This window comes from Leptopilina boulardi, unplaced genomic scaffold (assembly GCF_019393585.1).
Source record: "Leptopilina boulardi isolate dan_hultmark-lab unplaced genomic scaffold, ZJU_Lbou_2.1 LbouV2_399, whole genome shotgun sequence".
NCBI lineage: Eukaryota > Metazoa > Arthropoda > Insecta > Hymenoptera > Figitidae > Leptopilina > Leptopilina boulardi.
The window spans coordinates 2203267-2275355 of record NW_026137972.1 but is presented as its reverse complement, the minus strand read 5'-3'; the positions used below and the strand labels follow the sequence as shown (position 1 = coordinate 2275355).

At 29.8% G+C, this 72089-nt stretch overlaps 1 protein-coding gene across 1 annotated transcript; it reads left to right on the top strand.

Moving 5' to 3' along the window:
• Window positions 1-40386: 40386 nt before the first annotated feature.
• Window positions 40387-71390, top strand: LOC127288957 (T-lymphocyte activation antigen CD86-like). The gene is made up of 7 exons (XM_051316678.1): window positions 40387-40597; window positions 41876-42544; window positions 66510-66682; window positions 66800-67010; window positions 67324-67435; window positions 67868-68046; window positions 70360-71390. Exons 2-7 carry the CDS (start codon window positions 42475-42477, stop codon window positions 70464-70466), a joined length of 852 nt encoding a protein of 283 aa, XP_051172635.1. The 5' UTR covers window positions 40387-40597; window positions 41876-42474; the 3' UTR covers window positions 70467-71390.
• Window positions 71391-72089: the final 699 nt, after the last annotated feature.

Below are 72089 nucleotides of genomic sequence, written 5' to 3'. Positions count from 1 at the left end.
GAATGTATTATAATTCAGAGATGTTGAATAATAGAACAAAACTTTTGACTGGAAAAATAAATAAAAAAATAATTTTTTTATGAGTTTCAATTACTTTGTTTGAGCGTCACAAATAATAAATGATTTCATTCTCAATAACTAATTTTTTTGAATCAAATAATTCTTTAAGATTTTTTATCTATTTCTGTTATAAATTAAAATTACCTTCGCCACGTACTTAAAAAATTGGATTTTGAAAAAATAAAACATCTCTCAATATTGTCTATCGAAGAAGCGTTTTAGAAAATCCAACCTTATATTTAGCCTCAGGCGAAATAAGTCGCGCTCACACATTCCATACACAAACTGTTTCTAAAAGTAATACATGTAAGCAATATGTGAGAGGGAGAAATTTTTTTTTTTCACCCCCTTTTGTCTGATACTATATAGTAGGTTACATATGTATACCATGCTGTGCACTTGGCTGCTGAATCCACTGTCAAGCTCAATCGACAGATCTTCAACAAGATTGTTGTTATTGCCCAAATGTCTTCTTTTCTTTGCCAGGTCACACGTCACGGAAGTATTCAGGAATTTTGTTATCCGATTTTATCTGACATTTTCGACATATATACGTATACCAATCTTGTATGAACTATACATATATATACAGTATATTGACCTAAATTCTCGTTTTTTCGGAAAAATTTTTTTTATACATTCACAAAAAAAGGTTTTTGTATTTCTATGCTTAATTTAATAATGCCTTAAAGCACTTTAATGATTTGGCCAACATCATTTTTGAAATGGTATAAATAAATATGTTTTGTAATTGAATTGTTCATTTACCTATACCATGGAAAGAGATATATATATATATGAAAGCATTGTGTCGATACGTGCCTCTGAAACAACGAGTTTGTATAATGCAAAGTAAATATGGAGGACAATGCGTGTCGCAACTCGCAATTGTGTTATAACGAATCAAATAGTATTCTATATACTTGTATTACTCCCAAAACCTTTCATATTCGCATCATACATCCATTTTTCGTTTATGTCGAACGACAAGTTATAATAAATTAAAAATTAAATATAATACCTTTGAATTCAAACTGAGAACTTTTCTAATTCACTAAAAGATGTCATTAGACGATCGCAACTATATTGTCTAATGGTAAAAAATTTTTAGTACAATTTATTATTTTTTCATGTATTAAACACATGTCAAAATTTTAAAAACGGTTTTCTCGAAATACGATTTTTCAAATCTGCACGCAGTATTATAGAATCTTCATTTTTTTTCAATACAAATTTTTATCATATCTTTAAAACAACATTCCTCACAGAAATACGTGGCCGATTTTCGATATAATAAAATTTCTATTTTTTAGGGACGAAAAAGTACTAATTTTTTGGTTCAAAAATCGACTTGTAATTTCAAAAACTCGCCAATTTAAAAAAAATTAATATTTTCAAAATCGGCCACGTATTTCTGTAGCTATTCTGATGTAAATTAAGAAAAAAAATTTTATTTTGTTCCAGATTGACTTTTGCAACCTGTGTGCTGCGTGCAGTGGAGCCCCTTCAATAAAAACCATCTTCGAAGAACGGCCAAAACTCCGCCATTTTGTAACTTTTTTAAATAAAACAAATTTTTTTACGAACATTAAAATATGCCTAACAATATCCTTCAATTTAATTATCTTCCTATTTCTTCTTCCACGAAGAAATAGCAAAAAAAAAAACGTTAAATTTTAGCCAACTACAAAAGGTAATTACGTTACTTTTTCCGGATCCCACGTTCCGTATTCCATATTCCGGATCCCACTTCTCATATTCCGGATTCCACTTTCAAAATTCCGGATCTCACATTCCGTATTCCACTTTTCGAATTCCGGATACGACTTTTCACATTCCGTATTTTGAATTCTACATTTCGTATTTTGAATGCTCCATTCCGGATCCCACTTTCAAAATTCCGTATTTTACATTCCACATTTCGGATCCCATTTTCAAAATTCCCTATTCGGGATTCCGCATTCCCCTTTTCACATTTCGGATTCCGTATTCCTTATACCACTTTTAACATACCGTATTTCGAATTCCACATTCCGGATACCACTTTCAAAATTCCGGTTTCCACATTTCACAATCCGTATTCCGGATCCCACTTTCAAAATTCCGTATTTCAGATTCCACATTCCACTTTTCACATTTCGTATTCCTCATTCCGTATTCTTTATTAGAATTCCGTATTCCTTATACCACTTTTCACATCCCGTATTTCGAATTCCACATTCCGTATACCACTTTCAAAATTCCCTATTCGGGATTCCGCATTCCCCTTTTCACATTTCGGATTCCGTATTCCTTATACCACTTTTAACATACCGTATTTCGAATTCCACATTCCGGATACCACTTTCAAAATTCCGGTTTCCACATTTCACAATCCGTATTCCGGATCCCACTTTCAAAATTCCGTATTTCAGATTCCACATTCCACTTTTCACATTTCGTATTCCTCATTCCGTATTCTTTATTAGAATTCCGTATTCCTTATACCACTTTTCACATCCCGTATTTCGAATTCCACATTCCGTATACCACTTTCAAAATTCCCTATTCGGGATTCCGCATTCCCCTTTTCACATTTCGGATTCCGTATTCCTTATACCACTTTTAACATACCGTATTTCGAATTCCACATTCCGGATACCACTTTCAAAATTCCGGTTTCCACATTTCACAATCCGTATTCCGGATCCCACTTTCAAAATTCCGTATTTCAGATTCCACATTCCACTTTTCACATTTCGTATTCCTCATTCCGTATTCTTTATTAGAATTCCGTATTCCTTATACCACTTTTCACATCCCGTATTTCGAATTCCACATTCCGTATACCACTTTCAAAATTCCGATATCCACATTTCACATTCCGTATTCCGGATCCCACTTTCAAAATTCCGTATTTTAGATTCCACATTTCGGATCCCATTTTCAAAATTCCCTATTCGGGATTCCGCATTCCCCTTTTCACATTTCGGATTCCGTATTCCTTATACCACTTTTAACATACCGTATTTCGAATTCCACATTCCGGATACCACTTTCAAAATTCCGGTTTCCACATTTCACAATCCGTATTCCGGATCCCACTTTCAAAATTCCGTATTTCAGATTCCACATTCCACTTTTCACATTTCGTATTCCTCATTCCGTATTCTTTATTAGAATTCCGTATTCCTTATACCACTTTTCACATCCCGTATTTCGAATTCCACATTCCGTATACCACTTTCAAAATTCCCTATTCGGGATTCCGCATTCCCCTTTTCACATTTCGGATTCCGTATTCCTTATACCACTTTTAACATACCGTATTTCGAATTCCACATTCCGGATACCACTTTCAAAATTCCGGTTTCCACATTTCACAATCCGTATTCCGGATCCCACTTTCAAAATTCCGTATTTCAGATTCCACATTCCACTTTTCACATTTCGTATTCCTCATTCCGTATTCTTTATTAGAATTCCGTATTCCTTATACCACTTTTCACATCCCGTATTTCGAATTCCACATTCCGTATACCACTTTCAAAATTCCGATATCCACATTTCACATTCCGTATTCCGGATCCCACTTTAAAAATTCCGTATTTTAGATTCCAGATTCCACTTTAAAAATTCCGTATTTCGAATTCCACATTTAATATTACGTATTCTGGATCCCACATTCCGGATTACACATTCCGGATTCCATATTTCAGATTCCACTTTCAAAATTCTGGATTCCACATCTCACATTCCGGAATGTGGAAAGTGAAATATAGGATCCATAATATAGAATTTTTAAAGTGGAATCCGAAATATGGAATCCGGAATGTGTAATCCAGAATGTGGGATTCAGAATACGGAATATTAAATGTGGAATTCGAAATACGGAATTTTTAAAGTGGAATCTGGAATGTGGAGTCTGAAATACAGAATTTTAAAAGTGGGATCTGGAATACGGAATGTGAAATGTGGAAACCGGATCCTTAATAGAGAATTTTTAAAGTGGAATCCGAAATGCGGAATTTTGAATGTGGAATTCGGAATATGGAATGTGAAGAGGGGAATCCTGAATACGGAATTTAAAAAGTGGAATGGGGAATATGGAATGTGAAAAGGGGGATCCAGCATTGGGATCCGGAATGTGAAAAGTGGAATCCGGAATTTGGGATCCGAAAAAATTTACGTAATTGACGTAATTTTGAATTACGTCTTAGAACCACAGTATTTTCTCAAAATACGGAATAATCTAATAGTGTCCCCTTCATAAGTTTAAGAACAGGAGACTAAAAAAAAAGTAAACTTATAAGTCGAATTGTGTTGAAAATACTCTTTTTTTAATTTAAAAATCTAAATTAATTAAATTAAATTAATTTTTTTATTTAAATTTTTAAGTTAAATAAATATTTGAACTTGTTGCTGGATTCTTGAAAGGTAAAAGAATTAAAATCTCACTGAATGTAAACTTAAACTATCAATAACGTGTTTATTCAGTTTAATAGGAGGAATAGAAAATGAAAAGGGATTCGCTTCTCTCAATAGTTCTGAGCTAACTAAAATTCATACAAGCAAGTAAAAACAGTATGCGTAATATTTTCGAAAAATCCTTTAGAAGTCAGCAAAACAAATTTCTGATGCAGAAGCATATTAAGACTTTAAATTCTGAACAAATTGCAGGTTATATATAGAATTTCTGTTATAATTTATGTGTCACGATTTGTATTTCATTATTCAACATAAACAAAGAGCAAAATAAACTTAAATAAATAAAATTATTAAATTAATTTCAATTTTTGAAAATTTAATTTAATAATCTCATTGTTAATGTCAATTTTGTTATACGACGGTTTTAATTTAAGTCAGTTTTAATAATTAAATACGATTTAATATCTGACGTATGTCATTATCAATAGAATATATATTTAAATATACAAATATGTGAAATTTTCAATTAATTATGTTTCATTATTTAACTTAAACTTCCACGAATATAAAAAGAAAAATCCAATAACAAGAATTAGAAGAGTTACTTAAAATTATTTAAATATGTTTCTGTTTCTCTTTCAATAGAAATAATTTCATAAAATATATTTAAATATCAAGGATTTTGAATATTGAAAATAGAATTTGATTCTCTTTACAACAGATTTTTAAATCTGCAAATAAAACTATAATTATCATTCACAAATTTCTTCTTCACTAACAAATCTGACTTAAAATTAACAATGGATATATTTATCAATTATTTCAAAATTATAACCATTAAAGTCAATCAAAATTAATAATAATATTTTCAATAAAGACAGTCAAAGATGAGCTTATAAAAATTACAGAATCATATAACAGTTTTAAATTAATATAGATATGGAAATAAAAATTGAATTAAAATATTTAAAGATATACTATCATGTTTCCTCTAAAAAAATTGGTCTAGCCTTACGATGATGATTTCCATTAAAGAATTTGTTACCCATTAACAATATTTTATATTATTTATATTTTTTATTTATTTTCCTAAATCTTTAAATCTTTTACTTGACAAAGCGTCAACTTTATAAAGCGTTAAAGGAATTTATTTATTTTCTTTAGGAACATAAATTTTATCATCGTTATTAAAAAATTTTGCCCTATGAAATTTTACAACATTCTCAAATCGTCGCAATTTTAAATTTGTCACGTTTCATTTTATTGCCTAAGATTATAAATGGATTTGTAACATTCACGAGAACACATTATGATAAATTTTACAATTGTCATTCGATCAACATTGCAGGTTCAATTTTATGATTATAGTAGCCTATTCAATTCCGCTTTTAGTCCATTTCATTATGTGCGAAGAAACGTCTTCGAAATATTCCCATTTACCCTCTACCACAATTTTGTCAATCGTTGCCATAACTGTTCCTCTAGGTAAATTTTTCAAATCAGTTACGCTTGATCTAGCAATGTAAAGATATAATTTTTTCTTTCAAATCGTCAAATAATAAAATGTTAATGGCACTAAAGTTTGAGGTGGCTTCACCAAATTTTGTGGTGGAGTTCCAACATTTTTAAATTAAAAAATAAATCACATAAAATTTACAATCGTTTATATCTGGGATTCAATATCTTTCAGTACTTTAAGTTTATGATGTTTCCTATCACTCTCTGGATCCTTTTCCCTTCAATTTGTCCCTTACTTTTCGATTACCTACTCGCTAGTTTAATTTCAACTATCAAGGAAGTGTTATGTGTAGTGAAATACATATATTTAATTTGTAATAACTAGTAGTGTTACATTTCGAGTAATTTGTAAGTTTTCATCCCGTGTAGAAATGTCCCTAAGCTTCCCAACGTGATAATGAATTCCGACTAGAACCGCGCTAGAAAATCTAGCCTAAAAAAGTTGTACTCGAACCTGATTAGATTCTTGTGAGAAATTCAGACAAGAAATATCTGCTGAGATCCCGTTTGAATTCTAGAAAGGCAATTCAAACTAGAAAAATCTGATTAAGCCCTTACTAAAATCTAGCCAGAAATACCTCGAATCGGACTTAGATTATTTTTCGATGTTTTCTTTATTTAAAATATGAATTTAATTATGTTCAATAAGGGACACAAATATTTTTAAAATGTTCGTTTTAAAAATAATAAAAAGAATAAATATTAATAACAATAAATTATAATAATAAAATTATTAATTAAATTAAATTTATTATTAAATAACACCGAGTGATAGAATCAAAATAATATTATTAATAAATTACATTATTATATATAGTTTCACTTTTTATTTAATTTAAAAATAATATTTAAATTTAAATCGAAAATATCGAAATCGATGTATCGAAGTTTTCAATATATCGACGTTCCATCGTCGAGAATGATGACATGAATGGTGCAAGTGCACATGTCATTTTGTGTGAACCTGAAATTTATTGTTCTTTTGTTAATTAATAATGGAAAATAATGAGAGGAAAAAAAACAATCACGAATGCGTAGCAAACAATATCGTAAGGTGAAATCCGTACGCGTTGAATTAAATAGAATGCAATATGTTCAAGAGCAAGTTATGGATATTGACAATTTAGATGACTCAAATCACTCATCTTCTTTATCAGAAAGTAAATATTAACATAATATTATCAATTTAAGAATATTTAATATTAAGCCAACAAACATGAAATATGTACTTAGAATATTAAAAGTAAAAAAAAAATGATTGGTTTTGTAACCTCATATGTTGTCTTTATGTTAATATCATTATTGCAAATTTTTAATTTTTACTATGATTATTCCAATTTCTTCAGGTAATATTATGATTTCTAACTTTTTTTTATAATTCTGGTTAAAATTTGTGTTAGTACTGTTTGGAGGTTAGTAAGTTCAATTAAAATTCACGGCTATAATAAATAGCATAACGGGCGTTTTTAATTCTACAATTTCAAAAACACACACGGAAGAAAGGACGTTGGATCTTTATATAAATATGTTTTTTGGATTTATTAAATATTTATTAATTTTTATTTAATAATAATCGATTAAAGGGAGCTAATAGGGTTCTAGCGAGAACCCTTTACTTCTGGTAGGGAAATTGCAGGGATATCCCTGCTAGATCCCTACCAACATTCCTCGCTGGCGTCGATCGTGACGAAAAATGCCGGGTCCCGCCTAGAGTTTCCCTTCCGGATCTCATCTGGCAAAAGGGACGTACAGCGAGGTCCCTTTTAAAATCTAACTCAAATTTCTGCACGGGATTAAAATCACTATTAGTTATTAGATTTGTATTTATTATTTACTGTTCCTCATCTCCTCTACAAATCTATTCATTTTGTTTCATTTTTCCAATGGGGAACCCTTTTCCCCTTCTTCCTTTTTGCCATATTCGTCATCTACCCGATAACTCCCAACTTACCCATTACAAATTATATTGATTTTTTTTAAAATAGATTTATTTAAAGTCGCTTTAACAACTATGGTCATAAGCGACTAAACAGTTTAGTACTTTACATTTTTCATTATTGAATCGTTATTTTATAGTATAATTTTTAAATGATCGTTGAGAAATAAACAAATATTAAATAAATTTGTACAATGAGATAGATTTTAAGAATTGAATCACTTTTTCACAACCGTTTGGATTATTGAGTATGTCTTTGAGCTGCAATGGTAAATGAATGGAGTCTCTTTCACTTTTATAATCTGGACAATCTACCAAAATGTGGTGGTTCCTTCGTTATTAGATGTAGATGACTGAAGTTTGTGTGCCCAATTCGAAGTCGATTTATGGTGGTTTCTTCTTGTCGATTTTTATGAATGAATTTAGGTATTTCAAAGATATCTTTTCTTATGCTATGTAATTTTGATAAAGTGTTCAGCCATTGATAGTTTCATTTTTCTTTTATTTTTCTAAATAGAAATTTTTTGTTGTCTAAGATATTTGGGATTGCAATGTGATAAATAAGTAACATTTTGGTTGCTTCTTTTGCAGCTTTATCTGCAATTTCATTTCCTATTATTCCTTTGTGAGCTGGGATCCAAAAAAATTATATTGATTTCTAATATATTAATAATTTGAAATATATTACAAAACTACGTATTAGTATTTATAGTATTATGGATTCCATTTTCAGTACCGTTGTGTGGTGCACGAATTTTGTCAAAGGTGAAGTGTTTTTGGTCAAAATTTTAGGCAATAATTGAAGGGCGGTTAGCATAGTGGGTGGAGAGTGAAGGTAAAGTTTAGCGGTGCGAATGAACAGCGTAAATGTGGAAAAAAAGTGAGTGTGTTAGTAATAAAAAAAAGAGGGAAAAAGCGAGAATTGTTGGTTAGGTTGAGTGAACCGGAAATGAGAGAGAAAGGCGAGGAAGAGTACATGTTTGTTGGTAAGGTAGAAATTTTGAAATACCGAATGTGAAAGAAAGTATTGCCTCGAATAATGGAAGTGGAAATGTGGCTAAGATAGTCAAGTCTTAGAAAAAGAAGGACATCTCCGTGACCGGTTAAAAGGCCTATTACAATATTAGGTGATTATTTAAAGTTAGTTTCCACCTAATGTAAAATTATAATCCTTTATCCGACCCCAATTGAAAATTACCAGTTTTAATTTATTTTTATTAATCGCTTATTGATCCAGTATTTTTTCATTAAATCAATTGCTCGTTAAAAGACAATTCGACTAGGAATACAATGTCATCGGCATATGCCAACAAAATAACATCAATTAAATGATTCATGGAAATTTCGTCAAATATTTGGAGCCAGAGATCCGAGGTTATGTGAGGATGACCGTTCTGGTTCTGGTCCACTAAAAACCACACCCTTTGGCTGGATTTATCCTCTACGGAACTTCCGTCAAGCTTTAAACTTCGTAAGTGAAGGTCCCTGGGATCTCGCTATCGCCACCCTTTCCGATCTTTTTGGCCTATTTGTTTTTTGTTCTTGCAAGAGTCTTCTTCGCTTCCTCGAGAGCTGATGGGAAATCATTGCAAACTCCTGTACCGGCAATATCGTTGTTATTTACCTTATCGTCGTACTTCTCGTTGCATAAGAAGCAGTTTAGGCTTCTCTTGCAGTCTGCGAACTTGTGATCAGCTTCACCGCACCTAAAGCACGCTGCCGATCTGTCCGCCGCTTTACAAACTTTTCCTATGTTGCCATAATCAAGGCATCGATGACATCTTGTGACCATCAATCTTTTCCTTATTGGGCACGAAATAAAACATATCTTTATGCGCCCCAAATGCTCCAGCCTGTAATGTATACCTGAGTTCTGATGCTCTGATTAATTGGTAAAAGCAGTCAACGCTAGCATGTACGTCATCAGAACCCATCGTGGAAAATGCTTCTTGGCACAAAAATCGGGGTCCTGATTATTTAATACTCCCAGTCAAAAATCTTAGGCTTTATATAGTTGAGTAAAAAGCAGTTAGCATAATTTCTCAGAAGCTGTTAAATAGCTGCAGGAAAGCTATTCGGAAGCTATTTCTCCGAGGAAAAAATAACCTGTAATCTGCTGGCGTTTCCTCACTAGTGCGGGACAACAACAAAAAATATGTGATGAGGTTTCTACTTCCTCTCTGTCTGCGGAATCCCGCTGCTCTTTTTAGGTCTATATTATTTCCAATGATTGCCTTGCTTGTCTACAACCTGTAGTTGCCTGACACTCTTTCTGATGCTTTGTATCTCGCCACCGCTTTAATTCACCAGACATTTGTCAGGAACACTAATAGGTCCGAGAAATTGTTTTCTAGATCCTATTTTGGCTAGTTTATCCTCTATGTTGTTACCTAATTCCGCTGTGTCCTGGGAACCAGAGAAGAGTAACGCGATTATTTTAAGGTATGATGGGTCGGATGAGAATATTTAGATAGATTAAAGAAGTAAATACTAGTGAAGACAATGGAGAATCATCAGAAATAGGTTTATTTTGCCTAGAAATTTTACATGAGAAAGTTAATCAATTAGAAGTTTTCTAAAAGTGAATTCTACAAAATTCCTAATCTTATTTTTAATGATATATATATATATATAGCAATACAGAATTCTTTTAAGCATCGTCAACATTGCGTCGTTTATTGGGAGCACGTTTTGCAATGACCTATGCTACAACTAAGCTGAGGCGGAAGAATGGCGGTGACTTCCGCGCGATACGGAGTAAATTAATGTAAAAGATTGTAAATGTACCAGAGTGTAACAAGAGAGACGGAGAATAACACGAATCCGAATATTTTCCACATTAGCGACCATCGCCAGCTAACGAGTGCACTTAATTTTCAACCACGGAAGCTGCTGCTGACACAAGATTAAAAATATTTATACTGTTAGATTAGTGTAATACATTTTTCTTTCACTTTTCTTCTTTATCATTTCATGCAAAAAAAAAAATAATAATAAGTGTGCGTGAAATGAACGAACTACTTTACTTTATGATTGCAAATTCTTCTCTGAAATGTGGTTTCAGACTTTACTGATCCGATTTCAAGAGATTTTAATTTTTTTCGAAAATCCAATTTCTTTGTACTTCATTAACTATTCCATTAATCATTTCTATCTATAGATTCTAATAATTCTTTAAATTGTATATAGTACTTTGAGTGATTATTGGGCATGTAATAGGAAATAATTGTGACTATGGATTTGATTGTTTATGGGAGATATAGCGTTGTTCGATTACGATCGTAAATAACGAGAGTACTTCATTGACATTTTACCAATGTTATACATGATTTATGCGCATCAAGTGAAGCGACGCAGGGAGGTTTCGCGAGCATATATATAAGTAAAGGGGATTTACTCGTCAATCAAATAAGGCTTACACTAGGCGTATAGTTGCATACAATATGTAAATAGGAAAATAACTTATTTCACATATTACACTCGAACCTATATACAAAGTAAAGAATATTAATACATTAACATCAAATAATATTTATAAAAACATTTTTATTAATAATAATTATAAAATCAGTTATTTTTATTACATATTGATTACTGGAATAACTGTGGACAACTTTATATTAATTATTGCAAATTTTATATAATAATAATAATTATTTTGAAAGTGGAAGAAAAACTTGTATTTGAAATAAAATAACGTTTTACTAATAATAAAACTATTTATAATACACTTCCCTTTAATTATATTTTAGTATCACTGAATTTAAAAAAACACTCCTTCGAATTAAATAAATATATTTATTGGGTATTATTTGATGAAAATAATATAAAGAGGAAAATCTGTGTTTCCTTGACCTTATTTCTAGAAAAATGAGCATATACATTATTCCGCAGACAAATGAACACCCTCTACCGCTTCACATTTTCTGAATCTACTTGCTTACTCTACACTCACAAAAATTCAATTAATTCCCAAAAGGAGCATTCTTTTAATTACACTTTTGTTAATGGAAAGGACAATTATTTTAAAAATGATGATTAGAGAATTTGTTTTAAAAGGAATTTTTTTGCCAAAACAGAAAATTTAAATTTATTGTAATTTAATCCCTCACATATTCAGGATATCCAACGAAGGTATATCATTTGGTTCGGGAAAATTAGGATATGAATGTCCTGAAGACATTTTAGGGATATTCTAATTTCCGGATACTTCTAGGACGTCCGTTGCATATTTTGAAATAACCGTTGCTATGTGAGGGATGAGTTTTAGGAATTATAATAAATAATTAATGTAAAATTTAGATTTAACTTTATGATATTTAATGAAAATTGAATCATTATCATATAGCAGTAAATGTTAATTGTTCTTTGCAGTAAAAATTATTTATTGGCAGTGAATCATTTCTCAAATTGTGATTTATATTTCAACAATTGGATATGTAAACATTATTTATTTAATTAATTACCGTTAATGAGATACAGTGTAAAATCGATTTAAAAATATACTTTAATTCACTCAACGATTTAATTCCTGAATAAAACCGGAAAGGTATCTTATTACTATATTCAGATAATTCACTTGAGTATACAAATCCAAGTGATGTGTTACCAGATACTTGAGGAATTCCCTCCTCCTCTTAATCGTTATTCTTTTTCTTAGTTTGTTTCTGATTTATAATTATTTTATTTTTATAAATATTTATCCTAATTCAATAAATTAATTAACAAAATCACTTATAGAAATCAATTAAGGCAACAAACAACTTTTTGGAAATTAAATAGAAACTATTACCTCGCGGAAAAAATTATTTTTTTTAATATCCGCTCTCAATTAATAACTTCGTCGATTAATGATTTCGGTAAGGAAACAATCTGAATAATTATCAAAAAAAAATTATTTAAATCCATTGAACCAAAAATAAATAATTATGGAACAATTAATATTCCTGAATAAAAAAATGAAAGAACTAAATTATTGATCTTATAATTAAAAAGTGTATAATATAAAATAATAATTAATAGCTAATTTTATAGAAATGAAATTGATGAATATTTATTAATAATTAGTAATATCGTGGAGATTTAATGTTCAATCTGGTAAATATGAAAAAACTTGGCTTTCTAAGGAAGAAAAAGGTGTGTAGTTATATCGTTTAGCTGTTAAGAAAACTTGTTAAAGTCACGTGTATGATTTTCCCGTTTAGCACATACACATAATAAGAGTTTAATCGTTATACCGTTCCGTCGAGACATTGAAAGGATATTTATGAAGCGTGCACCATAACTTTCAAAACTTGGCTAAGTACCTCGTACATTTTTTGCACCATCTGTGAAATTTCAGCTATCAACATGATACAATTTGCCACACTCAGTCTAGTTATCTAATGTCATAATGAATAGATGTAGTTACTTTTTTTAAAGGCAACAGCCGTATAATATTGCTTTAATACAATTTAACAGTTTTTACATTCTGTTATACTTTTTAATTTCTGGCAGAACATTGGGCGACATTTAACGTGTAACAATTAGGTTATTTATATCATCTAGTGAAAGGAATTTTTAATCTAGTCTGAAAAGATTTTTAAAATAGATGATTAAAACTACAAAATGAACAAAACAAATGACAAACGTTACATTTGTGCTCTCTTGTCACGGAATTCCAAGATCGATTAAATAATTTTAAAAAATTAATAAATTGAAAAATCTTTAGGGAATGGAATACATAAAAGAAAGGGAAACTAATAATTGTCATAGCGTAAACAAATATATTAATAGGGAAAAAGAGTCTATACATTTTTAATAAATATACATTTGTAAATAAAGGGGATACACATAATAAAAATATGTCGAAATTAGTCACAAATACTAAAATTATTAATAGAGAAATTCAGAAAAAGGAAATCAATTTCAATAAAAATTTCTGACAATACCAAAAATTAAATTAATATGAATTCCTTTGGAGGTTGCCGATACCGATTAAAAGATTTTTTGTTATTTTGGTTGCCATGTACCAGTTTTCTTTTGTCTTCTGCTATCAAACATAATTTTCATGTGTTCATCCAGAGACTGTAAGAGTATTTTTAGGACCCATGTAATTATTGCACCTCTGGTGAGCGATGAGTAAAGTTTAGTCAAACAAAATGGCTGCACCCACATTTTATTTTAACAGATGATAATCCAATTGTAATTAAATTACATTACAAAATTCAATTAAAAAAGTTCACTGTTATAGAGATTTTCTCCTTCAAAATCAACTGTATTCGCAGTCACCCTGACAAAAGAGGAATATAAAGTGAAAATATAACATATTTCATATACGATAAAGTAAGATTAGAGTTAGGCAAAGTTGCAGTCGTAGCTAATTTTTAGTGTGAAAAGTAAGTTTTTTCAAAACTTCCGATAGGAAAATTATCTTTCCGGTTGAATTTGCGTTCCATGAACCGCGTCACATACCGTTCAGAGCAAAGGCTTGGAAAAGTTTGCAGATAAGTTCAGACAAGGTGAAAAGAAAGCAAGTAAAAGCTATGCGAGTTCCTTTGATCTGGAGTGCTTTAATATTTTTAGAAGAATATAAAAGCAACTGCATCTACTATATAGATATCTACATAGTAGCTAGCGTGTATATTACACTGGAAAAGAAAAGAAATTGATTAATAAAACTATACAGGATCATAAATTGAAAAAAAGTTTTTAAAAAAAGAAATACATTTCTACAATAAGGTTATTATATTACTGTTCCTTTTCATATTAATAAATGTTCAATGGATCAACATTTTTTTCTAAAGAAATAATTGAAAATTTTGGATAAATATCACGCAATCTTTTGGAGATTCTCCGTCTTATAAATTCTTGTTATTTTATTACATGAGGGGAACATTTAATCTTTTCTGATCCAAAGAACGATATCCATACATGAATATTTCTTCATAATTTATTTAAAGCTTCTGCTCAAGCTTCTTCTTCTACTTCTATATATGTAATGAATTATTCAACATATATATTTCTTTGTATATAAGAATTGATTTCTCTTCATGACCTACTCAATTTTAAAATTAACGATTCTAGAGATTTTATAAATTCCAAATTACATAAACAGTTTGACTAACATTTTTTGGCAAATACAATTAAAAATTTATATTCCTTTTAAGTTTACTCAACATTTATTCGGATAGTCCAAATAATTGTTTTAGTTTGTAATTAATTTTTATGTCATTTGACTTTATTAAATACGTTTATATTTGTTTATTAAAAAAATTGAAATAAAATAATTTTTTATAAAAATTAATAGTTGAATTAGAAAAGAGGGTTGATTATTTTATTTCCAGTGCGCAATCCCCGAAAGTATCATTACATCTACATGCACTGACACGATCTGCCGTCTCTCTCTGCGTCCTTATAGTAAAGGTACGTTTCGAAGCTCATTGAACTTTGAAAACATAGATTTTACTTAGAACGAACAAGTGCCAAAGGCGCTTTGTATGCCACCAAAGACGACCTTCCGTGAGAGAACACAGGAAATGGTTTTTCGTTGAAAGAGAGTTGCTTCCCAAAGATAACTTTAAAACCCCAGGTTAAACAAACCCCTCGAGACAAAGGTACCCATCTAACACTACTAACAAACTTCTCTTTTATCTATTAATCAAAATATATCGATATAATTTTTGGTTTTCATTAGAAATGCGAAATAACTCGAAATATTGATAATCAGAATATGGATTATAAGGAAATATATCACTGATTTAGGTAAAGCATTAATTTTAATTTAACACCAATTATTATTAAACTTTTTGAATTTTAATTACTTTAATTTAAGGAAATCTTCCTTGATAATTTAACACTAATAATAATTTTATTAAACTTTACTGAAATTAATTTACTTTAAGGTTACCTTGCAGTTGATAATGACAACGCTAAGATTTAGTTAAGGTGATTTAAGACTAATAATGATTCCCAAGACAGAGCGGAATTAGGTAACAACATAGAGGATGAACTAGCCAAAATAGGATCTAGGAAACAATTTCTCGGACCTGTTAGTGTTCCTGACAAATGTCTGGTGAATTAAAGCGGTGGCGAGATACAAGGCATCAGAAAGAGAGTCAGGCAACTACAGGTTGTAGACAAGCAAGGCAATCATTGGAAATAATATAGACCTAAAAAGAGCAGCGGAATTCCGCAGACAGAGAGGAAGTAGAAACCTCATCACATATTTTTTGTTGTTGTCCCGCACTTGTGAGGAAACGCCAGCGGATTACAGGTTATTTTTTCCTCGGAGAAATAGCTTCCTGATAGCTTTCCCGCAGCTATTTAACAGCTTCTGAGAAATTATCCTAACTGCTTTTTACTCAACTATATATAGCCTAAGATTTTTGACTGGGAGTATTGAATAATCAGGACTCCGATTTTTGTGCCAAGAAGCATTTTCCACGATGGGTTCTGATGACGTACATGCTAGCGTTGACTGCTTCTACCAATTAATCAGAGCATCAGAACTCAGGTATACATTACAGGCTGGAGCATTTGGGGCGCATAAAGATATGTTTTATTTTGTGCCCAATAAGGAAAAGATTGATGGTCACAAGATGTCATCGATGCCTTGATTATGCCCACATTGGAAAAGTTTGTAAAGCGGCGGACAGATTGGCAGCGTGCTTTAGGTGCGGTGAAGCTGATCACAAGTTCGCAGACTGCAAGAGAAGCCTAAACTGCTTCTTATGCAACGAGAAGTACGACGATAAGGTAAATAACAACCATATCGCCGGTACAGGAGTTTGCAGAGCTTTCCCATCAGCTCTCGAGGAAGCAAAGAAGACTCTTGCAAGAACAAGAAACAAATAGGCCATAAAGATCGGCAAGGGTCGCGATAGCGAGATCCCAGGAACCTTCACCTACGAAGTTTAAAGCTTGACGGAAGTTCCGTAGAGGATAAATCCAGCCAAAGGGTGTGGTTTTTAGTCGACTGGAACCAGAACGGTCATCCTCACATAACCTCGGATATCTGGCTCCAAATATCTGCCTTGGATACCAACGGTTATCCAGATTTTCCACTTCCCTCGTAAAAAGACAATGCAATTAATTATGTTTGGATATAGAATTTCTAACCAAGATTAGATCCAAGAAATTCTAAAAGTTTGATCATTTAAAGGCTGATATCTTCAGAAGTTTTCCAGGGGGAAATTCTCAACCCACTGCTTTTTTATCATTTGCAGCAAATTTTTGCGGTATCATACTGTTGACGAAATTTCCATGAATCATTTAATTAATGTTATTTTGTTGGCATATGCCGTTGACATTGTATTCCTAGTCGAGTTGTCATTCAACAAGCAATTGATTTAATGAAAAAATACTGGATCAATAAGCGATTAATAAAAATAAATCAACTGTGGTGTAGTTTTCCATTAGGTTCGGACAAAAAATTATAATTTTTCATTAGCTGGATAATAAATAATTGTGATTTTAATATTTTTCAATTTAATTTGATTCTTGTTACGCGACAAATAAGTATTAAAATTTTTAGTTCAAAATTTCTATTTAAAAATGTACATTGGAACTCCGCTATCGAACAAGAACACTCAAGTATTTCAAACCTGCGAGACTTGATATCTCTAGAAAATGCACAGCATCGTCATGAGAGATAAGCCGCTTAGAAAAGTCTTAAGCCACTGTTGATGCGCGCGTCATCTCACAATAGTTGCACAGGCAGTGCGTTAACAGTATCAACGAAACGCGTTTCCTACTATGTGTGAAGAAATAATTTACACCAGAATGAATTTAACATTTGCCTCGAAATATCTTTTTATAACCCTAATAATTGTATAACTAAATTATTTTATTTCGCAAAAAAAAATTGTATAATTCTATTTTGCTTAATTAACTTGAGAATTTTGAATCGTTTTTGAAAATGAATCGCAAGCGAGTGAGACCATAAAGCTAGAGTAGTTGCATTAACAGTTAAAGTTAGTGAAATTGAACGCAAATACTCGTCTTTTATTACGTACACACACGCATATACACAATCATATGGGGGTACCAATACAAAGTACTCGCACAAGTTGAGATTGCTAGAATGCATTGTCATCAAGGACGAGTGGATTCGTAGAGAAGTTGCCCCCAGAGACGACGAAGGGAGACAGGTGGCATCAAATTATTGCAAACAATTACGTTTAATGAGAGGGTTAACGCCACCAGACAGAGCGGGCGCGAACGTGGATGCAAATGTGCCGACACCGAGTAATTAGCACACAAGCGCATGCAGCCTCCTTCTACACACGTATATATATATATATTCTAACTCGTATCCTTTCCATCATATATACGCAGCTTTGTTTCTCCTTTTTTTCATATTTCCGCTTGCTTTGCTTTTACTTGTCTCTATTTCTATTCGAAAAAAACCGTTACGATTTCACTAATCTAGTAAAAATTGTTAATAGAATTATGAAAGGATCCACAATACCTTTGAATTCAACTTTGAACTTTTCTAATTCACTAAAAGATGTCATTAAAAGGTCAATGTAATTATCTTCCTACATCTCCTTCCACGAAAAAAACAGCAAAAAACGTTAAATTTCACCCTCCAACAGTAATGTAACCCCTTAAACAATTGTTTCGATTCTGTGTCATCAGTCTGTTATGAATGCTTCAGGTTTATTACAAATATTAGTAAACATTTTCCAATAGAAATATTTATAAATGATTTATTAACAGTGCCTACATTTATATTGATTGTGATTGGAAGCCTTAAGTACATTGACAAACTTCAATGCAACGATGACGACGAACGGAACTTGATGGAAATTGATGTCTAATATGTCGTTTCCTAGTATCACGAAGCTCGATCTCTACTTTGGATGGACGAAATTACTGGTGCCGTAATTTTGCACCTCGTGCGCCAAATCTATCTTCGTTAGGTGTCGCGGAAGCTTGCCATAATTACCCTTTAATTTCATTGACCACGCGCAGAAGCTTTTAGATTCGTGTTCAGCGCTTGATGCGCGATGGGCTGGACTTCGATCTAATTCTGACAAGAAATCGAGAGACTTTATCGTAACTAAATATTTAAATTAAGCTTTCGGTATTAAATTTTTCAATAAAAAAAGTAATTCTAATATTAAAAACTTATTTGAAAAAATATTACGAGTTTTTTTTTTAAATTGAATTCCCAGCTTGTATTTGGTAATTACTTTCCTTCAAAATAGTTATCACCTCAGGTGCAAGATATTGTTTCTTGATAATGAGCCTAATTGTGAAGATATGAAAAAAAAACCAATATACAAAAAGTCAAGTGTGTTTGGATTTGGCGCGATTATAGAATTTCATATCAAAAGCAATAGAAGGAACCTTCTTTTAGGATTTTCGAACATTATCCTTTTGACCCTAAAGATACTCGTTTACCATCGCAACGTGCTAACACAGCTGTTGCTATCCGATTGCTAGTACTCAAAACCACCTAACACACGGTACCATCTGGAATCTTACTTTTCTTCTCTCTTTGCACACTATAGCAAGAAAAACATTCCTTCTATTCTCTTATATCCCAGACAATTTCTCCTAAAATTCTAACTTTTCTGCTCTCAAATTGATTTCATTTCTCTTTTTTTTCCCAAAACAAAAATGCCTTTTAGGTGTTGGCAGCATAAGCTCAAGTAATTTATTACCTTACTGCTCTTTTCATTTATCATTCCAACAATAATTATACGATTTCTTAATATTGCTTTTTTAATATTAGAAAGATTTCATATTTTTATTTAATAGATCTTTCTAGATTTGAGCGAAAAAATAATGTTCCAAAAACATGAAATAAAATAATAATCTAATTATTTTGTTCCACTCAAGTCTGACAAAAGATTTTAAATTATTTTCAATTATAGAGATTTGTCACTATTTATTTATAATTTATTCTCAGGGTTTTTTATATGTTAAGTAATCTTTTAAAATTTCAATTCGTAATAAAATTTCAATTTATGCTACACGGAGAAAAAAGCATTGTTGTAGTTACTAAAAATTAAGTCCACACAACAATTCCGGATTTTCAATATAGATCCAGCAGTTCTATTTGTTTTTGGGACAAAAGAAATTATTAAAATGGGATTGTTATTAAAACTATTCGGATTATTCGGTGACCAAACAGAATTGTTTAATGAACAAAGAATATTGTTATGGAATAGTTGAAATAACAATACTAAATTGTTAAATCGTCAATACAATTTGTTGTATTAACAAAGCTTTGATACGTCTAATACAATTTGTTCAGTTTCCTCGCCTTCTAAAATAATCGATAGCAGATTTCCGTAGGTCATATCACCAGTTTTATTTGCATTAAAATCTTTGGAACATGCAGCTTCTGAATCAAATTCTTTGACCTGAAACCAAAAAATTATTTTGAGTTGAAATTTATTGTTAAATAATATTTAATATACATTTTGCATTTTTTAAGGTGAGGTTATGTTCAATAGTAACCGAGTATAACTTAGCGATAAACGATGAAATTGTCTCTTCATCCATTCACTACACTTGCAATAGATTTCTCACTTTAACCGGATTCATTATTTAACAGCACTTTGTCATTTAAAAAAAAACAATAATAAAAGTAAAAGTGGCACATGTGCCAGAAGGAAATGAAGCAACAATCTGCTCGCCAGTTTGCGGGAATTCAAGATGACCACGTGACATGGAACAATAAACCAGTCAGCTGAACAAATCCGGATTGTTCAATCAGCAATCGACGGAGAGTTTGCTTCTGCAACTGTACGGAATTGCATACTGAACAAAACTGACAACAAAAAGTTCGTATTGTTTTTAAAACAACATACATTTGTATTGACAACAATCCGAATTGTAATATTAACATTTTGAATTGTAATATCAATAAATCTACTGAAAACAATCCAAAAATTGTTTGCATAACAATCCGATTTTTCTCCGTTTAGTGAGGCCCAAAATTATGAGTTTACAATTGTATTTCTCGATTGTTATAATCCGGAGAATTCGCCAATTATGTCCACGAAGCGTGGATAGTTAAATTGAAATGAAACTTCATCAGGATTTCAATCGTATACAAATTTTTTGGGAATAACGTCCCCGTTGACAAATATGATTCTGTTTATTGCCCCACTACCGAAACTATAAAATTTAATTTACAATCATATAAGATTTCTCAAACGTTTACAATTTAATGACTTAAAGACTTATCCTAATTTGGGTTTTCGACCTGCCTTTTCCAACGTCTCACACGAAAGTGACGAATCTTTCATTTTTGTCGAACAATGTTGAATTTCTCGCAAAACCGAGTTTCCCCTCACTTTAAATTATGTACATTCAAAAATCAGCCACAGATTATTTATCTTCTTTACATAAATGTACATGGAATTATTTATCACAATACTTACTCTTATCATGTCGGTATGTCAGTTGATATTACCTTTGGCTAAAAGAAACTTTTTCACAGCATGAAATTAAGATCACGAATTGCCCTTATCACACTCAACGATGGATATTTTTGAGATGTGGTAAAAAATTTTTAAGTGGCAAAATAATAGTATATTTAGAAATTAAATAATAATATGTATATTTATTGTATAATTATGACAAGGCTGGATGTTATAGATCATTAAACCTACTATAGTATGTGAACATCTCTCTTTAGTGGAAAGCTTAGTGTTTGGAGCAGTCTGGTTGGAGAGGGAGGAGAGGGATAAATTTGCTAGAACGGGTGCTAGAATGGTAGGAAGCAATTAATAACTTGGTCGTTGCATGCTGGCAGGCTGGCTGGCAGGCAGGCGAGTAGGCTCAGCGGGCATGGGAGCTTACTACGTTGCAATAATTACGACGTCACGCCTCCTGCTCAACCTAATTAACTAATGCTACGCTAACTTCCACCTCCATTGCCGGTCTTGTCCCTGTGCTCTGCTTTATTTCTGCTAATTCACGAGTTTCTTATTCTATTTGTAAGTGTGCAATTCAGTATCCAAAATCGGTATAGATATATATATATATATATATATATATATGGTAGATTATAATATAATGGAATTTAATTTTAATATGTCCTAAATATAATAGAGTCATGTACCTCTTTATCAATAAATAGTTACTCTACTTTTGGTCCAATTAAACTTAACCTGATTGTATAATTAGAAGAATTTTGCAAAAAGGATGTGCAAAATATTTTTCTGTTAGACTCATCAATTACTCAATTACTTTTCGAATCATCCATTGCAACAAAAAATAAACATTGAATATAATCTTGTCGATCGAGCCATGTTATACCATTCGTTTCACAATGACAATCTAACGGAAATTAAAAATATTTTACAAAATAACGATTATCCATTTAAAAAACATAACAAAAATTCGATTAAATAGTATTAAATCCGTGAAAGAATATAAATAATAATATTGTAAATTCATGAGCTCGTTTATATAAACAAATTCCTAAAGTTAGTTTACCTTATAATAATACAGATTTCATTAGATTGGCAAAAATTCTAGAAACATATAAAATTTACACTGTTCCTATTGTTAATAAACCTTTAAGATCTATTATCAAATTAGGAAAGGATCCAATAGATAATTGTAGAATTAAGAATTACTGCTTAGAATTACCAACGTTGAATTCTTTATCGATACTGTTAATAACCGGAACTTTTGAAAGCAAGTGGTAGAAATTTGATTTGAAGATTAATGAAAGGAAATTATACTTTGAATATCGTTAACTTTTTATTTAAGATTAATGTACACTATTACAACACTTTATTTATATAAACATATGTACATATATAACAATTGAAAAATGATATTATTTAAATTAAAATTATTTATTTTTGTCAATACCAGGAGTAATCCTCTCGCCATCAATAAGGCCCAGATCGCCTTCACTTTAAATATACGGACCTTGTACTGTATTATTTAAAGTTATTGAAAATGATATTGTACTTACATTGCTGACACTGGTGAGAAACCGTCTTCTCTTGGACCTCTTACTTCCATTTCCTTCAGAAGCTCCTCTGGTCGACCTTTTCACCTCACTGTCTAATTTGATACTGACGCTCTTCTTCCATATTATTTCTAAAGTAATTAGTCCTATCCCTTTTCTACCGCTACATGATCTATCCTTTTTCTAACCTTGCCTTAAGAAAAGCGAAGATAACTAATAGTGATAAATAAATAAAAAATAATATCTAATGCAAATATAAACTTCAAAACCATAAACAGAAATAAATTTATTATAACGGTAACAGATAACCCTATTCTTTGGAAGAAGAAAGACGTACAGGTGTCTCACTTTCGATTGAGGACTTCAATGACGTTCTAGGGTTCGCAAAATTTATGAGCGTTAGCACAACAGTGGGGTTGGTATTTGCACGAAAAGATATAACTCACACTGAATACAATTCGATTGCACTGACTGATGATGTAACTCACCGAAGAATAATTCCGAACCGAATTTTCTTGACTTTGACTGTAATATAGCACTGACTGTTATTGACTGCTTAACTAGAACTTTGACTGACTGGTCTCACTGGTGATGTATTATTACTGATGGTAAATCTTCGAATTTTTCTTTCGTGCTATTGGTTATTATATTGAAACCAAGAAAATACTTTTCTTGAATCTAACGATAAATAATTATTACTTCATATTGTAAATTCATTTTCCTAATAATTTATAGGGCCCAAACAATTCGTAAGATAGAAATTCCTTAATGAAAGGAGATGGAGAAATTTGCGAAGTAGGGGAAATCAAAACTGCTGGAGGTTAGAAAATATTTTTTCTTTTATTTCTTTTTAATTTAATGAATGTAATTTAATTTTGCTGTCAAAATATTACGTAAATAAATTTCAAAAATACATTCGCAAATAAATATTGAGGAAAATAGAAGAATTAAAAGTAAAATAGATTTTTAATAATTGAATAATGTCTAAGGTGTTGTGTTTTAGTTTTCTTTTTGGCGAATGGAAATTTAATTCAAAGCTTTTTTGCAGCTATTATTGTAAGTAATATAATTACATTTATATGATAAATAAATAATTTTTATGTATAATTTTAATAAAAATAGATAATGAAATATTAAATTAAGATAAATAATAAATTCGTATCAGTGGTATATAAAAGCGTTAATCAAACAACTATTTGGAAATTATATTTATTGTTTTACAGTTAAATAAATAACACAAATTTGCCTTCCACGTTTAACAATGGAAATTTTTTGAAATGATTCAAATAAATCAAATTCGATTATTTGCTATTGTTATATTAATAAAACAAAAATTTTAATCATTCGTGAAGTAAGCAATAATTATTGTTGTTAATTACATACTGCTATAATTAACCATTTATTTTATTATTAATTAATTTTTATTAGCTGTAAACATTTATTTACAATTTTAAAGATTACATTTATTCTTGATTTACGATTGAAAATTTGATTATTAATTTATGGTTGGTTTGGATGTTAATTTATTATTCGATTAGAATTTTATTTTTATCATTTAATTAAATTATTATCTTTAACTAATTGTTGTAATTACCGGTAAAGTATTGTTAACAATTGGGTTGTAAAATACATACTGTTATTGGCAATTAATTATTCTTTCATATTAATTAATAAATTATCTCCATTAATTAATTTCGTATAAAACGTGCAATATTTATAATAGTTGATTAATTTTATTTTTGTTTATTTGGTCATAAATACGTCGCAGTGACGTGACATATTAAATTCCCAAAAGGTTTGCAAAATTTAGATTGATTTTTTTTACTATAGGGAAGATTATAATTATATTATTATTTCATAATATTTAAATTTTTCCCATTTTAAAAGACTTATAAAATTTCCTAATCTGAGAATTTAATTTAGTTAATTTAAGTTGACAAGAGCTAGTAAAAATCAATGAACGTAATATAAAATTTTATAAATTTATTTAAATAATTAAGTGATAATATTTTTAAATTATTCTTATTTAAAAAGATTCAAGTATATGTACTTCAAATAATCCTTTAATGTAATTAGTTTTAAAATTTACCTCGGAGAATATTCTCTATTGGTTTTTAAAATCCTTTATTTATATACCGTTGGGTATCCGTTTAAATTTTCTACAGTAAGAAATATATTATTGTCCTTTTGTAGCAATGATTTTATTTCTTAAAAGAATATCGCGTTACTTGGATGATGTAATCGACGTCAGACCCAAAGTCTCTGCTATGTCAAAACTGTCTTATTGTGGTGGTAGGCCCTTTTTGTGTGGACCTAAAGTCCCGACTAGGAAACGTTTTGGAGATTTTGAGGGATATCAAAATATTTATTAAAATTTACGCCACTCTTTACTTTCCTCAAATTATGCTTTCTAGTGTCGCCTCACTTCAGTGACGTGAACCTAGAAAGCATAATTTATTATTCCTATTATTTTTTCCTATAACAAAAAAATGAAAATAGAGAATAAAAGCGAAACATATTGTTTCGTAGTACGAGGAATTAAATCGCTATCTCTTGGGTATATATACTACTTAGAAATTAGGTCTGCAGTAGAAAAATCACTATCTAGTGCGACATCGCATCGTCGGCGTGTCTGGCATACAAGGTACCTTCTCTTTGTTCGCTTTCCAATACTAAATTCTGTAACTGATAAAAAATATTACTTGGAAGCAACAAATTAATGATTTCTCATTTTCAGTTGATTTATTCCTAATTTGTTAGTTGTCACTGCAATTATAACAGGTGTTCTGATTTAAGTCGGACATATTATAGGTATGTAATCTTCCAAAAAAAAATTAAAAATCTTTTGCACTGTAGCGTTTGTAATTGTAAGAATCAATATTTTAGCTCGCCGAGCCAGGGTTCGTTTTGATTCCAACAAAAATAATAACAGGATAATTACGAGTTAATTACAAACTGAAACAAATTATTTATTTACAACGGTATTTACAGGTGACGAAAATATACAGGCGTACAGATAAATCGCTGATTCAAGGATTTGACTCCCCATAATGTTTAGAAATCATTTTTTTCTTCTGGAAGAATTTAACTGATTGTGTTTCATTACGGTCAACTGAACTCCGGACCTGTGGTCATCGTGGTCATCACTAAGGCCCGTCAACCTTCCTGTGAGCTCTTCTATATCTGGTACCAGAAGTTCCTATCATAATTAGGACACAGCAGTGGTCCTTTTTCATACATCTAAATTTTCAAGGTAAGTTGTAATACTTTTTATCTAAATCCTTCCTAATTCCTTATAAAAATTTGTAGTAACCTTTACATTCCTTGTTACAGTAGAATGCTGACATCCCTTTTATTTCAAGAATGGTTGCATCAGGATACTCTCTCTCAAAGATCAATTTTATAACTCTAAATGTTTGTCTAAATAAATTTTGTAACCTTGTCATTAAAAATCACTATTGTCTTTCTTTCCTGTACCCATAGCTCAGAGCCTTCTGCTCTGCAAATGAAACAGGAATTCACTGAATCACCGAGCGGCCATAAATAAAATAAAATATTATTTCGTTAGTTATTTCTCTATTTGAGACGTAACAATACGTTACTTTACAATATTTCTTTACTATACATTACGTTACTTTACGTCGCGATACATTACTTTACAATTCCTTACTATACACTATTTACACATAAAACCGATATGATGTTCGACGGGTAAAACCCGACGAACGACAGTGAAACTCTCTACAAATATTTTCAGAGTAAAACTCCTAGTCAAGTGGGTAAGACCCACCCTTACTCCGTGTAGCACGAGAGTGACGGTCCTCAGCGAGAGCGCAGCTTATATAGCCGATCGGTGGGCTGGGCGCACGCGAGTGAGCTTTGGCGATGCGACCCGCGCGGCAAAGTCGGGTACTACGTCTTTGTGCTCCGCGGTCGGTAACATTTATTTATCGACGCGCAATAATATTTAGTACAAATATTTACCGGCCGATTTCTAACTATCATTACAGCACTTTTTACAAATGTAAAATAAATAATTATCATTAGTAAGAATATTGAGATTATTTATGATTTTAATTTTGTTTTTTTTTTAACGAAATACAAAGAAATCAACATTGACTGCAGATGTAATTCAATAAGCTGATAAATTAACTTTTAGAGGATTCACCAAAAACAGAGAATTGTTTAACCGATATCTGACCATGTTCTCATCAGGTCTGTCATTTAATTTAATTCTCGTTCTGGCGTTTGTTAAAGTGACAGCTAAATTGAACAATCGAGTAATTAAGCCTTATATTATTCAAAGCTGTATATGAAAATGAGTCAAGGGTCTTTCAAAGGATGATGTTGTTTAGACGGTGTGTTTCCGAGTTATTAAAAGTGATGTACCTCTTGTTAAATCGATTATTCTGTCACGTTAAAAAAATTATAATATCAACTCCGTTATTTAGTGAAATGTAGTCACTTACATCATGGGAACGATTTTTATTGCATTTTAACGATTTTAATCTAATTTGACTTATTAGCAATTGTTCCATATTCTAACAAATTAAGGTATGTTATTTTTATTAATTAACTACGGACATTTTAGACTGTAACGTTCTGCGCCATTTCCATATTAGAAAATTTTATTAAAAATCAATGTTAAATAAATTCATTAAATAATTTCAAATTGCAATTATTAATAAAAAATATTATAATATAATTAAAATTAATAATAAAATTTATAAAATTAATATAATAATTATAAAAAAATTATAAATAAATTAAACAAATAAATTGTAATTTCCACAATAATCATCGTATCGATAAAATTCAAAAACAAACTTGTAAAACAAATTAAATAATAATTTTTAATAATAAATTATAATAAAACTCATCATTGATAATAATACAAAATTTAGCTTAATTGTAAAATGATGCAAAATATAGTTGATCTCTCCTTCATTAAGATTTTTATCACCACTTTTTGGAAATCTGTTCCTTTAAGGGACAACCCACAAAAATTCTAAATTTGTAGTGGGGATAGACCCTTAAAAATGCATGTTTGCGTAAGTCAGTCAGTCATTCACAATTCTAAAAAATTCTAAATTCAAAAATATACTCTCATTCAAAATTCTAAAAAGTCACTTCTAAATCTTCAAGAGTTTTTTTAAATTTTCAAATTATTTCAAATTCCAAGTTATATTTCTGAATTCTAAATTTTAAACACCTAATTAAGTTTGCAAATTCTAGCCAACGAAACGTCCCTTCTTTAACATCACACTTGTAATGATAGTTAGAAATCGGCCGGTAAATATTTGTACTAAATATTATCGCGCGTCGATAAACATGTTACCGACCGCGCAGCATAAAGACGTAGTACCCGATTTCGCCGCGCGGGCCGCATCGCCAAAGCTCACTCGCGTGCGCCCAACCCACCGATCGGCTATATAAGCTGCGCTCTCGCTGAGGACCGTCACTCTCGTGCTACACAGAGTCCGGGTGGGTCTTACCCACTTGACTAGGAGTTTTACTCCGAAAATCTTTGTAGAGAGTTTTACTCTCGTTCGTCGGGTTTTACCCGTCGAACATCATATCGGTTTTATGTGTAAATAGTGTATAGTAACGAATTGTAAAGTAATGTATCGCGACGTAAAGTAACGTAATGTATAGTAAAGAAATATTGTAAAGTAACGTATTGTTACGTCTCAAATAGAGAAATAACTAACGAAATAATATTTTATTTTATTTATGGCCGCTCGGTAATTCAGTGAATTCCTGTTTCATTTGCAGAGCAGAAGGCTCCTAGCTATGGGTACAGGAAAGAAAGACAATAGTGATTTTTAATGACAAGGTTACAAAATTTATTTAGACAAACATTTAGAGTTATAAAATTGATCTTTGAGAGAGAGTATCCTGAAGCAACCATTCTTGAAATAAAAGGGATGTCAGCATTCCACTGCAACAAGGAATGTAAAGGTTACTACAAATTTTTATAAGGAATTAGGAAGGATTTAGATAAAAAGTATTACAACTTACCTTGAATATTTAGATGTATGAAAAAGGACCACTGCTGTGTCCTAATTATGATAGGAACTTCTGGTACCAGATATAGTTTAAGAGCTCACAGGAAGGTTGACGGGCCTTAGTGATGACCACAGGTCCGGAGTTCAGTTGACCGTAATGAAACACAAACAGTTAAATTCTTCCAGAAGAAAAAAATGATTTCTAAACATTATGGGGAGTCAAATCCTTGAATCAGCGATTTATCTGTACGCCTGTATATTTTCGTCACCTGTAAATACCGTTGTAAATAAATAATTTGTTTCAGTTTGTAATTAACCTGTAATTATCCTGTTATTATTTTTGTTCGAATCAAAACGAACCCTGGCTCGGCGAGCTAAAATATTGATTCTTACAATTACAAACGTTACACACTTTTGAATTTTTTTTTCCTTCCCAAGATCATATATTATACAAACAGCAAAAAAAATTACCTTCTAATAAATTAGTTAGTCGAACCAATTAATTTTTTCCAGTCCTACATGTCTTGACACTAAACAGCTGTGAAACGACTACTCATTGCACTTCATTGTCTGTGAACATAAACAGCTGGACTAGAAACGTAATGTTTCGCTAAAAGCGTTTTCTTTACATTCTTTTCTTGTCCATTGGGGCGCGTAGAAAACTTTCTAGAAGCATCCAGAACAAGCGAGTAGTCTAAGAGTATACTATATACAAGTTGGCGCTTTGGAATTTAGTAATCTCTCTTCGAGCTAAATCTGCCGACTCTAAAGAATTCTAGACTGTAGTAAGGGGTAAGGTTTTAATCAAGATTTACTTCAGGCACAGATGCAAGATCTTGTCGATCTTTTTCCATGTCGTGAAAATTCGAATCTACCATTATTTTAGCCTAAAGGAATCGAAAAAAAAACAATATTGTAGGACTTTTTTCCCTAAAATATCGAATTAAAACAAATCAGTTTAAAAAAAAAAATTTAATTAAAAAATTTACTCATCCTAAACTTGTCTCAAAATGTTCTTAACTTACTCGGGTAGATGGTAGTTCATTATTAAAATTCATTTTTTAAGGAGAATTAATCCAATCATAATTAATAAATAAAAATTAATATTTTGTTAAATTAGTATAATTAAATCATTTCTCTCTTATTCCTTTACATTTTTTTCTTATTATCATAAACATATTAAATAATTTAAATTCATATTACCCATTATTATTATTTTCAATATTTTTATATGAGAAAATGAGATTTAAATCAATCCTGAAAAAAAATTCCATTAAATTTATTATTTCGTTAGAAATTTTTATTACAAATTCCGTAAAATTATTATTTATAATAACTTTTAATTTTATTTATTTATTTATTTATTTAAAGTTATACACGGGCATGAGAAGCCCTTTACATAAAAATGCAAAAATATAAATGTATATACATAATTGGACCAAAGGCGTCCAAAATCAAAAACAAAAGAAAAACTTTTAAGCAATGAACGACCTGGTATTATTAGAACGATTTTTAAAAAGAGTTGTGCGCAAGGATGTAATAAATCCTCTCAAACTAACGCCAAAGAGATCAAGATTCTCGCTATACAGATTGGCTTCGCGACATAGTCGATTAATGACAGAGTTTTTACCATAATTAGTTCTATGATGTTGAATATAAAATAAGGAGGAATTTCTTAATTGTCTAGTTGGCGAACAGAAATTTATCATTGACAGTATCGCCGGACAATTTGTGACACCATTGATAATTTTAAACAAAAAAAGTAAGTCGTTATAACAAAATCTGGTCTCAATTTTAGGAATATTAAATCGCGAACGTAATTCATCATAATTATGAGAGAAAAAATCATAACCAACACCGAGTTGTCTGGCCAAGAAGCGCAATTTTATATTTAAAATTATATAAATTAGTTATAATATTATTTAAAATAATAAATAATTATTTAAAATAATTTCAACAAATATAATATTTTTTATACAAAATAATTTTAAACAAATATTTTTTTCTAATTCTAAAGTAGAAAACCGAGTTATTTAGTCACTAGTTATTTTTTATCACTAATTTTAATGATAAATGGCTAAAGATTAGACAAAAGAGAAATGTTGTAATTGTAAGCAATTAATTCACTAGTATAAAAAGGTAAAGGAAAATCTTTCTTTTTCACAATACTTTACAAATTTCGTAAAAGTTACAATATTTAAAAGTCAATCATGAGGGCGATTTCTATTATTTTTGTAGCAGCAATTTTAATTGTTTGTTATGCTACATATGGAGAAGCAGGTGGAGCCGCTGGTAAATATTAGAAATAAAGAATTTTAATAATTTTCAATTAAAAGAAAAAGAAACTTTATTTTTGTTATTTTTTTTAACAGGACGTGTAGCAGCAATACGCCGAAAGAAAAAGAATAAAAATTAAATTACGTTTTTTCAATATTGAACTCTATAAAAAATGTGGAGTAAAATAAATTTTTTTTGTTGTTCATTTAAATTTTTAGGGAAAACTAATATAAATAAAATTTTATTGAAATTAAATTATTAATCAAGCGTTATTTATTTTTCTTTTTAAAAATTTATCAAATTTTATTTTAATTAATGACAAATTTATTGTAATATTTACAAATTATTTCAATAAATATAAAATATATTTTATACAAAAAAAAATTTAAACAAATATTTTTCTTTTCTATTTTAAAGTAGAAAACTGAGTTATTTAGTCACCAGTTATTTTTTATCACTCAATTTAATGATAAATGGCTAAAGATTAGACAAAAAAAAAGTGTTGTAATTGTAAGCAATTAATTCACTAGTATAAAAAGGTAAAGAAAAATCTTTTTTTTTTTACAATACTTTACAAATTTCGTAAAAGTTACAATATTTAAAAGTTAATCATGAGAGCGATTTCTATTATTTTTGTAGCAGCAATTTTAGTTGTTTGTTATGTTACATATGGAGAAGCACGTGTAGCTGCTGGTAAATATTAGAAATAAAAAATTTTAATAATTTTCAATTAACCCACTTGGAAAGATTCCCCGGAAAGTGCCACCTGGAGGTTCTATCAGAATTCCGCCGGAACTTCCAACGTAATTCCGTCGGAATTCCATAGGAGTTCCAAAGAATTTCCGATGGGATTCCAACGGAGTTCCAAAGAAATTAGGACTCTAAAAATTTTGAAAAAAAATAATCAGAATTCCGCCGGAACTTCCAACGTAATTCTGTCGGAATTCCATAGGAGTTCCAAAGAATTTCCGATGGGATTCCGATAGAATTCCGATTAATTTTTTTCAAAATTTTTAGAGTCCTAATTCCGTCGGAATCCCATCGGAAATTCTTTGGAACTCCGATGGAATTCCGACGGAATTACGTTGGAAGTTCCGGCGGAATTCCGATTAATTTTTTTCAAAATTTTTAAAGTCCTAATTCCGTCGGAATCCCATCGGAAATTCTTTGGAACTCCGATGGAATTCCGACGGAATTACGTTGTAAGTTCCGGCGGAATTCTGATAGAACCTCCAGGGGGCACTTTCCGGGGAATCTTTCCAAGTGGGAAAAGAAAGAGAAACTTTATTTTTGTTCTTTTTTTAACAGGACGAATAGAAGCAATACGCCAGTGGGAAAAGATTTTAAATGAAAATTAAATTTTCAATATTGAACTCTATAAAAAATATGAAGTAAAAATAAAATTTTTTTAAGTCATTTAAATTTTTAGTAAAAACTAAATTGGTGTATCAATAAAATTTTGTTAAAATTAAATTATTATTAATCAAGCGCGTTGTTTAGTTTTATTTTTGAAATTTTATTTTAATCAATGACAAAAAAAAATTTTCTATTCCAATTTAATGTTGAAACTTTATTAACCTAACAAATTTTAATTTGTTTGACTTTTAAAATGTTTTAAAAATTTATTTTATTTTTCATAAAAATATTACAATATAATTAGTATAAAAAATTTAATAAGACATTCTTTGAAAAAAATTACCCCACAAATTGTTTAATAATATTTTCTACAATAAATTAAAAAAAAAATTTTCAGCTACTTTAATATTAAAATTTTGTCACAAGTTAATTACTATTTTTTATTATTTATTTTATAAAATTAGTATTTTCTACTGTCATTAAATTTTTTTCTCCTACTTACTTTAATAATAAAATATTACTTTCCTTTAACGGATAAAAATATAAATTTTTCTTCTAAAATAAACAGTGCGGAACCAACACTTCAAGGGCTTCCTTTGAAAAAAAAATTACCCAAAATTTATTTTTAATAAATATTTTTCGTCGTCAATAAAATAATTTTTTTTCCTCTGTTACTTTAATAGTAAAATATTATTACAATTTAATTACATTTTTTATTTATTTATTTATTTTAAAATTATAGAATTTTTTAAAAAATATTTTCTGTTCATTTTTTTTTAGTTACTTTAATAATATAATATTACTTTTCTTTAACATATAAAAATAGATTTTTTTTTCTTCCAAAATGAACACTGCGGAATAAGGACTTGAAGGTCACTTTATATTTAGACTGAATAAAATTATTTTTTACTAAATCAAGTGAAGTGTTATAAATGAATTAAACATGCGCTAACCATGGGAATAAATCGAAAAATCATTTTTCTTTTTTTGTCTATTGAAGAAAAGAGAGAGGAAATGTTTTAATACTTTATTGGTTTATGCTTCTCTCTTTTTCTGTCTCTTTCTTCATTGTTGCCACTATAAGAAAGGACTAAATTGTTACGTTTGAAATTATTATTATTATCTAATTAATAGATAAATAAAGTAAATATGTTGTTACTGATAGCTCAATAATAATTTGAATTATCCCGCGGTATGAATTCCGAAAAGTTGTAGATGGCGCTTCCAGTTCGTGTCCGAGCAGACGACAAACGTCTGCCGGCATAAACGGGAATAAGACGCTCAGAGCGAAGCGATTCGTTGCATTCGCCGGTTCTAATTTGTAATATCGTTATATTTCGCGGAATAATTGTAATAGAATCACTTATTATAATTTAAGATTTACAATAAAATTATTATATATTGTGCCCTTTTATATGAATTGTTTTATTAAGGCCAGGTCCAAGTGAGGCAGCGCCACCTACATTGATACTAAAATTTTGAAAAATTTTCAACAGCCTTTTCTTGCAAACAAGAAGGTAAAATGCTTTTTCCTTTATGGATAATTGATTATTGGCAAGATATACACCAGCTAAAACTTTTTTTGAGTTAAAATAATAAAAAAAATTTCATGTCAATAAATTAAATATGAGCACTTTTTTCACAAAAACTGTAACAGAAATTGTATTTCTCAGAAAATACAATCAAAAATGCAATTTCCATTTGGAAAATTAATAAACGCTAAAAAATACACGACTTAAGATTTACCAATCACGAAAATAACAAAAAAAAAATTTTATTAAATATTTAACATATTGATACTGCTTTACTGATTGTGACAGCCCTTTGGTAGATTATGTATTTCAGGTGGTTAGCAACAGCGCCAATCTCCTCCTTTCGGTAAAACTGCGAAACGTATGGTGACATATATAATCTGCCAAACGGCTGTCATAATGAGTAAAATATGTTATGTTAAAATACTTTTTTTTTTTATTTTCGTGATTGGTAAATCTTAGGTCGTGTATTTTTTAGCGTTTATTAATTTTCCAAATGGAAATTGCATTTTTGATTGTATTTTCTGAGAAATACAATTTCTGTTACAGTTTTTGTGAAAAAAGTGCTCATATTTAATTTATTGACATGAAATTTTTTTTATTATTTTAACTCAAAAAAAGTTTTAGCTGGTGTATATCTTGCCAATAATCAATTATCCATAAAGGAAAAAGCATTTTACCTTCTTGTTTGCAAGAAAAGGCTGTTGAAAATTTTCCAAAATTTTAGTTTCAATGTAGATGGCGCTGCCTCACTTAGAGCTGGCCTTAATATTGTGAACAAATTGAACGAGAAAATTATTGGATTATCGTAAACAACAATTACGAGTGCCAAGGATGCGTCCGCCAATCAGAATCGCTTATAACCTCAGTGGCGAAAAATAGAACTAGATAACACCACGTCTTCAGAAGAAATCTCAATAATATATTAAGAATTATTTACCATTTAATTAATAATTATTAATTAGAATTAGATAAATTTTTTTAAAATTTATTTTTCAAAAAACTAAAATAATTCAGTGTTTCACACTCTATCTCTCTACGTAATCCGAACAGATTAAAAAAGAAAAAATATAAAAATCTTTTTTCCCTTTTTTTGAATATTGGGAAAAGGGAAAAATAAATATCTGATTTTAACACATCATTTCTCACGACATTATTATAGTCAGCTTATTTATGTTTTAACAAAAGTACAAAGATTTAAGCAATATTTCAAATATATATACATATATATAGAGAGAGGGAGAGAGAGAGAGAAAAAGAAAAATAAATAGTTCTTGACAATGTTAAAATTGAATTTAAAATATAGACCACCATTTTCAGCGATATTGCTATCAAACTCTTTGGATAGGACAGGCATCCCTTTCAGTTGTCATCGAGCTTACAAATTTATTGCTTTTACCTAGATTCCGTTTATTTCAGTGCAGCATTGTCACACCAGTAACTTTTGCTTTATCGTTAAAACCATTTGTCTTCTTTTCCTTTTGTCTAAGATATTCCTAAAATGCCGGGGTTATTTTCGTTTTTCTTTCTTTGAAAATAAATTTTTTAACTTATTAATAATAATAATCAATTATGTGCCTTATTTCTCATTTGTTTCTGTACGACTTTCAGTCATGCAATTAGGATAATTGAAAAAAAATTATGAACGTTATCGTTAATATGATTTTTAGAAACACTGAAGTTAAATTATGCAAATAAAAATGGCGGATCCAATATGGCGGGCAAAAAAAATCAAAATCATACAGATTTCCAGGAAATTTGTTACTCGGGGGATTTTTAGGGTTAAGTATTATAAATTTGATGTTAGATTTACAAAATTTCAAAATTTAAAATGTCGGATCCAATATGGCGGTCGAAAAAAATTAAAAAGCATACAAAATTTGATTGAAACTTGTTACTAGGGGGAATTTCGTGGTCAATTATTACGAATTTGATATCAGATTTGCAAAATTCAAAATGGCGGATTCAATATGGCGAAAATTTTTTTAAAAAATTGTTGGTTTCTTTTGAAATTATGTACCTGGGGATTTTTTGGGTTGCTGATTACGAATTTGACATTAGATTTGCGAAATTTCTAAATTTAAAATAGCGGATCCAAAATGGCGGTAAAAAAAATTAAAAAGTATACAAAATTTAATTGAAACTTATTACCAGGAAGAATTTTGGGTCGATTGTTACGAATTTGATATTATATTTTTAAAATTCAAAATGGCGGACCCAATATGGCGGACAATGTAAAAAAAATTGTTGCTTTCTTTAAAAATTTAGCATCCGGGGATTTTTAGGGTCGGTGATTACGAATTTAATGTCAGTTTTGCAAAATTCAAAATAGCGGATCCAAAATGGCGACGAATTTTGAAAAAATTGTAGGATTCTTTTGAAACTAGATATCCGGGGGTTTTTGGGGTCGCTGATTACGAATTTGATGTCAGAAATGCAAAATTTCGAATTTTCAAATGGCGTATCAAATATGGCGGCACAAAATTAACGATTGTATGACTTTGCTTGAAAGTTGTTACTCTGGGGGTTTTTGCAGATAATTTTTACAAATTTCATATCAAATTTGCAAAATTCAAAATGGCGGATACAATATGGCGAAATTTAAAAAAAAAAATTGTTGGTTTCTTTTGAAATTTAGTATCCGGGGTTATTTTGGGTTGCTAATTACGAATTTTGATATCAGATTTGCAAAATTCAAAATGGCAGATACATTGTAAAAAAATTGTTGGCTTCTTTTGAAATTTAGCATCCGGGGATTTTTGGGGTCAGTGATTACGAATTTAATGTCAATTTTGCAAAATTCAAAATGGCGGATCCAAAATGGCGACGAATTTTGAAAAAATTGTAGGATTCTTTTGAAACTGGATATCCGGGGTTTTTTGTTGTCACTGATTACGAATTTGATGTCAAATTTTGCAAAATTTAAAAATGTAAAATATAAAATTGAAAAAAAATGAAACATATTTATTGTTAATTGTTAAAAATTTTCTAAACACCTCATAAGGAAATCTATGTCATTGCTTATCTGTATTGAATTGTGCTAGTCAACAATTAATAATTATTATTCAGAAGAAGAAAGGGTTGATCTAGTTATTATGTACTATGATCCTATAACATATATACCTATATATATATACGTATATACATATATATATATAGTAGCCAATGTATTTGCTGACTATAGTGGTTTTGAGGTGTGTTGAATGAAAGTTGCGACGCAATTAAGATAACAATCTAGCTACTGTACTGGCGCTGTAATACACCAACGACTTATGTGCGAGATACACGTGTGAAGATGTAATTAAAGATAGTATTGTGCTATAATTCGAAAGTAAAAAGTCGCCGTGTGACATATAGCGCACAGTAACATAGAAGTAAATTGCATTTTTATGTGCCCTAAAGTAATAACACTATATAGATCGTAAAAAAAAAATCTGTGCGATCAATAATAATAAAAAAATAATTTTTCATTTTTTTAATGTTCATATATATAGTATAAAAACCCTTATATTTAGATATATATTTTTTTTGAATTCTTATTATTGAATCATTTTTTACCTACGCTTATTTGAATTTATTTATAGTAATAGTAACCAAATAATTTGGTCTGTATATTAAATATTATTATTAGAATAAAATAAATGTTCTGTTGGTTGGGGTAAATAATGTTTAGATACTTTAACCCATTTAGCCCTGAATGTATTTAGTCCTAAGGGTCACATCATGATACCATAAAAATCATTAATTAGGATTTTTATTTTGAAGATTTTTATATTATATACATATATATATATATAATTAAAATTTTTATTTTTCAAATTACCATTTGACAGAATTTTGTAAACAAATTTTTACATTACTCGGTGGGTTTTTAGGGTTGGGTGTTACAAATTTAATGTTAGATTTACAAAATTTCGAAATTTAAAATGGCGGATTCAATATGGCGGTAAAAAAAATTAAAAAACATAAAACTTTGATTGAAACTTGTTAGTGGGAGAAATTTTTTATTCGATTATTAAGAATTTGATATCAGATTTGTAAAATTTTGAAATTTAAAATGGCGGTTAAAAAAATTAAAAACCATTCATATTTGATTGATAGTTGTTACTATGGGTAAATTTTGCCGTCGATTATTACGAATTTTATTTACTTCTTACTCGAGGGTTTTGAGGTCGTTGATTAAGAATCCGATGTCAGTTTTCCAAAATTCAAAATGGCGGATCCAATATGGCGGCTATTTCCAAAATTAATCAAAATCGTCACCCCGAGGGTTTTTGGGATCGCTGATTACAAATTAGATGTCGGTTTTTTAAAATTCAAAATGGCGGATGAAATTTTTGAAAAATTGATTCAATTCACTTGAAATTTGCTACTCGGTGTTTTTTTTTTTTTTTGCCATATTAGATCCGCCACTTTGAAATTTGAAAAACTGATATCAAATTCGTAATCAGCGATCCCAAAAACCCCTGAATGACGATTTTTGATTAATTTTGGCAAAAAGCCGCCATATTGGATCCGCCATTTTGAATTTTGAAAAACTGACATCGGATTCGTAATTCTTCACTCTTTTTCTTTTAAACAATTTTCTAAATAAATCTGAGTTTTTTAAAGTCACTAATGGATGAAAATCGACCGTTTTTTTAGGTCACCGTGTTCCTACTACAATTGGAATAGATCAATTATGTCGAGATATTTAATTTTATTATATTAAAATCTCTCGATGAAAATAAAATTTTCTCTTAAGGGGAGGTTCCACTGGTTTTGATGTTTTTTTCAAAGATTTTTTTTTTATAATAAAAAAAATATTTGTCACTTAAAATTTTTTTATCTAAAAATACATATGTCTTAAGATAATCGAAAATTATTATTATTATTTTTTTTCAAAATGACGTCTTAGAAAATGGCTGCCAAAAATGGTCCTCGCTAAAAGTGGTTCACACTTTTTCTCTGGAACGGTTAATCTAAAATGAAAAAAGTAAATAGTTTCTTAATCTGTACCATTTTGGCTATCGTGTTGACTAGAATCAGAATTTTTTATTAAAAAATAACCGAATGACAGACTTTTGAATTTTTTTACCATAATTTTTCACTTGAATTTTGTTACTTGGGTGTTTTCGGGGTCGCTGATCACGAATTTGATGTTACTTTTTAAAAATTCAAAATGGCGGATCCAATATGGCGGACGAGTTTTACAAAAATTTATCGGATTTACTTTAAACTCATCACTCGGGGGTTTTTGGGGTCGCTGATTACGAATTTAATGTTACTTTTTAGAAATTCAAAATGGCGGATCCAATATGGCGGACGAGTTTTACAAAAATTCATCGGATTTACTTGAAAGTCGTCAATTGGGGGTTTTTGGGGTCGCTGATTACGAATTTAATGTTACTTTTTAAAAATTGTCCAATTTATCTGGAACATGGTATTCAGGAGTTTTTGATGGTCACTGATTAAGAATTTGAAGTCATATTATCAAGATTTATGAAAATAAAAATGGATGATCGACTATGGTGAAAGAATTTTTGAAAAATGGCTTCAGATTCGTAATCAGTGACCCCAGAAACCCCTAGATACCATGATTCAGATAAATTCGACAATTTTTAAAAACATTTGTCCGCCATTTTGAATTATTTAAATCGCTCTTCAGATTCGTCATCAGCGACCCCAAAAACCCCCGAGTAACAAGTTTCAAGCTAGTTTGACCATTTTTTGTAAAGTAGAAAAGTAAAAATAAGGATCGAAATGAAAATCGAAATAAACTTACAAAATAGCATCCTACATGATTAATTAGAACTTACGTGGGGCAAAGAACATGTTTCATCCTGTTACACAACAAAGTATACATAACCATTACATAATCGTGTTATACAACCATATATATATATATATATATTTATGTTTTATAGATTTTCAATCAGTTGACCTAATTGCAAAGTATTGCGTAGTGTGAAATGACTTGATGAGATGTTAAAATCTGATACTGAGGACAAAATGACTGAGAGCAATAACCGAATGGATATATAGTATATACACAAACGCTTGTTTTGGTCGCGCGAAAGCCCGGCTGTGCTTCCGCAGCAGTTGTAGCCAGGTTTGTATATGTGAATAAATGTTATGATTGTGTATGTATATATATATGAGAAATATATGAGATTGTATATACAAGTTGGTGAGCGAGTTCAATGTATTGGTTTTATCACACAGAAACTCCGTGTAGGAGAGAGGTGCAGCTCTCCTAGTGTGTGTAGTAGTTGCAGTAGTAATAGTGGAAATAGAGCTTTGGCGCATGGTGTGCTGGTGATGACGACACTAGCGCCAACTATCGCTCGAATCGAGAAATAAGCTCAGGGGGTTGGCCCGTGAGTGAGCTGCTGCTCAGCAGTCGCGGAAAATCATCATAGTGGATCGTATGTTTTTTTGTCCGACGCGTTTAATACTTTATTTGTTTCTTGTTAATAAAAAGTTGTTCAAAAAAAAAAACAAAAAGAGGGGAAAAAAAACACGAAAATAATTATGGATATCTAAATTTCATTGTAAAATTTTTTTTCGTTTTTGGAGCATCATCAAATAATCGGTAAAGTGGTATTAGTATTAAAGTGTGCTATTACTGAAGAAATAAGGAATTTTTATAAAATTTTAAATCTAAAAAAAGTGTTTCTATTTTCGAGTAAAAATCTACTTTCTTTTTTGTAGTCAATAATTTTGAGAAATATTTTTTTTATTGCCAATAGAAATGAAAAGGAGGCAATCAGTTTTTTTTTTTTTTGTTCGGCATTATAGTGGTTGCATCCGGAGTATCGGATCTCGTCTTTCTCTCCCCCTGTTATAGTTCACAATCACAAGTAATTTGACTGTAAAACTTTTTTTTTCTTCCAATGATAAATTATTGGTATTCTTTTTTTTATTCTCCGGATGGGAAAGGAGATATTTAAAAAGTGGTATTTAAAAAATAATATTGGAAAAAAATTCATCGAAAAAATTTTCAATTGTAAATTTTTCTATTGCCTCAGCACCCAGAGAAATATGTTTTTTTTGAACCAAATATAATATATTTGTGTTAAATAAACGTCTCAGAGTCAATTAGCCTATTTATTTGATGTAAATAAATTTTTTTTATTTAAATCAAATAAATATTTATTTGTCTCTGAGAAACTAGCAAACACCTTTTGCTAATTGTAAGACAAATTAATTCTGTAGTTAATAGGAAACATTTTTTTTTAAATATTAATTTTTTTCGCATTTCATTTTAAGAGAATTGCGTGATATAATTTTTGTTGATGACTTAGATTTTAGATCATAATTTCGGGTTTTTTCAAAATTTTGTCCGAATCGGCTTTATCTGCATTTTTAAATAAAAAAAAAAATTTTTTGTAATTTAAATCCGTTTTTTTTGGGAATTTTTCTTCTAAAATTTGGAATTAAAATTATTTCTATTATCGTTTAAGGTTTTGTAGTTTAGTGTTAGTGAAGTTTGACAGCTGCTGATATATAGAATGCCGAAACTCGAAAATTGCTAAACACAACTTAATTCAGCACTGTTACAAATCAATAAAACTCGGCAGTGTACGGTTGAGTGGGAGAGTGGTTTGGAGAAGACGCGTTTGAAAAATTTGTTTATTTAACATTCACAACTCTATTTTTTTTTAAATTCCATTCATTCCGAATTGTATTAAATTAAAAATTAATTTTTATCTTTATATTCCCGTTACTATTTTGTTAAATATTTAAATTTTTTTTTCTATTAAAAATTAGAGAAAATTTTTGAAAAAAAAATTCGAACGATAACAATTTTTAAATTATTTACCTACTTGTTACAAAAAAAAAAAAAAAAAATTTTTCCTTTTTGTTTCAGATTGATAGTCATCGATGTCGAATAACGGAAAGAAATCGAAATAATCTTTCTCTCCCTCGCGAAAAAAAAAAATGATTGACAAGAACATTTATTTGAGGTAACAAAAGCAAAAAAATGTTCAAAATACTAAACTCCAATTTTTCTATAAGTGGAAAATCATATCCAAAGGAATTAATGAAGAAAAATGGAAAAAGTGACAAATAAGTTTGTGTTAAAAATTGGGACTTGGATGATAATTAATGATAATTAATGAATAATGGTGCGCGCACTATTTTTTAGTTTAAAAAAATCTCAAATGATGCTGTAAAGGCATCATGAAAGTGAATTCAAAGCAAAAGTGAATTTTAAACTATATATTTTAAAAAAATTCAGTGCCTGATGATAAATTATGTGTGTGTAAAACTTATAATTCCAAAAGTGAATTAAACCCTAATAACTATGGCAAAAATATTCAATTGCTGAAGAAATAAGAAAGCAAAAAAAAAAAATTGATATAAATGGCGGTTTCAGTAGTTTTAATTGATTGGTGTAATAGTTGAACTTTTTTTTTAAAAAAAGTGTATAAATCTGGATTTTAAGTACGAGAATCATTACCAGGGATGCAGGAGATCCGCAGAAGGTGGTTCAGCGCTATTTGGTCGCTTCTAGCTGTCTTGTCTCATCATTTAGGTAAGAGAGAGAGAGAAAAATCTTTTTTAAAGAGAAGAAATGTTAATTATAAATGTTTACTGCTCGTTAAGAGGATACACGTTAAATGTTTTCCATGAATCCAAGAAACGGGAGCTTAATCAAAAACTCACAAGTAAACTCGATTAAGTGCTTCAGCTAATTATCAAACTATGTCTATATATCTTTTTTACAGAGGTTGTTCTATTTAGAAAAATAAATATACTGAGAAATTCAAGCCCTAATAACACAAGATATCTTGGGATATATTGATAATATCCCGCAAATATCCTAGGGATGTCCTATGGATATCAAAAGGATCTCTTAAGGATATCCAAAAAATCGGCGGTTTGGATATCCTTTGGATATTCCATGGATATCTGAGGATATCCACAGGATATCTTCTGGATTTCTCTATAGACTTTCATAAATGTTCTCCAGATATCCCATAGATATCGTCAGGATATCCCACAGATATTTTCATGATATTCTCAGTATATCTTCTGGATTGCAAGAAGATATTCTCAGGATACTGTTTTTAAAGTCATTATGAGACTACGAGTGAGAATATTCTGTGAATTAAATTTTATATAAATAAAATAAAATGCAACTTGTTTTTCGAGAAAGTTGTTTAATTTGAAAAATTATTAACTAATTTTTTTCTCATTCGTGATTCATTCCTTTATTCATATGCTTAATATTGTCAGAAAATAAATTGGCTTTAAACAATATAAATTCTTCCCCGCAAATAACGAATAACTATTAATATTAATTATACATTAAGTGCATGAGTTTATTTAAAAACTTTGAAAAATGCGTTTCAAATCTTCATTTAAAATAAATTAGAAGCTCATAAGATTTTTGTTTTTATTATATTATTATTCATTATATTAGCTTAACAATTTTAACCTTTAAAAATATATGTTGAGATATTAAATATCCCGTGAATATCCTAAGAATATCCCACGGACATCCTGAGGATATCCCATGAATATCCTGCGATATAATATCCAATAGATATTTTGTGGATGTCTTAGGGATATCCTGTGGATATCCTATGGATGTCCTGTTGATGTTCCACAGACCGGCGGTTTGGATATCCTAGGGATATCCTATGGTTATCCCAAGATATCCTGGGGACCATTCTAGGATATCGACCATTCATATGGATATCCTATGGATATCCTAGGGATATCCTTTTGTTATGAGAGAGGTATAGAAAAAAAAAGTTACGGTTTTATCGTCATTTTTTTGTAACGGTTTGTAAATTTTAACTCATGAAAAATTTCTGATCTTAAAATTAGCAACGCTAAAAAAAACTTGGTAAAGAAAAAAATTAAGTTAAAAAAAATCTTTTATGCAATAACAAATTATCATTTTGAATTTGTCAACAAATACATAAAAATCGAATCAAAACATTATTTTAATTTTTCATCACTCTCTAAATCTGAATTAGTAAAAGTGTTTACTAATTCAAGTGACTCACTTTTTTCTTTAGAATTAGTTAAATTTTACTAATTGTTAGTAAAAGTTACTAATAATTAGTAAAATTTTACTAATTCAGTAGCAAAAAGTGAGTCACTTGAATTAGTAAACACTTTTACTAATTCAGATTTAGAGAGCAATTGATGATAAAATTTTACATTTAGAAAAAAATTTACAAAAACGCAAAATTGTAAAATTTTCTATTTTAAAAGAAAATAATTTAATTAATTTTAAAATAACTGATTTTCAACATCTAAGTTATATTTATTTACAATTAATATCATAAGAATCCTTAAAAACTTTTAAGACACTATTCCTATATGTAACGGACGAAATTTTAAATTTTTTCAGTTTTTTTTTTAAGAAACTAAAATACAACTCTTTCGCTCTTTTTACACATTATAATTGGTATCTTTAAGTATATAAAACTTTTTTTTTTTGGTAAATTTTAAAGTAAATAAATAATTTTTTATCTGGGTCAAAGTTGACTCCTTGAGAAATGCGTGGGTTGACGGTGCTAATATTGTCTGAAACAAAAAAAAATCAAACGTTGTTTTACTCAGAACACTTGCCGCTATCGTTTGGAACATCAATAAAAAATTTACCCCAATAAATAACAAAACGGCGGACTGTTAAAAAAAAAAAATTTCAAAAATCGTCTTTTTTTCATTAAAAATTATTAAAAAAAAAAAGAGAAAATTATTTAAGTAAAATCATGATCGTGGTTCGAACAATAGTAGAATAATGCCTCCGAATTGTAGCCCGATTGGTTGAATAGAATTTGAGAAATCGTTGGCACTAGTTAAAAAAAAGTGATTTTGAAAAAATGCGTTTAAAATTTTAGTAACAGATTTTTTAATAAAAAAAATATTTCTAACAATTTAGTGGTAATACCCCTCCTTAATTGATTAGAGAGATAGGACTTTTTCACTTTATCTCTTTGATAAAAGGTATAAAATAAATATATACACACCAGAGAAGATTGGACAAAAGGGGCTAGCGCTTCACTTGGAAAGATTCCCCGGAAAGTGCCACCTGGAGGTTCTACTAGAATTCCGCCGGAACATCCAACGTAATTCCGTCGGAATTCCATCGGAGTATCAAAGAATTTCCGATGGGATTCTGACAGAATTCCGACGGAATTAGGACTCTAAAATTTTTGAAAAAAAAATTAATCGGAATCCCATCGGAAATTCTTTGGAACTTCGATGGAATTCCGACGAAATTACGTTGGAAGTTCCGGCGGAATTCTGATAGAACCTCCAGGGGGCACTTTCCGGGGAATCTGTCCAAGTGGGGCTTCACTCCGAAAACACTGACGTTTGGTATACGGATGATTTAAAGGGAAAGTAGGATGCAGGAGTTTTTAGGAATCAGAAGACGTGAGACACTCAAATTGTCTGGGGTCAACTACTACTGTTCTACAATCTGAAATAAATTACCATATTCAATGATGCTACTGAGGCACTGGAATGTTGTAGCCGTAAAAATAAATTATTTCGCAGCTATTTATGCCTTGAAACGTTATGTAAATACATTACAGTTGGTTGATGGAATACAATACTCAACAGACTGAAAATAACCGCGTTACTCTCCTCTGGGTCCCAGGACACAGGGGGATTAAAGGTAACAACATAGCGGATGAACCAAAATAGAAGCTAGGAAACAATTTATCAGACCTATTGGTGTCTCTAACAAAAATGTCAGGTCCCGGAATTTAAGCGGTGGCGAGGTATAGAGCATCAGAAAGAGAGGCAGCAGGCAACTACAGGTTGTAGCTAAGGTACTCATTGGGAATAATATCGATCTAAAAAGGAGCAGAGGAATTCCGCAGACTCAATAGAAAAGAGACGAAAACCGTAATAGGCCTTTTAACCGGTAACGGAGACTTACGCTACCACAGACATTAAATAGGTCTTAACATCCAAAATGTAGGTTTGGAGAGGAAGTAGAAACCTCATTACAAATTCTCTGTCATTGCTCCGAACTTGTGAGGTAGCGCCAGTTGATTCAGGTTATTTTTTCCTCAAAGAAATTGGTATGCCTAATAGAAGTTTGGCTGCAGTTCTACATTTATGGAATTGGTCGATTAGATATAGCTTTTGCTGACGTATAAGGGATTACCCAAGCGTCAAAGGCTTTCACGTAGCAACAACCATTAGATTAATAATAATAATAATAATAATAATAACCAGACATTCTACGAACGAAAATAAAGAATAATTTTCAGAATTAGAATTTAGTATTCCTCAGTGTATTTAGTAGCTGAATTAGTTAGGAAACAATAGATGAAGTCAATGATCATAAACAGGAAAGTTTTGGTAATTAAAGATAATTCTGATAAATACAAACAAAAAGAAAAGCAGAAAAGAATTAAGAACTCGGAAGGGGAAGTAGAAAATTTCCCCACGTGAAGGAAAATTAGTCAGTGTTTCGTATAACTTTGTACGAGCCATTTGGAAAATTTAGGCTGAATATCTGTTTAGAAAAATTATATTTTTTTCACACTATCTAGAATAGCGAAAAGTTTTGTTAGAATAGCAAAAGTTGTAATTGTTACATTTAAATCATTAACGAATCTAGTGAAATCTTTCGCTGTTACAGATGAAAGTTTTTTTCGTGTTGGTACTAAGAAGCAGTAATTAAGACATCATTAGGAATTAGAAAAATGATAATGGTACAGATAAAACTTGCTGCTGTGTTATGTCATCAGCCCAGAAAAGGAGCTAAATTTTTTCGTTTTGAATAATTAATAGACAGTTAAAAATTCATGGGGCTTCGGAAAGGACGCCAGGGATTTTTCCTAATCAGCCTATACCTTGGATGATTGTTACAAAGCAAATAATTACCCACTTGGATTAACATTGCTTAATTCCACTGGAAAAATAGTTTTTCCATTTTGAACTATTCAAAAAGGGCAAAACATTACAGCAGTATTATTCGTCAATTTTAATGTGCTTGGAGTGTTGAGGCAGTATTGATTAGATCCGCATTCGAGCGACATTGTCAAGCAAGCTTTTGATATCGAAAATTTTTAAATTTTCGATCTTCAATTATTTTTGAAATAAAATAAACACATTTTTCGGGAGTTGACTAAATAAACTCAATAAAGCTTTAAATAACAAAAGATGATCCAATTATAAATTATGTTTTCTGATGAACCATTTTTTAATAAATTCTTTTCAATAGTTATTTTTTTAAATTAATTTCATTATATAAAAATGTACAATTGAATGTTATAAATCAATAATTTATTAATAAGTTTTTTAATTTATTTAACAAAGAAAATCATTCAATGAACGTCAATTATAATGTCACGCTATGAAATCGTTAAATTTTTCTCTTAGTAATCCAAGGTAATTAAAACCATTCAATCTATTTTTCCTTTACACTGTCCAGTAAGCGAGTTTTCTGTGGTTTTTCAATTAATAATTAAATAAATTAAAAAACTTATTTCTATCCAGCATTAACCAATTTAAAAGGTTTTTAAAAATAATTAAATTCTTTTATAAAATCTTTTTTTTTGTTGTAATTTTTAAACTATTATCGGCTTAAAGTAGGTATATATTTAAAAACGCATCGATTGACCTATTCGTGTTCATTTTACGATCAAATAATTATAAAGTTATTAATGTTTCAAAAGTTGAAAATGTTGATAAACATGAATTTTTAATTTTTTTTTTATTTTAAAATCTCGATGAAGACTTTAATCTATAATAATCAGCTTAAATTATATTTAAAAGGGCATCGCCAAAATTTTTACGATTAAATATTACTGAGTTATTGACGTTTTTAAAATAAAAAAATATTTAAATAACACGAATTTAAATTTTTTTTTAAATTATTCATGTAACCTTTGAACTATTACAATCAGCTTAAATTTTATTTAAAAAATGCATAGTCAATTGTTTATGATCAAATATTAGAGTTATTTTGACGTTTCGAAAATTTTGATATGAAAAACTTTTTTATTTATTTAACTTTAAAACTGTCACAATCAGCTTAAATTATTTAAAAATTAAAACGCATTGCTAAATGTAGCTTATTGACGTTTTAAAAATCAAAATTTTAAAATTGTATAATTTTTAAAAATAATTTTTATGTAACCTTTAAACTATAATCATAAATGATTTTTAAAAAAACGCATCATCTATTTACAAATTTTTTTACGATTAAATATTACAGAGATAATATTAACGTTTCAAAAAAAAATCGAAAATTTCTGAAAAACATATGACTTTTTGAAATGTATCAGTTTTCAATGAAAAAAAATTTTAATCTCCATAAAGAAGCAAAGTGTTCATAAAATAACCACAAAGCAAATGTATATACATCAATGAGAAAGAAATATGTGTGTCTAAAAACAACAAAACATTGAGTACTATAACTTGGCAGTGGTTTTTTTAAAGGATTTATTCATATCTAAAACTCATGTTTCTGTATAACTATTGATTTTTGAGGATTTGAAAATATGAGTTATGGAAGTCGTAATTCATATATCTTTTATGATAAAAGTGTAATATCGATTTTTGAATTTATATAACTACTTTCAGGCATGGATTTTCAAATATTTTCGAAAAATAAACTTTTTTTAATATTTTTTTATTTTGAAAATATCGTCAGAAATTTAATTCATTAATTTATTTCACTTATCTTATTGAACGCTGAATTTTTACTAAAATTTTAATATGTGGCGCTGCTACGAGAAAAGTTTGGAGACAAAAAATTGTAGGTTATGTTTGTGATTTTTTGGATTTAAAATACACAAAGAGGATTAACTATTAATATAAACCACTATAATAAATAAATATAAATGAACGTTTATTAAAATCAAAATCAAATTTTATTTTCGCTTAAAAATTTGTATTTTGATCCTGTTTGTGTATTTTCAATAATAAAAAGATATCCTGGGGATGTCCTATGCATATCAAAAGGATCTCTTAAGGATATCCAAAAAATCGGCGGTTTGGATATCCACAGGATATCTTCTGGATATCTCTATAGAGTTTCATAAATGTCCTCCAGATATCCCATAGATATCGTCAGAATATCCCACAGATATCATCAGGATATCCCACAGATATTTTCAGGATATTCCCAGTATATCTTCTGGATGTCAAGAAGATATTCTCAGGATACTGTTCTTAAAGTCATTATGAGACTACGAGTGAGAATATTCTGTGAATTAAATTTTATATAAATAAAATAAAATGCAACTTGTTTTTCGAGAAAGTTGTTTAATTTTTAAAATTATTAACTAATTTTTTTCTCATTCGTGATTCATTCCTTTATTCATATGCTTAATATTGTCAGAAAATAAATTGGCTTTAAACAATATAAATTCTTCCCCGCAAATAACGAATAACTATTAATATTAATTATACATTAAGTGCATGAGTTTATTTAAAAACTTTGAAAAATGCGTTTCAAATCTTCATTTAAAATAAATTAGAAGCTCATAAGATTTTTCTTTTTATTATATTATTATTCATTATTTTAGCTTAACAATTTTAACCTTTGAAAATATATGTTGAGATATTAAATATCCCGTGAATATCCTAAGAATATCCCACGGACATCCTGAGGATATCCCATGGATATCCTGCGATATAATATCCAATAGATATTTTGTGGATGTCTTAGGGATATCCTTAGGATATCCCATGGATATCCTGCGATATAATATCCAATAGATATTTTGTGGATGTCTTAGGGATATCCTGTGAATATCCTATGGATGTTCTGTTGATGTCCCACAGACCGGCGGTTTGGATATCCTATGGATATCCCAAGATATTCTGGGGACCATTCTAGGATATCGACCATTGATATGGATATCCTAGGGATATCCTTTTGTTATGAGGGATGTAATTTGACTTTGACTTCGACGTCAAATTTAATTTGACAAATTCATTTTTATATTTAACTTTGACGTCAAATTCAAATTTAGTTTTGGCATTTCACTTTTGACGTAAAATTCAAAATTATTTTTTGATAACAATTTGACGTCAAATTGATATCAAAAAATAAATTTGTCTAATTAAATTTGACTTTGACGTCAATTCAAATTACGCATAATCGACACAAAGGTAAAACGATCATAAACATAACCTAAATGTTTTTTCCCCTCTAACCTATTCTCGTAGAGCGTCATATATATATATATAAATTTATCGAACATTACAATAAAAATTTCAAAATTTTGAAATCTTCTTTTAAATAATTTATAAGACCTATGCAACGCTATTTTTCTGTTAAAATTCAAAGTTAAAAAAAACTTTCTTATGTTGAAAGAGGGGATTAGAATCGTCAGAGACCACAATATTTCCGTCTATATATTCGCAGCAAATGCGTAGTCAACTACTAAGTTTAAATAAATGCTTCATAGAATGGAATCAAACTGCACCATCACGTTTTTCGCGCAAGCATACAGAGAGAGAAAGAGAGAGAGAGAGAGAGAGAGAGAGAGAGAGAAAAGAGAGTATTTTATTTTGCTTTTCAATGTAAAAACGTGATCGTGTGTGGTTGCTGGTTGGCAGAATTCCAGAACTATGCACGACATGGCAGTTGTATTTGTTGGTTTCCGTCTCGTTAGGCGGAAAATCAATTTATTTTTATTCTTAGTGTTATATATATATTTACTCATGGTTCTCTCTCTCTCTATATATATATGTATATATAAACGACAAATATTTGATCTTTTTTTTTCTAACAATTTACGATGTCAAAAAATCAATCTAATTGACTTTTAAATGTTGTGTATATATATATAGAGAGAGAGGGAGAGCAGAAGAGGGACGAAGGAGAAAAAATAACAAAATTCCTAACTTCTAAATCCAATCAACAAACATTGTTATAGGGCGGAAATTTTTAATCAATAGTGAATTGATGTCAGAGGCATTATTCTTTATTGTGTGAATTTTTCCTGTTGCAAAGCAAATTTTTCCCTTAAAGATTTAAATTTATTTAGACAATTTTTGTAGAATTTGGAATAAGATTTAAGGAATTTTTAATCTTCAATATTACATCCAAAATATGAAATTAAAACAAAAAATTCTTTAAATTCGTAATCAGCGACTTCGAAAACCTCCAAGTAACAAGTTTCAAAAGAATTTAATCATTTTGAAAAAAATTCGTTCGACATATTGTATTCGCCATTTTGAATTTTTAAAAACGCGTATTTAATTTGTAATCAGCGATCCCAAAAACCCCCGAGTAATGATTTTGAATCGAATCTGATAAATTTTTTCAAAATTGGTCCGCCATTTTGAATTTTTAAAAACGCGTATTGGATTCGCAATCAGCGACCCCTAAAACCCCCGAGTAACGAATTTCAAGTGAATACGGCGAATTTTTACAAAACTGGACCGCCATTTTGAATTTTTAAAAACGTTCATTGGATTCGTAATCAGCAACCCCTAAAACTTACGAGAAGCAGAAAAGAAAGTTTTGTTTCCTTGAAAAATCAACTTTTCCGAAAAAAAATTGTTTATAACTTTTTTAATATTTCTTATAAACAAATTTCAATTGCAAAGTCTGAAAGAGCAATTAATTTTACATTAGAAATAATATATGCAATTTCTTTTGGTATACATTTTTATAAAAAACGAAATCCTCAAAGTCAATGGAATTTTTTTTTGTCTGTGTTTGAGCGTTATTAAATTCGAATTTCACGGAAAATAATATAAAATTTAGAATTTGGTAAATTTTTCTTTTTTTTCGAATATCTGTTACCAAAATATTCAGTAGCTTATACCTCAAGAAGAAATATTCATAAGGTACTTTGGCATATATAATTATAATTGAATACTGTCATACTGGTATGGAGAATGTGAATGGAAAAAAAAACTTTCATATGAATAATAATTCATATGTAACTTTTTTGTTTCCTGCCATGATAGAAATGCTGCCGTACTAAGAAGGAACTTACGTATAAACAAGAATAAAAAGATTGCATGACACAATGATACAGTATTGATGTTTTTATATTTAACATTCCACAAAAACTATAAGTCGTTAATAAATTGGTTGAAGAATTTTTCGATGATTGGTACAAGCTGTAATTCAATGTTCTTACTTTTATGTTCATATTCAACACATTTGTTATCAAATGCTTGCTTGACATTGTCGCTCGAATGCGGATCTAATCAATACTGCCTCAACACTCCATGCACATTAAAATTGACAAATAATACTGCTGTAATGTTTTGCCCTTTTTGAATAGTTCAAAATAGGAAAAACTATTTTTCCAGTGGAATTAAGCAATGTTAATCCAAGTGGATAATTATTTGCTTTGTAACAATCATCCAAGGTATAGGCTGATTAGGAAAAATCCCTGGCGTCCTTTCCGAAGCCCCATGAATTTTTAACTGTCTATTAATTATTCAAAACGAAAAAATTTAGCTCCTTTTCTGGGCTGATGACATAACACAGCAGCAAGTTTTATCTGTACCATTATCATTTTTCTAATCCCTAATGATGTCTTAATTATAGCTTCTTAGTACCAACACGAAAAAAATTTTCATCAGTAACAGCGAAAGGTTTCAATAGAATCGTTAATGATTTAAATGTAACAATTACAATTTTTGCTATTCTAACAAAACTTTTTCGCTATTCTAGATAGTGTGAAAAAAATATAATTTTTCTAAACAGATATTCAGCCTAAATTTTTCAAATGGCTCGTATAAAGTTACACGAAATACTGACTAATTTTCCTTCACGTGGGGAAATTTTCTACTTCCCCTTCCGAGTTCTTTATTCTTCTCTGCTTTTCTTTTTGTTTGTATTTATCAGAATTATCTTTAATTACCAAAACTTTCCTGTTTATGATCAATGACTTCATCTATTGTTTCCTAACAAATTCAGCTACTAAATACACTGAGGAATACTAAATTCTAATTCTGAAAATTATTCTTTATTTTCGTTCGTAGAATGTCTGGTTATTATTATTATTATTATTAATCTAATGGTTGTTGCTACGTGAAAGCCTTTGACGCTTGGGTAATCCCTTATACGTCACCAAAAGCTATATCTAATCGACCAATTCCATAAATGTAGAACTGCAGCCAAACTTCTATTAGGCATACCAATTTCTTTGAGGAAAAAATAACCTGAATCAACTGGCGCTACCTCACAAGTTCGGAGCAATGACAGAGAATATGTGATGAGGTTTCTACTTCCTCTCCAAACCTACATTTTGGATGTTACGACCTATTTAATGTCTGTGGTAGCGTAAGTCTCCGTTACCGGTTAAAAGGCCTATTACGGTTTTCGCCTCTTTTCTATTGAGTCTGCGGAATTCCGTTGCTCTTTTTAGATCGATATTATTTCCAATGAGTGCCTTGGCTACAACCTGTACTTGTCTGACACTCTTTCTGATGTTCTATACCTCGTCACCGCTTAAATTCCGGGACCTAACATTTTTCTTAGAGACACCAATAGGTCTGATAAATTGTTTCCTAGCTTCTATTTTGGTTTGTCCGCTATGTTGTTACCTTTAATCCCTCTGTGTCCTGGGACCCAGAGGAGAGTAACGCGGTTATTTTCAGTCTGTTGAGTATTGTATTCCATCAACCAACTGTAATGTATTTACATAACGTTTCAAGGCATAAATAGCTGCGAAATAATTTATTTTTATGGCTACAACATTCCAGTGCCTCAGTAGCATCATTGAATATGGTAATTATTTCAGATTGTAGAACAGTAGTAGTTGACCCCAGACAATTCGAGTGTCTCACGTCTTCTGATTCCTAAAAACTCCTGCACCCTACTTTCCCTTTAAATCATCCGTATACCAAACGTCAGTGTTTTCGGAGTGAAGCCCCACTTGGAAAGATTCCCTGAAAAGTGCCCCCTGGAGGTTTTATCAGAATTCCGCCGGAACTTCCAACGTAATTCCGTCGGAATTTCATTGAAGTTCCAAAGAATTTCCGATGGGATTCCGACGGAATTAGGACTCTAAAATTTTTGAAAAAATTAATCGGAATTCCGTCGGAATCCCATAGGAAATTCTTTGGAACTCCTATGGAATTCCGACGAAATTACGTTGTAAGTTCCGGCGGAATTCTGATAGAACCTCCAGGGGGCACTTTCCGAGGAATCATTCCAAGTGGGGCTTCACTCCGAAAACACTGACGCGTTTGGTATACGGATGGTATGATTTCATCATATCGAAAATCGGCTACGTATTTCTGTGAGGAATATTGTTTTAATGATATGATAATAATTTGCATTAAAAAAAATGAAGATTGTATTATACTGCGTGTGCAGATTTGATAAATCGTGTTTCGAGAAAAACACGTTTAAAATTTTCACATATATGTTTAATGCATGAAAAAATAATAAATTGAAGTACTAAAAATTTTTGTACCATTAGTCTGCTATGGACCATAATATAGTTGACCTTCTATAATGAAATCTTTTAGTGAATTAGAAAAGTTCAAAGTTGAATTCAAAAATTCCTCATCGCAAAAGGAGCATCGAATTTTTAAAAAATCTGTTTTCTGTATATTTATAGTTGAGAATATAAGGTGGGTCTTATTCCAAACATCCTGCCCTCTGGGTTAGCTTCCTTCCGGAGTTTCACCAGAAAGTCAGTATACTTCTTGCCTTGGGCAATATTTATGATTATTGTTGATTCACTCGTCACCATTTTCTCCTTATTGGTTTGGCGTGGCTTCGCGACTTCTCTGTTGCCTTGCTTCCGGTTCGCTTTTGAGGCACTTCCGCTTTCTACGCTTTTTTATTCGCCCCTGGACTACTGGAGCCATTGTTCCCTTTTTTTTTTAACTTTGCAGGATAACGCTTTTAAGAACATCTGAAATAGGCGTTCTTTAACAGTATGGTGGTTGTATTAATGATTTATGGAATGTGTTTCGATAGTTAGAAAAAAATCTTAATTGTTTTGTAAAATTAAATAAATTTAAAAAAAACTTTAAATTGAATTGGAAGAGTTGTGATTGCTAGTTATGTATGTTTAGAATTTATAATTTTCTACGTATATAATAGGATTTTATACAAATCGTACAATTTTTCGTGAAATCAATCACTTTTCAATTTTTTATGAAACATAAAATATTCAATACATTTGATCAGTGGATTCAAATTATTATCGCTTAAAAATAATTTATTAGTAAAAGTGAATTATATTTTTAATTGAATTTCGAAAAACGTCAGTGATAATTAAATTAATTTTTTATTTCATGTAATTGAACTTTTACTCTGCAGTAAGAATAAAATTTTTATCTGTTAGAATTATAAATATTAATATTGTTTTTTAAGAATAAATTGATAATTTATCATTTTAGAAATATCTTCTCAGAAGCATAATTTTTTTTTTTCAAAATAATAAATAATTATTATTATAACGGTTTTTTTTAATCTCAGGGATCACTGTTTTATCAGTCTCTTTTTATGAAAAAAAATATCTTTATAGCAGATTATTTTCTGACATAAAAATATAAATAAATTGACCTATTTTTATAGAGAAAAATAAAATTGCAACATTTTTTCTAAATTACCAAAAAAAATGTTGTTTTTTAAATTTCAAAATAAAATAAATTTTGATTGATTTAAAAACATACGATTTAATATTAAATAAATTAAGTACAATTTTAAAAAAACTAATTTTTTTAATTTCTGAGATCATAAAACAAAAATATATCAATAAAATCAATGTTTCAATTTTTTTTTTGAATTACAAATTACCTCTATGAGTTTGCAAAAAAGAAGCAGCAACTTTCTTATTCCTTTTCAGAAAAACTCAATTTCAGAATTTCCCGTTGATTTCAAAACTTTTCTTATTTTCTTGTATGAATCTTCTTTCTCAAAAAGTTTTGTAAAGAATGCTGTAAATGTTAAATTGTAAGGTCGATATTATTCTGTGAAAATCGTTCTGATATATATCTCTTATCTTTTACCCTAACAAAAAGTTTCCAAGTTTAAAAAGAAATCAAAAAAAAAAATTGTATTCACGTTTCCATTCGTTTATCGCGCGCAGTACTAAAAAAAATAATTAGTAAAAAAAAGTTGATAAAATTCTAATTACATAAAAGAAATTAATATATTTTAGAAAATTCAAAAAATAGAAATTATGTGTAAGTCAAATAAATTAAATACTCTGCATTAAATTTTAAACGTAGATTTTAAACGTTGATTTTATTTTTTTTACCTATTCCTTTTGAATCGAATTTTCATTCATATTTTTATTTTTTATTCACTTTTTAAAATCAGTTTTTATTTTTACCAAAACATTACATTTTCAATCACTAAATCAAAAAAAAAAAAAAAATTGCGAAAACAGAAAGTCACTTATTCCATACATCAATAAATGTGCACTATTATCCAATATCCATTTCAAATTTACATATATAAAAAAATCGTTTCCAATTTCCATATCTATATCACATTTATATCCAATTTTCTCTCATTTATAACCATCTATGTATGTCCAGTTTTTTTTATTCACCTAATAACTAAATTTTCAATAACAAAAAATCACTTTCTATTCATTACGTTAAAAAAAAAACATCGGATATTATTCAATAAATTTTTTAAATTCACTCATCATTTACTAAATTACCACAATTTTTATTCACTAAATCACAGCATTTTCCTCTTTTTTAACAAAAATTCAGATATTTCAACAAAAGCAATAAATCAGATTCTTTTTATTAAATTTTCAATTACTACATTTCAAAATATCAAAAAAAAAACAAAATTTTTATTGAATCACTGTTTTCAAAAGCAAAAATCATATGTCCCTCATAAAAAAAGGATATCCCTAGGATATCCATAGGATATCCAAACCGCCGGTCTATGGGACATCAACAGGACATCCATAGTATATCCACAGGATATCCCTAAGACATCCACAAAATATCTATTGGATATTATATCGCAGGATATCCATGGGATATCCTCAGGATGTCCGTGGGATATTCTTAGGATATTCACGGGATATTTAATATCTGTGGGATATCCTGACGATATCTATGGGATATCTGGAGGAAATTTATGAAAGTCTATAGAGATATCCAAAAGATATCCTGTGGATATCCTCAGAAATCCATGGGATATCCAAAGGATATCCAAACCGCTGATTTTTTGGATATCCTTAAGAGATCCTTTTGATATCCATAGGACATCCCTAGGATATCTGCGGGATATTATCAATATATTCCAAGATATCTTGTGTTGTTAGGGGTACATTTGGAAATATCAATTTCAAATTTAATTTTCATTTATTAAGTTTTAAAAATCCCTCCTCTTGTAGAAAGGTTAATGAATGAAAAATAATAAATTCACCGTATAGAAATAATTTTACTCTAGATATATCTAACTGTTAATTCATCCACTTTGATAATCAGTTTCTCTCTTTTTCATCAAAGGAGATCAAGTAAAGTTTTTCTTTCTCTTTTTGACATGAAACAGAAAAGTTTCTTTTTATACAGAACACTACAAAATTTTTTTTCCTTTTTCTACCCAAAAAGAGTGACGTAAGATGTTTCGCCTTATCTTTATTGTTTAAAGCATTTCTTTCTCTCTCTGGCTATTGTTCCATGGATTCTCTTTTATGGTTGCCAACTCAGTAGAAATCTTGACAGATTTCCGTAAAGAAAGAAATGCTACCAACATTATTATAAATTATTATTGATGATTTGAACAAAAAAAAAAAAATGACACACGTTAATTTTATAACATACCTAATAATTAAAATCTCGTAACTTATAACATTTTCCTTGTACTTTATTTAACTTAGTTGATAAAAATCAACTAAGGGTTAGAATGAATCAATAAATGAATGACCCACAAAATTATACTTTACAATAGGGATTTTTTCATTAAAGATTTATTTTTAATTATTTTTAAATTCAATTATTATCTAATTATTTAAAAGACTTTTTAATTAATTTTTAAATTAATTTTAATGATGAATTACACTTTACACTACACTTTGATTTTTAATATACATATCCCAAGACACAAAGTTATTTTTGAAGAAATATAACTAAACTTGAAATTTATTTAGATTGCACGACTAATTTAAAATTTTAATATGGGTCACGAAATAAAGTCATATTTCATAGTAAAAATGGACTGCGAGACGGGAAATAGGAAGCAATATCCAGACACAATTTACACCTACTTAAATAAAAATAATTTAATTGGACATTGGAAAAGAATTTAAAATTTGATCTAAGGATGCAGACTAAAATTATAATTATGAATGTAGTTCAATTTCCCTTATAGCCATGGATATTTTAGGATATTCTATGGACATCACTACTATTTTAAAATTTTTAAATGATATTAAAATAATGAATTAATAAAATTTTAATCATGATTTTATTAATGTCAACATGACTATTAAGGACGGACTTAAGACTCTTCAGGATGTTGTCAGTGAGTCGAAGACAAAGCACGCCCTAGTAGATAATGGAGATAGCAAACTTTGTTGCACTCTAGGCAATGTGGAGGTGAACCGAAAAGATCGAAACAGAAAAAGAGAGTGTATCCATGAGACGCGGCTTTGGCACTCAGTGATAGAGGCGCAGAAACGATGAAAAATCTCTGGCAGTCCAGACTGACGCTGAGACGAAGAAGAAAAAGCAAGAGGAGGCTCCCCCTTGTCAAAAAGATTGCAAAACGGACGGTAACACCGAATCCTAAATAAACCAGTAAGAAGAAAGTGGATCTATAGCAACAGGAACGACGTATGCCGAGGTATTGAGCAAAATTCGGAGGGAAGTGAATCCGATCATCAGCCACAACCAGGTCGTGGGTGCAAGGCTACAAGAAAGAGAGATCTCCTGATTAAAATCGGAGGAGACTCCAATAAGGAGGCTTTCTCTGCTGAGGTCATCAAAGCGGTTGGAACAGGTCACACTGGAGATCCGCGACTTGGATTGCCTTACCCAGGAAGAAGAGGTCCAACAGGCATTAGCGGAAGTGCTCCAGAAGCCAGGAAACAGTAAATTGATGGTTCTAAAACCTAACCGACGAGGAATAAAGCTCGCAGTTGTAGTCACCGACCCAGAGGAGGCGGACAGGCTGGAGAAATTAGGACGCATAAGAATTGGCTTTATGTGTTGCCCAATAAAAAGAAGGGTGATTCGGTGACGCCTGGCGTACGGCCACATAGGAAGAGTTTGTAAGGCAGTGGAATGTGGGGAAGTCGATCATAAGTTTGCAAACTGCAGTAGAAGCCTAAGCTGCTTCTTATGAAGAGAAAAGTATTGCAGGTATATTAGCTATATTGCAGGTAGCGGTGGATTCGGAGCCTTCAGGACAGCTCTTGAGAAGTCAAAAAAGATTCTCGCACGAACGAAGAATAAATAGGCCAAAAACATCGGCAACGGTCGCGAAAGTGAGATTCCAGGGACTTTTACCTACGAAGTTTAAAGCTTGACTATATGTGTAAGTTACCTGTTATAGGGGTTACAAAACTACTAACGTTCCAAGTAGCGATCGATTAGAATAATCAATACTCATCCGTCTAGGCGTGGAGTGTAATTACACAGTCGCTATCCTCACACATGACTTCCGACAGCAGTCAAAATGACCGCGTCCATCTAATTTGACAAATGACAAACATCTTCAGTCAGATAGATTCGTCTTCCTGACATTCTTGAATAATCAGCACTCACATCCGATTATATGTACCAGAAAGCACTGATCAAGATAATTTCTTGATGTACCTTCTAGCGTTGACTGCTTTTCTCTATATTGATCCTCTGAACATTTTTGATAAGTATTCATGAAATTGATATAAAAACGAAACAAATCAATACAATTCTAAATGATCCTGTATAATGTCACTGGGTTGCAACTCCCTATCCCCATCACGGAAATGCTGTCTTCTTAAATATTTATTTGTGAGGAAATCACCAGATGTCGTACTGTAGACAGTGTTATGAATCATAATCTGAAAATACTTTACATAAGCCCGCTGAAGTCATGAATGTATTCATGTTTGTCATTGTTTATATGAAAAATCGAAATATCAAAAAATGGTTGTGTATAGTAAAATTTAGGAATTAAAGAAAGATATGCCAAAGTAACGTTTTAAAGCACAAGATGATGATTAATTATAATTGAAATATTTATTAATGTAATGCGAAAATAAATGACTTTAATTTATCTTACTCAAATTTTTAAATATTTATATAATCTTATTTCACTGTTACAATCCCTCGTTGCAAACAATATTCTAATTTCATAAAATCGAAGTTTATGAATAATCATGAATTATGTAATTATTAATTAGATATAGTTATGAATGTATTTATTAATTATATAATTATGAATGTAATTAAGAATGTTATTATGAATTTGATTATGAATTATGTAATTGTGTATACAAAAATCTTTCAAGTAGGTCAGATATAAATAGTACAAATCTTCTTATTAGTTATCTCTAGATTTCAATTAAATTCATTAAATGAAAATGTACAATTTCAAGTTGGATATCAATAATTTAATAAGGTTTTTTTAATTTAATTAATTATTAACAAGAAGCAGACCATCATTCTATTAATGGAAACATAACATATACTACAAAATATGAAGAAGAATAATGTCCATAATATTAAAATATTGAATTGTACATTTTTATTTAATAACATTAATTATTGAAAATTAATAAAAATAAATGTGTGCTATTTAGATATTCGACCAACTTGGTGAATTTAATATTAATTCATCTGAAATTAATATAAATTTATTAAATCTCTGGAAAATGAATTCCTGGCATTTTAACAACAATAGTAAGTTGTGTGTGCTTCTTTAATTGCTTTATTACGAAAGACTTGGGTCCTTTATGAGCAGAACCCTTGCTGGTCACCTGTACGAGTAGCGGATGACCGTGCTATAAAATCCTTATTACTCCCCTTGATGCAGCTTTTTGTTGCGGTTACTTTTATGTTTTTTTAAAGACTCGTATATGTATACTGAACACGTACAGAACATATAACTAATCGTACTACGTTGCACCGAAGGCGTCTATCTGTCCTCGAAAATTAATCATCGAATACCAAATGCAGAAAAACGAAACTAAAATCGTAGCTATCATTAGTTTACAAAGCAATATTATTTTCACGCTACCTTTTCCAACCGCATTTCCGAATCAAAAACTACGTTACAATAAATATAATTATAGAAATGGAATAAAATTATCAATCTATACAAGTCAAAATGGATGGATTGATAATTTTATTCCATTACTATTCATTACACCAAGTGATAAATTCATCATTGAATTAAGTATAATTATATTTAATTAATAATTACTTAGAATTTCCACTATAATTTCCTATAGTACCTAACTGTATTATTAATTTGAATTTAAATAGCAAACGAGGGAAAAATAAATTTGTGTTTAGAAATATATGAGGTTCTCTTTTTGAAAACTTTATTCGTTTGATATGGCAAGAGGCAAACTTTCGAGGCCGATAGACGATAAGTGTTGCTTTTCGTGTTTCCATCTCGATAAGAAGTTAGACATTCGTCTAACACCTATAGTGCTTGCGACACAAAAGGATAACCTTAGTAAAGGACTTTTATTAGGAAGTACATGGTACAGGGCAATATGGTGACAGGGTATTTTTTTACATGCGATTCTCTACTTGACTGAAAATGTCGTGTTGGATATCTTAATATAAAAGACCTATACTGCACTCTCTCCTTTATCCCTTGTTTTACTTCGACTTTTTTTCCAACGTTTAAAATTATATACTTTTATATATACGTAGGCAATTCCATATCTTTATAGATTTACAATTTAAAAATCCTTACAAAAAAAAATGTGTATTATATAAATTTTATTATTTTTCATATATAATTGGATGGGTTTTTGAATGGTGAATTTTCCAAAAGGAAATTGGTTTAAACTTTAAACTAATCTAGTTGAATTTAGAATGTCAATTGATTCAATTTTCAATGAACAAATTCGTTCCCTATATAATTTTCTATTCATAGCGTAAATATATTTTAATATTAGATTCGAAGAATTTAATTTGATAATTAAATTAATTTAATAGTACAATTAATTAAATTAATTTAATAGTACAGTTAATTAAATACAATTAATTAAATTAATTTAATAGTGCAGTTAATTAAATACAATTAGTAAATTAATTTAATAGTACAATTAATTAAATACTATTATTTAAATTAATTTAATAGTACAGTTACTTAAATACAATTAATTAAATACAATTATTTAAATTAATTTAATACTGCAGTTAATTAAATACAATTCATTACATTAATTTTATTGTACAATTAATTAAATACAATTAATTATTAAATTAATTTAATAGTACAATTAATTAAATGCAATTAGTTAAATTAATTTAATAGTACAATTAATTAAATTAATTTAATAGTACAGTTAATTAAATACAATTAATTAAATTAATTTAATAGTACAATTAATTAAATACAATTAATTAAATTAATTTAATAGTACAATTAATTGAATACTGCAGTTAATTAAATACAATTCATTACATTAATTTTATGGTACAATTAATTAAATACAATTAATTATTAAATTAATTTAATAGTACAATTAATTAAATGCAATTAGTTAAATTAATTTAATAGTACAATTAATTAAATTAATTTAATAGTACAGTTAATTAAATACAATTAATTAAATTAATTTAATAGTACAGTTAATTAAATACAATTAATTAAATTAATTTAATAGTACAATTAATTAAATACAATTAATTAAATTAATTTAATAGTACAATTAATTAAATACAATTGTTTAAATTAATTTAATAGTACAATTAATTGAATACTGCAGTTAATTAAATACAATTCATTACATTAATTTTATGGTACAATTAATTAAATACAAATAATTATTTAATTAATTTAATAGTACAATTAATTAAATGCAATTAGTTAAATTCATTTAATAGTACAATTAATTAAATTAATTTAATAGTACAGTTAATTAAATACAATTAATTAAATTAATTTAATAGTACAATTAATTAAATACAATTTTTCGCAAAACTGAGTTTCCCGAGAAGTCCCTACTCACTCTGAATTGCTTACATTCAAAAATCCGCAACAAGTTCAATTAATTAAATTTAATTTAATATAACTAATTTTCCCTTTACAAAATTCATAATCTTAAGCGTTTTATATTGTAACGAGAACACGTGAAATTTCACCGTGTGAAGCTACAAAAATGACGTTGGCGTCAAATGAGATCGGGTTAGCAGATTCCACGCTTTGAACCCACCCTGAGATCAGTTTATTATACTTAAAACTTTCTCGACGAAAAATTTATCAGGTTTCACTTTGGCTGAACTTAGCCGTACACTCCTTTATAAATTAAGTAACACCTGAAAAGTTGACATAGTAGAAGAAAGTAAACAAATTTTTTTTTAAAAGTAAATTTAATTTCGAAAAAAAAAACCCAATTTTGAGAATTCATATTTCCAACGTGACTAGGGAGAGACCAGTCGATCGAGGCAGTGGCGATGACCTCGAGAATCATGCTGCCAGCGATTGAACGATCGATTTTCGTGTATGTATTTCTGTTGACCTCAGGGATAAAGCCCGTCGAGATGAGACCAGCACTGTCACCAAACATTTAGTCTTTTCATAAGTTTGCGACGTTCTTTTTTGAATTGTTCTTTGGACATCAGGAGTGGAGAAAAGAAAACACTTGTTAACTCGATATTCTTACTGGTTTTGAAGTGGTGGGAGAATTGTCGAGTAGTATTTCTCGTCTGTCTCCGTCAAGAGCATGCGCACTCTGTACACAAAAAAAGAAGCTTTTTTCTTTTAAAAAACGCTGCATTTTGAAGTGTAATAATAGAATAGATAACAATTAAACCAAAGTTGTTGGAATTAATAGTCAATTTAAATCTTATTTCCAAATATTCAAGAACACCAGAAAGACGAAAACGCTGTATCGTTGATGATCTGTTTAATTATTTCTAAAAGCCATTTTCGTGTGGGCTTTTATCGGATAGTTCCGGAATCTGCTTTACCGACCGTCACGTATCGGTTATCGATCGCTGATACAATATTCCTTAATCTTCATTCTCATCCTGGTGTTCGTAGAGTCAAGTTGTATTTTTGGTGAAATAATTAAAATGGAACGAAGCGTTATCGTCATCGTCAACTGGACAGTAAATCCCAATAAATTAATTATGAGTCGTTTCCTTTTGAGTCCATATTATTATTAAAATTATAAATTACAAAAATATTAACTTTCCAGTAATTCAAATACTATATCTCACTGAAGATGTCAATCAATAAGACTACAATATTAATATAGAGAGTCATAAATTTTATCATCGTACAATTGACGAATTCTACATTCTCTCGACAATGAAAAATTGAATAAATTAAAACATAAAAAATTAATTGTCAATATTGGAAAAATTGTATTGAAAACGAATTTAATAAAAAAAAAATCGTAAAAACTAGTTTGCAAAGTTCATCTTTTGTTCCATTCTGTAGTCATGGTAACGTATACGTCAAATCTAACGTACAATATATTACAATCAAGGGAGATTCTAACGGATTCATGTCGAGGAGAAAGATGATCATGAGGATTAAACGGAATTCTCCAACCTGTCAAAACATATAACTCTGTGTGGTTTGGATTTTCAAATTTAATATTCTTTACATTCTTCTGAATATGAATGAAAATCGTAAATATTTTTTTTTCCAGCATCTGTTATTTTCAAAGATAAATTAAATCGTTTCTTAAAATATTTAAATATTCATTTCACGAATTTTTAGACGATAATTTTTACAATTAACTGTAGTTTTTTTTTGATTATACTAAAATCTAAAAATCTATAAAAACCCTGATATTTAAAAAAATACCAAACTATAGAATAGAAAAATTGAGGCATGACGAATCTATTTTAAATTGGACATTAATTAAACCTATTGGACGAAGGGGGATTTAAATTTTACTGTTCTTCTATTATATTATTAATATTGACATGTACTTAGAGAACATTTGTTTGCATCATATTTTTTGATATTTTATCATAGATTAAATCAAATATAACTAGTCGCGCTGCGCAACCGATAGACATAACGAGAGTCTCTCGTGTTTTCCAAGATTAACGACGCTAGACACGCAAACCATATTCTTTGTATTAGGATTCAACGACCAAAGATTTATACAGTATATACGTGATGTGTATAATTTTAACGAAAATCAAGTAACTCTGTGTGAAATAGTATACGATGTACAAAAAAATATGAATAAACGAAAACTAAAAGTGAATATCAGATATCGTATACCGTGGGTCAATATTTATTTATGTATTTTTATTTTAATAAATATTGTAGATATAAGATCCTACGATTTATAATTCAATAAAAGAAGAAAAAATAGTTGGTACTAACTTTAAATAATATTTATGAAACTAATAATTAAATTTGTGTACACGTAGTGAATGCAAATGCAGAATTCAAAATAGGTTAATTTTTATATATTTTATCGTTTTATACAAAAAAATTTTAATTCACATAAATTAATAGATTAATTGATAGGATTTTACTATTAATATTTATTCATATCAATTAACATTAATTAATATCAATTGTTGTGAATTAATATTAATTAATGTCAGTTAAAATTAATTAATACCTCTTAACATTAATTAATATCCATTAACATTAATTAATATCAATTAACATTAATTAATATCAATTAACATTAATTATTAATTAAATAATCGAAAGGAAAATTAAAATTATAAATACGTACCAATTAAATGAATTCATTTTTTAAAAATTAACAAACAAACAATAAATAATTAAATAAATAATAATCAATAATTAATAAAACATAATAAAATCAAATCAATAAAAAGTAATAAAGTAAAATATGTGTGATGTTTGCAACGTTAATTCTGAAACTGAACTCCAAAACATTATCGACTCCTTCCAATTCTCCTCTTTCGAAGAGGATGATAAAAGGGGAACCCCTATTGTCATTGGCGCCAGATGTGGCTGCTGCCTGGCCTGCAGCTATCTGACGCGCCTCTTCATTGTGCTGTATATCTCATTTATTTTTTACCAAATCAGCATAAAAATTAAAAGACACAATTCTAAAAACATATAGTTTAAGAAAATGCAAAAGAATCGATTTTTCGAAAGTTGCTGTTAATTCCGCTTTGACATTGATAATCGTTTTTATTATTTTTTAAAATTAATAACGCAGGAGAACCGCAGGAATAAGTTGCAAGGGTTGATAAAGAGTTCTAAAATGAGGGGTTTTTTTTTAGTTTTGTTTACCAAACCCACATAACATTGACATGCGGAAGCAAAGGTATCTGTATGCAGATTTCCCAAAAGTCCCTAAAAAAAATATCTCTTCAGATTTAAATACAATGAGGATTTCTTCTCTCATTTAAAATTTAAAAATTTATTAACAAATTTTTATTTGATTTTTTGGCACTCGGAATAATTGAAATATTATTTACAGAATGTTCAGCGAAAGGAGGAGGTGGTTCTATAGTGGAACATCATCCATCATCATATTGGGAACAACCTTTTAGTCAACCATATTTTGATAATACAACTAAGCGAGAGACAATCACAACAGTTGGACAAACAGCCTATCTACACTGTAGAGTACGCAATCTTGGTGATCGAGCTGTAAGCATTGCAATAAATATTTAAAGAAAATAAGTTTTCGACTGTTGCGAAATTAGCAATAAAAATAATTTCCAATTCATAATTTAAATTTTTTCTCTATTTTCTATATTAAAATAGGTATCATGGATTAGAAAAAGGGATCTTCATATTCTCACTGTAGGAATTTTAACATATACAAATGATCAACGTTTTCAATCGTTGCACAGTGATGGAAGTGACGAATGGACATTAAAGATTAGTTCATCTCAAGTTCGTGATAGTGGCATATACGAATGTCAAGTATCGACAGAACCAAAAATTAGTTTGGCCTACAAACTCAGTGTAGTAGGTCAGTATCTGCTTTCCGAATTTTATTTCATTCAATAAATCCAAATCAATAACAGAATTATATTAAACAATATAAAAAAGCTACAGAAAATTTTCATCAGAAATTATACAGCTCGCAAAGAATTAATAAAGACAAAATATCTAAATTACAAATTAATTTTTGTGGATGTAAATTAATTTAGAAATATTGTTCAAAAAAGTAAATGAGCATTTATTTATGATACTTATACGAATTCGTATTTTTGGGATTAAGGATATTATTTTATTATAATAATTACTACTTATGCAATATAGTGACTTACTTTTTGTTGCAGTTTCAAAAGCAAAAATTCTTGCCAATGCAGAACTTTACATTAAGAGTGGAAGCGACATCAACCTAACATGTGTCGTCGAACAGACACCTGAGCCACCGTCCTTCATTTACTGGTGAGTTTAATTGGGTTCCCTCGAATCCAATTTCCATCATCTCCAACGGATTATACGAGTGCTGAACTCAAACATTCATTAACTCCACCGAACGAGTTTGCAACCCCAGACTTTAGAACTAGCTATATATGTTGCAGAATGCCTACTCGAGCATAGATCGTTTTGCAATTAGAAATCAATGTGCACATACCATTAAAATTACGACATATACGCATATTTAACAAAAAAAATTAATTATCAATTTTCATTGTCCAAAAATGTAAATTACGTTCTGTTTCTATTTCAAAATTTTCTATAAACGAGTTTCAACATCCGTATAGTAAAGGGAAATTCCTTTCATTCAAAATCTATTTACTCATAAATTATAATGTAGAAAACATAATCATTGAAAAGAAATAATTTTCATAAAACTTTTATTTAATTTGATTTTAGGTATAGAGGTGAAAACGTAATAAACTACAGTCAACGTGGTGGCATCAGTGTAGTTACAGAAAAGCAAACGCGAACGTCGCGCTTGTTAATTTCAAGAGCACTTTCCGCCGATTCAGGCAATTACACGTGCGCTCCTTCGACAGCTGAATCAGCCAGTGTCCTAGTCCACGTACTTAATGGTGAGTGAGTTTGTATAGAAAAACGTTATGTCAGACATTGAAAAGCATGCTTTTCACATAAGTCTCTCATCTCTATCTCTCTCTCTATCTCACTTGTAGATTATTTTTAAATATTTTAGTTTATAAAAAAAATTTCATATAGTCGCAAAAAGTAAATTGTAAATTTATTTACAAAGGAAATTTAGGAAAATATTAGAATAATTAATGAAAATTGAACTAAATTTTTTCTAATTTCAAAAAATACGGCGCATTTTGTATGACGTCGAAGGAATTTTTTAAAGATTGATAGATACCCTACTGATGCGAAATCATTAGAAACTCACTGGAAACTCCTTGAAAACTTATTACCTCAATACGCTTTCAATGAATTTTAGTGAGTTTCTAAATAGTTTGTATTGGTAGGGATTTACATGAAACTTGGTATCTATTAGAGGTTTTTGAGGTCACTAAACGAGAATCTAAAGTCAGATTTACAAAATTTAACTCCTTTCAACAGTGATAAAATACCTTATACTAATTAAAAAAAAAATTTCCAAACTTTCAACTGATCTACTTTTTCAAAATTATTAAATGTAATTTTCAAATTTACTGCACGTTGTTCTTGTTATGGTCGACCCACTAAAAGCCACACCCCTTAGGTGGACTAATCCTGGCACTACGGAACTGTCGTCAAGCTTTAAACTTCGTAGGTGAAGGTCTCTAGGATCTCGGTATCGCGATCCTTGCCGATATTTCTGGCCGATTTATTTTTCGTTCGTGCGAGAATCTTCTTGGACTCCTCAAGGGCTGTCCTGAAGACTCCGAATCCTCCGCTACCTGCAATATAGCTAATTTTTACTTTATCGCAAATACTTTTCTCTACATAAGAAGCAGCTTAGGTTTCTACTGCAGTTTGCAAACTTATGATGGACTTCCCCACACTTAAAGAACGCAGTTGATTTGTCCGCTGCCTTACAAACTCTTCCTATGAGGCCGTACGCCAGGCACTGAATGACCCTAACTCTTCTGTTTGTTGGTCAACACATAAAGCCAATCCTTATGCGTCCTACTTTCTCCAGTGTGTCCGCCTCCTCTGGGTTAGTGACTACAACTGCGAGCTTCATTCCTCGTCGGTTGGATCCTAGGTCTGTCACCTTCCTCCTTCCTGTCTTCTGGAGCACTTCCGCCAACGCCTGTTGGACATTTTCTTCCTGGGTAAAGCAATCCAAGTCGCGGATCTCCAATGTAACCTTTCGATCCACCATCTGCAACTTCTACATGCTGCCAACCGCTTTGGAGACCTGAGCAGGAATGCCTCCTTATTGGAGTCTCATTCGATTTTGATTAGGAGATCTCCCTTTCTTGTAGCCTTGCATCCACGACCTACGTGTGGTTGATGTCTGGATTTACTTCCCTCCGAAGTTTGCTCAGTACTTCGGCATACGTTGTTCCTGTTGCGACTCGGATCACCATTGTCGATCCACTCTCTTCTTACTGATTTGCTTAGGATTCAAACCTCAGTAGTGAATGCCTCCTTATTGGAGTCTCCTCCGATTTTGATTAGGAGATCTCCTTTTCTTAAAGCCTTGCACCCATGACCTGCATGTGACTGATGATCGGATTCACTTCCCTCCGAATTTTGCTCAGTACGTCGGCATACGTTGTTCCTGTTGCTATAGATTCACTTTCTTCTTATACTAATTTGCTTAGCATTCGGTGTTACCGTCACCTTTGCAATCTTTTTTGACAAAAGGTGCCTCTTCTTGTTTTTTCTTCTTCGCTTCGGCGTCAGTCTGAACTGACAGAAATTTTACTTTGTTTCTGCGCCTCTATGACTGCACCGAAACCGCTTCTCAGGGATACGCTCTCTTTCCTGTTTCGCTCTTCTCGATTCACTCCTGCATTGCCTATAACGCCACCAAGGTTGCTATCTCCATTATCTGCTAGGACGTGCTTTATCTTTGCCTCACTGACAGGATCCTGAAGAGTCTTAAGTCCGTCCTTAATAGTCATGTTGACATTCTTCTGGGCTTTTCCATCTTGGCGATATTCTCTTCGATCCTCTGAAGACAATCAGCTTCCTCCTGCCTAAATTTTAAACACTTCTTGCTTTCTTAACGTTTTCTCATTATTAAACATTTTATATAAGCGCGCTTTTTTCGAGTTGTCGTAGCGCAAGCGCAGTTGTGTTTAAATAGGATCATTGGTAACTCTGATCCAAACCTACCTAACCTAGTATTTTAATTTCACTAATTTAAAAAAAATTATTTATTTAATATTATTAAATTATTTATTATTTTTCAAGAAAAAAATTTTTTTTTTTCTTAATTACAGGAGAACATCCTGCGGCAATGCAGCATGGAAATTCTAGCAATAGTGGAGCGACAACGCGCACTTTAGCACTTCTTCTATTATTGTTACACGCTGGAGTAACAAGGTGACTGTTTGATCGCGACACGCATTAAAGTTCGGCCAATCTACCAATATCCAATACGTCTTTCCACTGTCATGTGCGTCCGTCATTTATATTTTAATGACTGTGGATCAACGAACGATATATATATATATATATAAATTTATATATATATGAAGTAGCTGAGCTGATCTACATTCAAGAATTTAGCGTGTGTCGCGAAATTACATCTCGAAATAAAAAAAAATGTCGAATATCGTTGTAATTCGCAACAATTTACGTATTTCGAGAGAGAAAAAAAAAATAATTTTTGTAAATCGTTAAAAAAAAATATTAATATATTAAAACAATCGAATGGAGATTTTTCTGACAATTTAGTTTATTTATAATGCCAGCGCTATTTGCCTAGTATTATTAAATGTTACCAACAGCAATCAGTAGTGCGATTGTGTAATTTCACTTTCATTTTCACTTTCATTTTAACTTTCATTTTCACTTTCATTTGCACTTTCATTTTCACTTTCATTTTCACTTTCATTTTCACTTTCATTTTACAGGGAAAAAATGACTTCCACTTTGATTTTCAATTTTAACGTCACTTTCCGGTTTTAAGTGAAAATTATCTTCCAGTTAGAGTTTCACTTTCACTAGTAATTTCAGTTTTAACTGAAAAAATGACTTCTACTTTGACTTTTATTATCACTTTCATTTTTCAGTGAAAAATTCCAGTTTAAATGGAAATGAAAGTTAAAATAGAACCGAAAGTTAAAGTGAAATTGGAAATTAAAGTGAAAGTGAAATTGGAAATGAAAGTGAAAATGTAAGACAAAATGAAATTACACAATTCCTCCCCTGTAACTGGCTTTGTATAGTTTAATTATAGCAGAACTCTTTAAAAAAACGAAAGTTTTAATTTAAAAATTAATTTAGCAACATTGTACTTTTTTTTAAACGTAAAAAATTTTTTTGTTATTATTTTGAAAAATATTGTTATATTATGAAATATATGTAGAAATAAAACTGAATATCAACGCAAGGTGTAGAGATTGAATTACATATGGCACAACTTTTTTGCATACGAGTATAGTAGTGTAAGACATACATTATTATAGTGAAATATTCAGGCAAGATAATATGTATTTCATATCTTGTACCACAATACGAAGGTAATATTCGTGCAAGAAGTTGTGTTATGTGGGGATTATTAAAGACACATAGCAAATTTCGTAAACAATTTTTTTTTCTATTAGAAAAACATTATACTAGTTTTAAAAAATAATTAATTACGTTTATGAAATTAAAATATATTAAGTTTTTATTTGTCAGAATCATATTTTTCATTCTTCCAGTAAAATATTTTTTTATCAATTTTTTTTTTAATACTTTTTAATGCACAAACAAACAATGCACAAAGTTGGTTTTTTGTAAATAAAAAAATAACTTTTATAGATTTTTTAATTTAATTTCGAGAAAGCTATTATTGTTTTTCATATTTTAGAGAAGGCTGTGCTATTTTATGTATTTGTTATTTAATTAAATAATATTTTCCGAAAATTAATTCTTATTTACAGTTAACGTATTTTTAGGTATATTTACGAATTATTTTTTTTTTAAATAAAAATTGGGCGCAAGAAAAGTACATACTGTTTTT

Coding starts and splice junctions, on each gene's coding strand:
- LOC127288957 (XM_051316678.1), top strand. CDS start 42,475: ATGCAGGAGATCCGCAGAAGGTGGTTCAGCGCTATTTGGTCGCTTCTA. Junction 42,545..66,509: donor TGTCTTGTCTCATCATTTAG/GTAAGAGAGAGA, acceptor TATTATTTACAG/AATGTTCAGCGAAAGGAGGA. Junction 67,011..67,323: donor CTACAAACTCAGTGTAGTAG/GTCAGTATCTGC, acceptor TTTTTGTTGCAG/TTTCAAAAGCAAAAATTCTT.